The sequence below is a fragment of the Puma concolor genome, chromosome A2 (assembly GCF_028749965.1).
Source record: "Puma concolor isolate L17-30 chromosome A2, mPumCon1.1.hap2, whole genome shotgun sequence".
NCBI lineage: Eukaryota > Metazoa > Chordata > Mammalia > Carnivora > Felidae > Puma > Puma concolor.
The window spans coordinates 167,193,875-167,265,044 of NC_141668.1; the positions used below are offsets into that span (position 1 = coordinate 167,193,875).

Below are 71,170 nucleotides of genomic sequence, written 5' to 3' on the forward strand. Positions count from 1 at the left end.
CGCATGGCCAGAAACTGACTGGGCGCCAGGCCCCGATACCTGGGGTGAGGAGCTCTCTGGCCCTCAGTGTTCCTCCGCCGCTAAGTAGGTGCAACAGGGAAAGGTCCCTGTTTGCCAACTGACCTTGACCCTGAGGGAGACCTTGGCAGGGGGAAGGTGTGTCCATGTTGCTGGAGGACATGCCCTTGGGTTACTTACCCCAGGACACACTGGCCCCAGGGATTGAAAAACTTAGGAAACGGTATTGAGCAATCTGGGGCAGCTCCAGGAAGGGGGAAGCCACGGGAGCTACGGGAGCTACGGGCTGGGCTGAGGTTGCAGGGGGAGGCGGGAGCCAGATAAAAGGCAGCCTCCAGCAGCCTCTGCTCATTCCCTCCCAGTCCGCTTCCTCCGTCCCTCTGTCCCTCCACCGTCCCTGCACCATGGGGCCTGCCTCGGGCCCCAGCCTGCTGCTGCTGCTGCTGCTTCCCATCCTGCCCCTGGCACCGGGGGACCCCATGTGAGTGGTCATGACCCTTCTCCAAACCGGGCTACTTGTGAGGTGGGGGTGGGGTTCAGGTCCTAGTAGAATCCAGGGCGCACGTGGGTGTCTGTGGAGGCAGGGGTCAGCGGGTTGGGATGTGAATGGACTTGGGCTGCCTGGGAGCTCATGATTTCATGAGCTGGGGGTTCATGGCACTTGGGTTACAATGGGAGGCGGATGTTTCTAGAAGCAGGGGTCTGCGGGTTTGGGTGCCTGTGGTGTGTTCAGTGATTCCGTGGCTGCAGAATCACTTGGAGGCCTCGAGATCTGACTTCACAGGATTTGGGGGCTTCGTGATATGTCGGTGAGGGTTGGAACCGTGGTCCCTACAACGGCAGCTCCATCCCGTGTTCCACCCGACCTGCAGGTTCTCCATGATCACCCCCAACATCCTGCGGCTGGAGAATGAGGAGAAGGTGCTGCTGGAGGCCCATGACTATGGAGGCAACATTGCTGTCACAGTCAGCGTCAACGACTTTCCAGACAGGAAGCTAAGTTTGTCCAGAGGAAACACTTATCTGACCAAGGATAATGACCACATAAGCACAGTCAACATCAAGGTGCGTGCACCTGCTGGCGCCCCTCCCCGCTCTGAGTCTCCTCCATGTTTTGAACCCATCCTACTTGGAAGCCCCTCCCCATTATGACCAGGTGCCACTTGGAAGCCCCTCCCCTCTCTGAGACTCCTCCTTCAATTAGCTTCTCCTATCCTGAGCCCCTAGCTTTGAGCCCCTCTCCTAAGAGAGGTCCTCTGAGCCCCTTGTCTGATTCCCCCTACTCATCCCCCTTTCTGATCCCTACCCATCTTAGACCCTTGCTCCCCCCCTCCACTACCCCTCTGCTCCCAACCTGGGCACACCAGGGAGATCCGGAGTGGTGGACAGGTGCTATTGGCAGGAAGGGCAGACAGGTGTGGACCCCTCTGAAAGCCTGGAGCTGAATGCGGGCAAGGGGCCGGGAGGCAGCATCTCAATGATTCTCTGGCTATGCCTAGATCCCAGCCAACCGGGAATTAACATCAGGGAAGGGGAAAAAATTCGTGACTGTCCAGGCGGACTTCGGGGGCACTGTGGTGGAGAAGGTGGTGCTGGTCAGCTTTCAGAGCGGGTACCTCTTCATCCAGACGGACAAGCCCATCTATACCCCAGGCTCCACGGGTAAGGGGCTGGGCGGTGGCTGGAGAGAGGGCTGGGGGGGACTGTGGGGAGGGGCAGGGCCTCACTCACCGCCCCCTTTCTCTAACATCATCTCCCAGTCCTCTATCGGATCTTTACCGTGGACAACGACCTACTGCCCGTGGGCCGGATCATTATTTTCAGCATCCAGGTACCAGCAGCGGGGTACCCAGACAATGACTCCCCCTGGGCAGAGACTCGGGGAGAGACAAAGATTTAGAGACAGAGAAGAGATTCCGGAAAAGGCAGGACTGCAGAGGCCTAAAGGCAAAGAGACCTGTAGAGCCACGAACACAGAAAGAGCCCTGGACACAGGGCAGAGATCCAGGGATACCAGGCACAGTGATGCTTCTGCCCGTGGATTCCGGCTCCAGACAAACCTCTGGGGACCGTGTCACTCTGGACAGGTCACTTCACCCTCCTGGGCCTTGGTTTTCTCAGCTGAAGATTGAGATGACAGATAAAAACTCTCTGTAGCCCAATCCGCCTCCTGCTGCCAGGGGGCAGCCTCGAGCACCCAACTCCTGTCCCACCCTCCTCTACCCAGAGCCCTCCAGGAGCTCCCACCTCCTTGGGGTAAAAGCCTAGGTCCTCCCAGCACTCCCCAAGGCCCTGCAAGACTTGCCCTGTCCCCTACCTGTCCTCCTCTCCTCCTCTCCTCCCCCTCTTCCCCTCACTCACTCTGCTCCAGCCACATGGGCCTTATTGCTGTCCCTCCAACTGCCATAAAGAGCCAGCCCTAGGACCTTTGCACAGGCTGTTCCCCCACTACTCACAAAACGCTCTTCCTCCAAATACCCACATAGCTTGCCCCATCACGTCATTCAAGTCTCTGCTCAAATGTCACCGATGGCACAATTTTACAGAGAAGCCTGAGGACCTGTAAAATTGCAGACACCCTCTCCCAACTCATACACCCACGCACACACACACACACACACACACACACACACTCCACTGGTCTCCCTTCCTGTCATCTCCTTTAGGCACCCTATAAATTGAATGTATTCATTTGCTAATTGCCCGTTCCCTAGACCTCCACAGAACCTAAATTCCAGACAGGATGGGTGCTTGGCATACAGTAATTTCATTACAATTTACTGGGCTAAGGCAGGAAAGGGGTGGGGGGGGAGGGGGAATGGAAGGAGGAAGTGAAGGACAGAGGGAAGAGGTAGGTGGTTCTCAGAGGATCATCATGAGTACTTCTTGCAATCATGCAAAGTTAACAGGGACCAGGTCCTGACAGCCACAAGGTGACTGTGGGGATCGGTGGGATTTGTGGGGAACGGAGAACACACACCTCTAACGGTAGAGCCTCTGCCCAGTTCCAGTCAAATGTCGCTATGTGCCAACAGGAACCCGTATCCATGGTTATCCCAATTTCCAAGAGAAGCCAGAAAGCCAGATTTTTCATGATGTCTCCTGGTGTTTAGTTATTTGCAACGAATGACATACTGTGTGTTAGGTTGAACCACACGACTTTGTATTCTTGTAGGTCAAAGAGTCGAAGGTAGGCAATGCTGTGTGACTTAGCGCCCATAGGATGCTTACCACAGGGTCCCGCACAAAGTAGGTGATAAATGCTAATTACTATCAGTATTCAGACAGCTGCCGACGAGAGTGAGCTCCAGCTTACATGAATCATGTGCCAAGCCAGTGAGGGAGGGGCTATGTTCCTCTCCTTCTTCTAGCTGGGCACATTGAGCACAGAGACATCAAGTAATTTGCCCAAGGTGACACAGCGCGTAAATGGGAGAGTGGGCATTTGAACCCAGGCTGACTGACTCAAGTCCATGTTCATAACCACTGCCCCAGTAGTCATGACACACAGAGAGTGTCCAGACACAGAGAGGAGGAAGAGAGCCTAGGGGCTAAGCCAGGTCTCTGAAGAGACACACCCTCCCTGTCAGACCCCCGACGGTGTTCCCATCAAGAGGGACTTCTTGTCTTCTGGGAGGCTGTTTGGCATCTCGTCCCTGTCTTGGAACATCCCGGAGCAGGTCAAGTATGTCAGGCCCTCCTAGAGGGGGTTCCCTATGCCAAGGGAGGGCGTCTGGCTGGCTCACTCACCTGCCTTCCCCACAGTACAGGGCAGTGGAAGATAGAAGCCCACTATGAAGATGCCCCACAGCAGGTATTCTCTGCTGAGTTCGAGGTGAAGGAGTACGGTAAGAGGAGGAAGGAGTCAGGGTGGGGGCCCCAGGTGCCAGGCCCAGTGCTGACAGCCTACTGGTGCCGTCTCGACCCCAGCGCTGCCCAGTTTTGAGGTCCAAGTGGAGCCTACAGAGAAATTCTACTACATTGATGACCCACAGGGCCTGGAGGTCACCATCACGGCCAGGTGAGGGGCTAGGAATGGGGCCAGGCGGGAGGGGAGGGGAGGGGGGCCAGGTGAGGGCTAGATGACGGGCCAGGTTGGCAGCTAGGGGTGGAGCCAGGTAGGGGCCGGGTAAGGGAACCCGGGTGCAGTGTGGCCAGGTGTGGGACCAGGTGGGCGCTGAGTGAAGAACCAGATACTGGCCAGGTAAGCACCAGGCGCGGGACCAGGGGTCCGTGGAAGTTTGCAGGCAGCCTCACCCTTCAGGAGAGGAGCATCTGAGACCCTCTTGCCTCTCAGGTTCTTGTATGGGAAGAATGTGGATGGAATAGCCTTCGTCATCTTTGGGGTCCAGGATGGTGAACAGAGGATTTCGCTGCCCCAGTCCCTCACCCGTGTTCAGGTGCTCTGCCCCTCTGAGCCTCCTCCACTTTGGACTTCCCCCTCCCTCACCTGCGCCCCTCCCCCTCTCTGAGCCTTCCTTCCTCCCCCAGATCGATGATGGCAGTGGGGAGGCCAGGCTGGAACGAAAGGTCCTGCTGAGCGGGGTGGAACCCTCCGGAGCAGATGCCCTGGTGGGGAAGTCGTTGTACGTGTCTGTCACCGTTATCCTGCACTCAGGTGAGGCCTGGTCTGAGGAAAGGGACCCAAATGAGGGGGGAGGCCCAGTGTGAGGGCAGAGGCCCAGAATGGATGTGGAATGCAGTGTGACAGGGGAGAACCAGTCTGAGGGCAAAGGCCAAGTGTAAGAGAGGATATCCAGAGGAAAGTGATACCCAGTGAGACAAAGGAGGCCCATTCTGAGGGTGGGGGGAGCCCCAGAATGAAAGTGGGATCCAGTCTGATAGAGGAGGCCCAGTCTGAGGGGGGAGGGAGCCCCAGAATGAATGTGGGATCCAGTCTGACATGGGAGGCCCAGTCTGAGGGGGGAAGGAGCCCCAGAATGAAAGTGGGATCCAATCTGATAGAGGAGGCCCAGTCCGAGGGGGAGGCCCACTATGAAGGTGGGATCCAGTCTGATAGATGAGGCCCAGTCTGAGGGGGGGAGGCCCAGTATGAAAGTGGGATCCATCTGATAGAGAAGGCCCAATCTGAGGGGGGAAGGAGCCCCAGAATGAAAGTGGGACCGAGTCTCATAGAGGAGGGCCAATCTGAGGGTAGGCCCACTATGAAGGTGGGATCCAGTCTGAGGGGGGAGGCCTAGTCTGAGGGGGAGGCGCAGTATGAATGTGGGATCCAGTCTGATAGAGGAGGCCCAGTCTGAGGGGGGAGGGAGCCCCAGAATGAATGTGGGATCCAGTCTGACATGGGAGGCCCAGTCTGAGGGCGGAAGGAGCCCCAGAATGAATGTGGGATCCAGTCTGATAGAGGTGGCCCATTCTGAGTAGGGGAGGTCCAGAATGAAAATGAGATCCAGTCTGTAGAGGAGGCCCAGTCTGAGGGGGTAGGTTCAGTATGAAGGTGTGATCCAGTCTGATAGAGGAGGTCCAGTCTGAGGGGGAGGCCAGAATGAAGGTGGGATCCAGTCTGACAGGGCAGGCCCAGTCTGAGGGGGAAGGCCCAAATGAATGTGGGATCCAGTCTGATAGAGGAGGCCCAGTCTGAGGGGGGAGGTCGAGTATGAATGTGGGATCCAGTCCGAGCGGAGGCCCAATCTGATGGGGGGGAGGCCAGAATGAAGGTGGGATCCAGTCTGACAGGGCAGGCCCAGTCTGAGGGGGAAGGCCCAAATGAATGTGGGATCCAGTCTGATAGAGGAGGCCCAGTCTGAGGGGGGAGGTCGAGTATGAATGTGGGATCCAGTCCGAGCGGAGGCCCAATCTGATGGGGGGGAGGCCAGAATGAAGGTGGGATCCAGTCTGACAGGGCAGGCCCAGTCTGAGGGGGAAGGCCCAAATGAATGTGGGATCCAGTCTGATAGAGGAGGCCCAGTCTGAGGGGGGAGGTCGAGTATGAAGGTGGGATCCAGTCCGAGCGGAGGCCCAATCTGATGGGGGGGAGGCCAGAATGAAGGTCGGATCCAGTCTGACAGGGCAGGCCCAGTCTGAGGGGGAAGGCCCAAATGAATGTGGGATCCAGTCTGATAGAGGAGGCCCAGTCTGAGGGGGGAGGTCGAGTATGAAGGTGGGATCCAGTCTGATAGTGAAGCCCAGTCTGATAGGGGAGGCTAGTATTAAGGTGGGATCCAGTTTGACAGAAGAGCCCCAGTGAGGGGGAGCCCAGAATGAAGGTGGGATCCAGTCTGATACAGGAGGCCCAGTCTGAGGGGGCGAGGCCCAGTATGAATGTGGGATCCACTCTGATAGAGGAGGCCCAATCTCATGGGGGGACGCCAGAATCAAGGTGGGAACCAGTCTGATACAGGAGGCCCAGTGAGGGTACAGGCCAGAATGAAGGTGGGATCCAGTCTGACAGAGGAGACCCAGTCTGAGGGCAGAGGCCCAGTATGAAGGTGGGATCCAGTCTGATAGAGGAAGCCCAGTCTGAGTGGGGATGCCCACTATGAAGGTGGGATCCAGTCTGATAGACAAGGGCCAGTCTGAGTGGGGAGGCCCAGTATGAAAGTGGGATCCAGTCTGATAGAGAAGCCCAGTCTGAGAGGGGAGGCCAGAATGAAGGTGTTATTTTGTCCAACAGAGGAGGCCCAGTGAGGGGGGAGCTCAGAATGAAGGTGAAATCCAGTCTGATAGAGGAGGCCCAGTCTGAAGGGGGGAGGCCAGAATGAAGGTGGGATGCAGTCTGATAGAGGTGGCTGAGTCTGAGGGGGGAGGCCCAGAATAAAATTGGGATGTAGTCTGTCAGGTGAGGCCAAGTCTGAGAGGGGAGGCCCAGTATGAATATGGGAACCAGTCTGATAGAGGAGGCCCATTCTGAGGGGGGGAGCTCCAGAATGAAGGGGGGATCCAGTCTGATATAGGAGGCCCAGTATGAAGGTGGGAGCCAGTCTGATAGAGGAGGCCCAGTCTGACGGGGGGAGGCCAGAATGAAGGTGGGATCCAGTCTGACACAGGAGGCCCAGTCTGAGGGGGGAGGCCCAGTATGAATGCGTGATCCAGTCTGACAAAAGAGGCCAAGTCTGAAGGTGGCAGCCAGTGACAGGTAAGCCATAGTCTGAGGAATGAAGGTGCCTGCCAGTTTCTCAGAGGAGGCCTGGTCTGAGGGAGGCCCACTATGAAGGTGGGAAGTTGTCTGACAGAGGAGGCCTGGTCTGAGGGGGGAGGTCCAGAATAAAAGTGAGATCCAGTCTGATAGAGGAGGCCCAGTCTCAGGAGGGCAGCCCAAAATGAAATTGGGATCCAGTCTTACAGAATGGACCCAGTCTGAAAACAGGCCCAGTGAGGTTGGGGGCCAGTCTGACAGAGGAGGTCCCATCCTAGTGGGGAGGCCAGAATGAAGGTGGGCAACAGTCTGACAGAGGAAGTCTGATCACAGAAGGCCAGTATGAAGATTGGATCCTGTCTGATGGATGATGTCCAGTCTGAGGAGGGAGGCCCAGCATGAAGGTGGGATCCAGTCTGACAGAGGAGTCCCAGTGATGGGGGAGGAACACAATGAAGGTTCTAGCCAGTCTGATGGGGGAGGAACAGAATGAAGGTTCCAGCCAGTCTGATGCAGGAGGCCCAGTCTGAGGGAGGCCCAGTATAAGGTGTGGTCCAACCTGGAGGGGTGGCCCAGGAGCCTGCCCTCACGGCTGGCCCCCTCAGGCAGCGACATGGTGGAGGCGGAGCGCAGCAGGATCCCCATCGTGACCTCCCCCTACCAGATCCACTTCACCAAGACTTCCAAGTTCTTCAAACCAGGCATGCCCTTTGACCTCATGGTGAGACCCGGGGTGGGGCTGCCTCCCCCACCCTTCCCCTGAGCATCAGCCACGCCTCTGGGTCGACCTGAACGCCCTCCACCTGCCCCTGCACTGCACCCGCAGGTGTTCGTGACGAACCCCGACGGCTCCCCAGCACCCAACGTCCCCGTGGTGACCCAGTACTCCAAAGGGTCCTCCTTCACCCAGGAAGACGGCGTGGCCAAGCTGATCATCAACACACACAAAACCTTTAGGTCCCTGCCCATCACCGTGAGTCCTCACCCTCCTCTAGCCCCACTTCTGGGAGATAGGGGACTGTATTTGCATGGAGGAACTCTGTCCTCTGCCACGGTCATCCTGCCACGTGAGGAGTGGGGTCCTTTTATTGTATCAGGGCTTCCTGCCATTCACATAGAGGGTTTTCATCTGTATAGAGGGGATCTTATCTGCACTAGCAGTCTGGCCATCTGCATAGGTATATTATAAAGATCCGGTGATTACATTTGACCCACCTGGATAATCCAAAACAGACTCCCCATCCTCAGACCCTTAATCCCATTTGCAAACTCCCTCGGCCAGGGAAGGTACCGTATTCCCAGGTCCCAGGGATTAGGATGTGGACATCTTTGGGGGGCCAGAATTCATCCCCCTTTCCTCACCCAGGTAAGCACTAGGAAGGATGGTATCCCAGAGTCACGACAGACCAACAGGACTATGAACGCCCAACCCTACAGCACCATGAGTAATAACTACCTGCACATCTCTGTGCCTCGCGTGGAGCTCAAGCCAGGGGAAGATCTCAACGTCAACTTCCACCTGCGAATTGACCCCACCACCACCCAGGAGAACAACATCCGCTACTTCACCTACCTGGTCCATGCCCTCCTAGGATCCCAGACCCCTCCTCCTTACTTCTGCAGCACCCCCAGTCCAGGGCCAACCCCTCCACCTTGCTGATTCTTCCTTACGCCAACCTGTCTCCCCCAGATCATGAACAAAGGGAAGCTGTTGAAGGCGGAGCGTCAGACGCGGGAGCCCGGCCAGGACACGTACGCGATGCCCCTGACCATCACTGAGGACTTCATTCCTTCCTTCCGCCTGGTGGCTTATTACACCTTCATTAACAACAATGGCCAGAGGGAGGTGGTGGCCGATTCCGTGTGGGTGGATGTCAAGGACTCCTGTGTGGGCAAGGTAAGCTTCCGGAGCCTTCCTCTGCACCCATCTTGGCACTCCCCGCCTGGCCAGTGCTCGCTCCGTCTCTGCCTCTCTCCAGCCTTCTGGGTGGGTTCCCCAACCGAGACCCATCTTCTCCTTTTCCAGCTCCTTCTCTCCCCACCTCTGTTTCAGCCTCAGTATCTCCCTCCCTGCTGGCCTTTCCACCTTCAGTCTGTCTGTCTCCACCGTTGCCCCTTCCTGACCAGCACAGCACGGACACTGCCCTGGGCTGACTGCTGATGGAGACCCAGCCTGGCAGGGCTGACCCCTCACTCCTACCTCTGTGTGTCCCCCATCCCCGCCAACAGCTGGTGGTGAAAGGTGGCAAGAAGGAAGAGAAGGTGTACCCACCTGGGCAGCTTTTGACCATCAAGATCGAGGGTGACCGGGGGTCCCGAGTGGGGCTCGTGGCAGTGGACAAGGGCGCGTTCGTGATGAACAGGAATAGGTTAACTCAGAGCAAGGTGCGCCCCGTACCGCTGGGGTGTGGCAGAAGCAAAGGGGTGGTGTGGGCCTGAGGCTCAGGTGGCGCTCAGAAGGGAACCGGAAGTGGGGTTAGGCGTGGGCGGGACAGAGGCTGGGAGGGACACAGACGTGGCGCGGAAGTGAAGGCCGCGGGTGGGAACGTAGATGGAGGAGTCCGCGCTGGGGGTGGTTGGCAGGGGCTGTGCACGCAGCTCTGAGAGGGGTCTGGGACCAGAACGGAGGGGATGTCGGACATGTCAGCCTGGTGACCCCTGCCCTCCCGCAGATCTGGAACACGGTGGAGAAGGCTGACATCGGCTGCACTCCAGGTAGCGGGAAGGACTATGCCGGCGTCTTCACGGACGCAGGGCTGGCCTTCCAGACCAACAAAAACCTGCAGACCCCGGATAGGACAGGTGAGGGCCGGGGAGGGGTGGGGCCTCCACCCCCGATGCTGAGAGCAGATGGAGGGCACTGTTCTGAGGTCCTCAGATGCTGAGAGCAGGTGGGGGCCCTGGGTTCAAGTCCTGCCCCAGCCCCCACCTAGTGAATCACTGCCCGCTGAGCCTCAGTTTCCTCATCTGTCAAATGGGAGCAGCAACACCCCTCCTTCACGGCTACTGAGAGGAGTACATCGGGGACCCTCAGTTGACGCTTAACCCACCTTGTTCGCGTGTGCCCTCCCCTCAGATCCCGAGTGCCCCAAACCTGATGCCTGGCGCCGCCGCTCGGTGATGCTCACAGAGAAGAGGATGGACAAAGGTGGGGGCCCCCACCCTTCCTCCAAACCCTGCCCATCTGGGATCCAGCCCAGGAGGGAGGAGGGCAGGGCCGGGCCCTGGGGACGTCCTACCCTTGGTCCGCCCTGAGCTCCTCCTGCTTTGAGGTCCCGGCTGAGGCCCTGACCGGTGTCGTGTCCACACAGCGGGTCAGTACCCAAAGCAGCTGCGCAAGTGCTGTGAACATGGCATGCGGGAGAACCCCACGAAGTTCTCGTGCGAGCGCAGGGCCGGGTTCGTCCAGCACGAGGCCTCGTGCGTGAAGGCCTTCCTGGACTGTTGCAACCGCATCGGCAGTACCCACAGTGCCCCCCTGGGCCTGACCCAGAGTGAGTCCACCTGCCTGTGGGCCAGCCAGAGGGGGGAAGCTCGGTCAGAGCGAGGAGGGCCTGGTCTGATGGGAGAGGGCTTGCTCCGAGGGAGGAGGGCATGGTCTGAGCAGGGAGGCTGGCCAGAATGGGGAGGCTCAATCAAGCCTCGATCAGGCTTGAGGGGTGAGGGGATGGTCTGAGTGGGGAGGCTCCCTTAAAGGGGAGAGGGCCTGGTCTGAGGGAGGAGGCCCAGGTCAGAGTGTTGAGGCTCAGTGAGAAGGAGGAGGGCCTGTTTGAGGGAGGAGAACCTATCTGAGGGGGGAAGGGGCCTGTTTGGGTGGAAGGATGCTTGTGTCTGAGGGGGGAGGAGGGCCTGTCTGAAGGGGAGGGCCTATCTAAGGGGAGAGGGTCCACCTGTCTGAGAGGGGCATGTGTACCCTTCTGTGGAGGAAGGAGGGACTGTCTGAGGGGGGAAGTTGTTTCTGTCTGAGATGAGTTTTTAGCCTGCCTTTACCAAAGAAAACTCATTTACGTTGCTTTCCAAAGAGGTGCCTAACTCAATGCCTAACAACATCTGTTAATTTGTTTTCATTCATTCATTCCCTGCCTCCCTCATTCATTCATTCATTCATTCATTCATTCAGTTCTGGATAAGACAAAACATGTGCACACTTGAAACTTTACATCTCGGGCCAAATAAATCTTAAGCCAAGAGAAATTTCTCTTCCAAGAAGCCCATTGAAAGCAGAACCAGAGTGGTCCCCACCACAAGGCGGCCCTGACAGAACTGGTGGGAATCCTACCTGCCATTTGCTCAGAGCCTTTGAGCCCAGTGAGGCCTGATGTCTGCTTTTTAAAAATGCTTTTTGATGTGTCTTATGCAGAGAAAGGCCTTTCTGCTAGGATGGGTGCAGTGGAAACCAAGCCCACAGAGAGCCCCCCCCGCACCACGGGCAGCATGGCCCCTGTCGTGAGGGTCCCCCTGGCAGATTCCCTCTCGGCCCGCCCTGTCCAGATTGCTCTTTCTTTCTTTCTTTCTTTCTTTCTTTCTTTCTTTCTTTCTTTCTTTCTTTTTCTTTTATTTTTTTTTTTAATTTACATCCAAATTAGTTAGCATATAGTGCAACAATGATTTCAGGAGTAGATTCCTTAATGCCTCTTACCCATTTAGCCCATCCTCCCTCCCACAACCCCTCCAGTAACTCTCAGTTTGTTCTCCATATTTAAGAGTCTCTATGGTTTGTCCCCCTCCCTGGTTTTATATTATTTTTCTTCCCTTCCCTTATGTTCATCTGTTCTGTGTCTTAAAGTCTTCATGTGCGTGAAGTGATATTTGTTTTTCTCTAACTTCGCTTAGCATAATACCCTTTAGTTCCCTCCACATAGTTGCAAATGGCAAGATTTCATATTTTTGATTGCCGAGTAATACTCCATTTTATATATATATATATATATATATATATATATATATACACATACATATACATATATATACATATATACACTCATATATATACATATACATATATATATACATATATATGTATATACATGCATACCACGTTTTCTTTATCCATTCATCCATCAATGGACATTTGGGCTGTTTCCATATTCTGGCTATTGTTGATAGTGCTGCTATAAACATTGGGATGCATGTGTCCCTTCGAAACAGCACACCTCTATCCCTTGGATAAATGCCTAGTAATGCAATTGCTGGGTTGTAGGGTAGTTCTGTTTTTAGTTTTTTGAGGAACCTCCATACTGTTTTCCAGAGTGGCTGCACCAGCTTGCAATCCCACCAACAATGCAAAAGAGATCCTCTTTCTCCGCATCCTTGCCAACATCTGTTGTTGCCAGAGTTGTTAATGTTAGCCGTTCTGACAGGTGTAAGATGATATCTCATTGTGGTTTTTGATTTGTATTTCCCTGATGATGAGTGATGTTGAGCATCTTTTCATGGGTGGGTTGGCCATCTGTCTTCTTTGGAGAAGTGTCTATTCATGTCTTTTGCCCATTTCTTCACTGGATTATTTGTTTTTTGGATATTGAGTTTGAGAAGTTCTTTGTAGATTTTGGATACTAACCCTTTATCTGATATGTCATTTGCAAATATCTTCTCCCATTCTGTTGGTTGCCTTTTAGTTTTGCTGATTGTTTCCTTCGCTGTGCAGAAGCTTTTTATAATAGTAGTTCATTTTTGCTTTTGTTTCCCTTGCCTCTAGAGACGTGTTGAGTAAGAAGTTGCTGCAGCTGAGGTCAAAGAGGTTTTTGCCTGCTTTCTCCTCTAGGATTTGATGCCTTCCTGTCTTATTTAGGTCTTTCACCCATTTTGAGTTTATTTTTGTGTGTGGTGTAAGAAAGTGGTCGAGGTTCATTTTTCTGGTTGTTGCTGTCCAGTCTTCCCAGCACCACTTGCTGAAGAGACTGTCTTTATTCCACTGGATATTCTTTCCTGCTTTGTCAAAGATTAGTTGGCCATACATTTGTGGGTCCATTTCTGGGTTCTCTATTCTGTTCCATTGATCTGAGTGTCTGTTCTTGTGCCAGTACCATACTGTCTTAATGATTACAGCTTTGTAGTATAGCTTGAAGTCTGGGATTGTGATGCCTCCTGCTTTGGTTTTCTTTTTCAAGATCGCTTGGGCTATTCGGGGTCTTTTCTGGTTCCATACAAATTTTAGGATTATTTGTTCTAGCTCTGTGAAAAATGCTGGTGTTATTTTGATAGGGACTGCATTCAATATGAAGATTGCTTTGGGTAGTATTGACATTTTAACAATATTTATTCTTTCTATCCAGGAGCATGGAATCTTTTTTCCATTTTTTTTGTGTCTTCTTCAATTTCTTTCATAAGTTTTCTATAGTTTTCAGTGTATAGATTTTTCACCTCTTTGGTTAGATTTATTCCTAGGTATTTTATGGTTTTTTGTGCAACTGTAAATGGGATTGATTCCCTGATTTCTCTTTCTGTCACTTCATTGCTCTTTTTAACCACTGTGTGCAGAGTGGTGGTTGCTGCACTGACCCTTCTCACTGGCCATTTGAACACTTCTTTTGCACATCCCATCGTTTTCATGGGGGACCAGAAATTGTGTTGTCCAAATTGGGTTCTGAGAACAAAGGCCAGTGTGAGTGGCTCTTGAAACCGAGGGAAGTTATCTTATCAATCACAGGATGAAAAGTCACAAAACAGAACCCCTTTGCTTAAAAACTAAGGAAGATGGGGAAATGCCATAAGCGGCAGTCTGCCCGACCCAAGCAAACATAATCATTTTTTTTTAAATCTTTAGACTCAAGCAGAAAAAGGAGAAATGGGCATAAAAACCTTTTATCCCTCTGAATCATTTGAGGCCGCACCATTGAAGCCCCTAATTAGCTCCGTGTGGAATTTCTAGAAGCAAAGATATTCTCCCACAAAACCACAGCACAGGCATCAATATTAGGACGTTAATGTTGACTTGTTACCACCACCAAAACCTCCAGCCCCGTTCAGGCTGGCCAGTGGTTTCCCTTTAGTTTGGTCTGGTCTGGTTTGGCTTGGATCCTTTATAGGAAAAGGATCTGTGCAGGAACAGACGTCGTGTTTACTGGTGGGGTCTCCTTAGTGTCCTTGGATCTGCTCAACCCCTGGCAGCACAGCCGTCTTGAGTGACTTTCACGTCCGGCTATTTGGGGGGCTGTCCCACGGTTTGGGTTGGCTCCATGCTTCCTCGTAATGACATCCAGGTTTTGCATTTGGGGGCAGCACTGTCACAGGAGAGACACTATGGATTCTCAGTGCATCATGTCGGGAGCCCAAAGACATCGATTTGTCCCATTGTTGGTGCTGTGAGTCTTGATCACGTGATTAAGGCGCTGTCTGCTGGGTCTCTCCACTGTAAAGTTCCTCCTTAGTCCTGGATAGTCCATTTCTAAACCTCTTTCTGCTATCAGATCAGGGCAAAATTAAAGCCAAGGGAAAATTTCCCCCAAATCAATTTTTATGTAGCCTGTATGACAGCAGGTATGGATCCTTATATGGTAACACATACTTTTCATGTACACTCATATTTTTATTTTTATTTTTATTTTATTTATTTAATTTAATTTAATTTAATTTAATTAATTTATTTATTTTTTGCTTAGAAATGTGCAGTCACCTATTAAAGGCAGACATCGCCAAAGGGGACACATATTTCTGAATTCTTTTAGCTGGAAGGCTAGCACGCCCTCCACCATCACCCCCCAAAAAACACACAAAATCTAATTTTGATTTTTTGAGGGACCTCCACACTGTTTTCCAGAGTGGCTACACCAGTTTGTATTCCCACCAACAGTGCAAGAGGGTTCCCCTTTCTCCACATCCTCACCAACATCTGTTGTTTCCTGAGTTGTTACTTTTAGCCACTCTGACCAGTGTGAGGGGGTATCTCAATGTGTTTTTGGTTTGTATTTCCCTGATGATGAGTGATGTCGAGCATCTTGTCATGTGTCTGTTTACCATCTGGATGTCTTCTTTGGAAAAGTGTCTATGCATGTTTTCTGCCCATTTCTTCACTGGATTATTTGTTTTCTGGGTGTTGAGTTTGGTAAGTTGTTTATAGATTTTGTATACTAACTAACCCTTTATCCGTTATGTCATTTGCAAATATCTTCTCCCAGTCCATCAGTTGCCTTTTAGTTTTGTCGATTGTTTCCTATGCTATGCAGGAGCTTTTTATCCTGATGAGGTCCCAAACAGTTCATTTTTCCTTTATTTCCCTTGCCTTTGGAGACATGTTAAGTAAGAAGTTCCTGCAGGTGAAGACAAAGAGGTTGTTGCCTGTTTTCTCCTGTAGGATCTTGATGGTTTCCTGTCTCACACTTAGGTCTTTCATCCATTTTCAATTTATTTTTGTGTATGGTGTAAGAAAGTGGTCCAGGTTCATTCTTCTGCATGTTGCTGTCCAGTTCTCCCAGCACCATTTGCTAAAGAGACTGTCTTTTTTCCATTGGATACTCTTTCCTGTTGTCAAATATTAGTTGGCTATATACTTGTGGGTGCATTTCTGGGCTCTCTATTCTGTTCCATTGGTCTATGTGTTTTTGTGCCAATACCATACTGTCTTGATGATTACAACTTTGTAATATAGGCTAAAATCCAGGATGGTGATGCCTCCAGCTTTGGTTCTCTTTTTCAACATTGCTTTAGTATTTGGGTTCTTTTGTGGTTTCATAAAAATTTTAGGGGCGCCTGGGTGGCTTGGTCGGTTAAGCGTCCAACTTCGGCTCAGGTCATGATCTCACAGTCCGTGAGTTCGAGCCCCGCATCGGGCTCTGTGCTGACAGCTTAGAGCCTGGAGCCTGTTTCAGATTCTGTGTCTCCCTCTCTCTCTGCCCCTCCCTTGTTCATGCTCTGTCTCTCTCTGTCTCATAAATAAACGTTAAAAGAAAAATTTTTTTTTAAATTTTAGGATTGTTTGTTCTAGCTCTGTGAAGAATGCTGGTGCTATTTTCATTGGGATTGCAGTGAATGTGTAGATTACTTTGGGTAGTATCAACGTTTTAACAATACTTACTCCTCCAATCCATGAGCATGGAATGTTTTTCCATTTCTTTGTGTCTTTTTCTAGTTCTTTCATAAGATTTCTATGGTTTTCAGTGTGCAGATCTTTTACATCTTTGGTTAGGTTTGTTTCTATGTATTTTATAATTCTAGGTGCAATTGTAAATGGAATATATTCCTTGATTCTTCTTTCTGTTACTTCATTATTTGTGTATAGAAATGCAACCGATTTCTATACGTTGATTTTGTATCCTGTGACTTTCCTGAATTCATGTATCAGTTCCAGCAGTTTTAGGTGGACTCTTCGGTAGAGTTTCTTGTCATTTGTGAAGAGTGAAAGTTTGACTTCTTCTTGTCAATTTGGATGCCTTTTATTTCGTTTTGTTGCCTGATTGCTGAGGCTCGGACTTCCAACACTATGTTAAATAACAGTGTGAGAGTGGACAGCCCTGTCATGTTCCCGATCTCAGAGGGAAAGTTCTGTTTTTCCCCATTGAGAATGACATTAGCTGTGGGCTTTTCATTTATGGCTTTTATGATGTTAAGGTATATTCCTAATATCCCGACTTTCTTGAGGGTTTTTATTAAGAAAGGATGTTGTATTTTGTCAAATGTTTTTTTCTGCACCTATTGACAGGATCCTATGGTTCTTATCCTTTCTTCTATTAATGTGATATATCACATTGATTGATTTGCAAATATTGAGCCAGCCCTGCAGCCCAGGAATGAATTCCACTTGATCATGGTGAAGAATTCTATTAATATACTATTGAATTCGATTTGTTAGTATCTGGTTGAGAATTTTTGCATCCATGTTCATCAAGGATGGTTGCCTGTAATTCTCTTTTTTAGTGGGGTCTTTGTCTGGTTTTGTAATCAAGGTAATTTTGGCTTCATAGAACGAGTCTGGAAACTTTCCTTCTGTTTATATTTTTTGGAACATCCTGAGAAGAATAGGTATGAATGCTACTTTAAATGTCTGGTAGAATTCCCCTGGGAAGGCATCTGGCCCAGGACTCTTACTTGTTGAGAGATTTTTGATAACGGATTCAATTTCTTCATTGGTTATGGGTCCGTTCAAATTTTCTATTTCTTCCCTTTTGAATTTTGGTAGTGTGTGGGTGTCTGGGAATTTGTCCAATTCTTCCAGGGTGTCCAGTTTGTTTGCACATAATTTTTCATCATAGTCTCAAAAAATTGTATGTATTTCTGTGGTGTTTGTTTTGATCTCTCCTCTTTCATTTGTGATTTTATCTATTTTGGTCCTCTATTTTCTTTTTGAGAAGTCTGGTTAGGGGTTATCAACATTCTTTATTCTTTCCAAAAACCATCTCTCAGATTCTTCTGGGTTTTTAAAATTCTTTATTGTTTATTTCTGCTCTAATCTTTATTATTTCTATTCTGCTGCTGACCTTGGGCTTTCTTTTTTTTTTTTTTTTAATTTTTTTTTCAACGTTTATTTATTTTTGGGACAGAGAGAGACAGAGCATGAACGGGGGAGGGGCAGAGAGAGAGGGAGACACAGAATCGGAAACAGGCTCCAGTCTCTGAGCCATCAGCCCAGAGCCTGACACGGGGCTCGAACTCCCGGACCGCGAGATCGTGACCTGGCTGAAGTCGGACGCTCAACCGACTGCGCCACCCAGGCGCCCCTGACCTTGGGCTTTCTTTGCTGCTGCCCTTCTAGTTCCTTTAGATGTGAGGTTAGGTTATATATTGGGGACCTTTCTTGCTTCTTGAGACAGGCCTGAATTGCAATGTATTGTCCTTTTAGAACTGCCTTTGCTGAATCCCAAAGGCTTTGGACTGCTGTGTGTTCATTTTCATTTGCTTCCATACATGTTTTGATTTCTTCTTTAATTTCATGGTTGACCCATTCATGCTTTAGTAGGATGTTCTTTAATATGCATGTATTAAGGGGATTTCCAAATTTTTTCTTGTGGTTGATACCAAGTTTCATAGTGTTGTGATCTGAAAATAGGCATGGTATGATCTCAATCCTTTTATACTTGTTGAGGGCTGTTTTGTGACCCAGTATGTGATCTATTTTCAAGAATGTTCCATATGCCCTCAAGAAGAATGTGTATTCTGCTGTTTTGGATGAAAACTTCTGAATATACGTTAAGTCCATCTGGTCCAATGTGTCATTCAGAGCCATTGTGTCCTTATTGATTTTCTGACTAGATGGTCTGTCCATTGCAGCAAGTGGAGTATTAAAGTCCCCTGCAATCACGGTATTATTATCTATACATTTATTTATATTTGTGATTAGTTGATTTATATATTTGGGTGCTCTCATGTTGGGGGCATAAATATTTACAATTGTTAGCTCTTCTTGATGATGGACCCCTCAGTTATGATATAATGGCTTTCTTCATCTCTTGTTACAGTCTTTGTGTTAAAATCTAGTTCGTCTGGTATAAATATGGCTACTCCAGCTATCTTTTGATGTCCAATAGCATGATAGATGGTTCTCCATCCCCTCACTCTCAATCTGCAGGTGTTCTCAGGTCTAAAATGAGTTTCTTGTAGGCAACATATAGATGGATCTTATTTTTTTTTTTATCCATTCTGATACCCTGTGTCTTTTGATTGGGGCATTTAGTCCATTTACATTGAGAGTGATTATTGAAAGGTATGGATTTACTGCCATTGTGTTATCTGCAGGTTTTGTGCTTATGGTGATGTCTCTGGTCCCTTGTAGTCATTGCTGCTTTCCACTCACAGAGTCCCCCTTACGCTCTCCTGCAAGGCTGGTTTAGTGGTCACAAACTCCTTCAGTTTTTGTTTGTCTGGGAAAGCCTTTATCTCTCCTTCTATTCTGAATGGCAGCCTTCCTGGATGAAGGATTCTTGGCTGCCTAGTTTTGCTCTTCAGCACATTGAATGTTTCCTGCCACTCGCTTCTGGCCTGCCAAGTTTCAGTGGACAGGTCTGCCACTACCCTTATGTGTCTACCCTTGTAGGTTAAGGCCCGTTTTCCCCTAGCTGCTTTCATAATTCTCTCTTTATCTTTGTATTTTGCAGTTTCACTATGATATGTCATTTTTTGTTGATTTTGAAGGGAGTTCTCTGTGCCTCTAGCACTTGGATGCCTGTTTCCTTCCCCAGATGAGGGAAGTTCTCAGCTATAATTTGTTCACATAAACCTTCTGCCCCTTTCCTTCTCTCTTCTTCTTCCAGAACTCCTATGATACAGTTATTATTTCATTTCACAGAATCACTTAGGTCTCTAAATCTCCCCTTATGGTCTAGTAATTTCCTTGCCCTCCTTTTTTCAGCTTCATCATTTTCCATTAATTTTGTCTTCTATTTCACTTATTCTCTCTTCGACTTCTTCCATCCTTGCTGTCACTGCAGCTGGGTTATTTTGCATCTCATTTACAACATTTCTTAATTCTTCTTGATTATTTCATAGGTCTTTTATCTCTGCAACAATAGATTCCCTGGTGTCTCCTATGCTTTTTTCAAGCCCAGCTATCAGTCTCATGACTGTTATTCTAAATTCTTGTTCAGATATATTGTTTATATCTTTTTTGAGCAGTTATCTGCCTGTCATTTATTCCTGGAATTTCTCATGAGGAGAGGTCTTCCATTTCATCATTTTGGCTAGGTTTCTGATTTTTGCACGTTTTAATAGCTTGTTATGTGTCCTGCACCTGCAAGTCGTACTATATTAAGAATAGGTCCTGGGACTTCCAGAAGTGTTTGTGGATTGTGATCATGCACTCTGTTGCATATTTGGCTGTTCTGTCCCACTGCTCATAGTGGTGATGGTTTGGACCTTCCACCAGGGGTGTTTTGATTTGTTCACTGAAGGAGCCCTGGAAAAAGGAAAGGTGAGGGAAGCCTGATTCCCATACAAATAAAAAAATGAAAGGGTCAGAAAAAAAAGACCAGGCAGAGAATCAAAGAAACTATATGGCTTAACCCAGAGAGAGAGGGGGGAAATTAATAAGGAGATACAGAAAAGGTGTAAAAACAATAGAGAAAAATGCCTGACTAAACAAACAAACAAACAAACAAACAGAATGGAGAATGAAACTAGGTGGGGTGTATATATATATATATATAGAGAGAGAGAGAGAGAGAGAGAGACTTGACCAAAAGTCAAATCAGAAAATATGATCATGATTCCAAAGGAAATAAAAAGAGGAAGGTAAAAAGAAGGGAAAAGAGAAAAAATGAAAGAAAAGAAAAGAGAAAAAGAAAAACAAAACAAAATGGACTAACATAGAAAACTGCAGGACAGCTGCCTGTTGGTGCTCAGGACCGCTGGCTGTGCTGGTCTGGAGGAGAGGCTGTCTGGCCTGGTCAGGGTCAGTCCTGCTCCAGTATTTAAGCTGTTACCAGGCATGGAGGGGCGGGGTTTGTTGTAAACCGGTCCTGCCTCCACTGGGGGCTGCTGTCCTGTTCCCTGAAGCCCCACCATGTTGGTGATGGGGAGAAAAGTGTCTCAAACCATGCTGTTCAGACTGTCCTCATAGAGGAGTGCAGGGAGAGTGGGGGCCAGCTTGTCCTGTTCCACAGTCTCCTGCACCTCCTAGATGCTCAGATGGGATTCAAAACAAGATGCCTTAAAGAATCCCATACCTCACAGACTCGGTTCTGGGGTAGCACCATTCTGCCCAGCCTACACGGCTGATGCCTGCAGGGTCTTTTTTCCTTGGGGTGGCACTAAACCCTCTTCCCACAGTACTCCAGGGTGGGGACTGCTCTCTCCCAGTCACCCCTGAGATCGCTACTGGGCCCCGGGGCTGGCTCCCTCTCCACGAGGCATGTGCACACTGCAAGCTGCAAGAGAAAGTCTTGCACCCCTGAAAACTCTAATCTTCAACTCCTGAGACTTTGCAAAGTACAAACTGGCACTCTCCATATTTCTCATTCCCCCTCCATGGTCCAGAGATGTTTTTCTCTCGTCCGAACACAATGCCATACTCTTACAGCCTCTTTCTCTCCCTTTTGTGTCTCCACAGAAGGGGTCCCCTCCCCTCCATGCCTATGCTGCCCGTTTTATCTCTCCCAATCCACATACATGCACCTCAGTCCTGCCAAGCTGTCTCCTTCCACCTGTGGAGATGTTTCTATCACTCCCCAGACCTATTTCCTGGGTGTTCCAAGTGTTCTGACCTCAATACAGCTGTGTTTGAGGGACCAGGAAAATCCTTGTCCCACTACTTCTCTGCCATCTTGACTCCAGTCTTTTCTGTTTTAATGTGTTTTTTTGAGAGAGAGAGAAAGTGTGTGTGCATGCGAGCAGGGAAGGGGCAGAGAGAGGGGGACAGAGGATCCCAAGCAGGCTCATAGTGACAGCAGCAAGCCTGGTGAAAGTCTCAAACTCACCAACCATGAGATCATGACCAGAGCAGAAGTCGCACACTCAACTGACTGAGCCACCCAGGTGCCCCAAATTGTGTAATTTCTTTAGCCGATTGGGGGTGATACAGAGAGTTGCTTGCATGTTTGTATCTGACATGCACTTTGTTGGATTATTCCAGAATATGGGTGAATTTAGGCATCAGTCGATTTCACCTACTTTGTTATTAGGCAGACCCAGAGCCACGTTACAACCTGCCCCTCATGTTTTGAGCAAAGCCCAGACAGGGTTGAACCATATTCTGGCCCCATTTGGTCTACTTGCTGATGGCGTCAGGCTTGCTCAAAAGGCCACTCCATTGCCCGGGGTCACCAACAGGTCTGGGGAGTCTCTCGAGCCACCTGTTTGCTTGGGGGCCATAACCATCAGATGTAGCAGGAGTGGAGCCTGGGAGCCACTATGCTTACTTAGATGCTCACACAAATGCTTCGTTTCTATGAAAATCAGAGCAGGGAGAAATAGTCCTAGCCTGGACTATTTCTGCCCCTATACCGACACAGTTGTAAAATGTCATTTTTAATGGTATTTTTGGGGAGAAAGGAGCAATAAAGACAAACATGACTGCCCCCCTCCCCAGGCCATCATGGAACTATGGGTGTGTTTTTCTGGTAGGAACCTCTTCAGCCATTTAGAGATAAGTATCTCTGGGGACAGTGGAGAAATGGGTCTGTCCTCAACCCAGATTTGTCTCCTCCTCACCCGTGCCTCCCAGGTGACTTGGATGAGGATATAATCCTGGAAGAGGAAATCATTTCCCGAAGCCAGTTCCCTGAGAGCTGGCTGTGGCGCATAGAGGAACTCAGTGAACCTGAGAAAGATGGGTAAGGCTGAGACACCCCCTCACCTTAACCCCCCACCCCCAGGCCAGCTGCTATAGCGGCCCCATCTGGACCACTTCGTTTGCATGCACCCCATGCCTCTCTTTTCTGGAATCACTGGGCAACCCCACAACCCAGCCTAGAAAAAAAATCAAGAGTCAGGCTCCCTCTGTGTGCCCAGCCCCCACTCCTCCCTCCAACCTGCCCCTTGGGGCCCCTCCACACCAGCTCTCCCCCCAGGCCCCTGACACCTGCCTCTTTTTAATATCCCCACTTCTCCTCCATCCAGAATCTCCACAAAGATCATGAATATATTTTTGAAAGACTCCATCACCACCTGGGAGATTCTGGCGGTGGGCTTGTCGAACAAGAAAGGTGAGAGAAGGTGGTGGCCCCATGCTCACGAGTCAGGGATCCCAGGGCCATTGGGCATTTTCTCATCCCATCCAGAGAGATCCCCTGTTTCTTGGTGGCTGACACACTGCTCCCAGGTGACAAGTGGGGGTGTCAGATCCTGCTCTGTGGGTGACGAGTCAGCACCTTTTGTAAATAGATTTTCTTTCGAGAGCAGTTTTAGGTTGACAGCAAAATTGAGGGGAAGGTACAGAGAGTTCCCACATACATCCAGTCTACCCACCCCCGACGCACACAGTCTCCCTCGCGCAGACATGCACTATCAGCATCCCTCACCAGCATGGCGTATTCGTGACACTGACACGCCTATCGTCACCCCAAGTTCATCATTGACATGAGCGTTCACTCTCAGTGTTGTACGATCTACAGGTTTGGACACAGATATAAGGACATATGTCTACCATTGTACTATCATACAGAATAATTTGCAACAACAAACACGCTTAAGGGGTGGTGTTGACAGGGTGATGGGTGAATCCATTAAAATATGAAGGAGGTAGCAGGATGAAATGTATGATTGGCACATTGGCGGCCAGATTGTGAAACTTGGCAAAAAAAAAAAAAAGGTAACCAGGGGGTAGGAGGCCCACCACAGGGAGCTGGGGAGCCCTGGCCTAATGGGGGTGGTCTCAGGCAGGCCTTGGAGCAGGGTGAGGAGAGGGAGGCACTAATTTTAAGGCAGATGTGTGATACTTTCATGTGATCATTTTGAAAAAATCAACGTGAATGCAAAAAAAAAAAAAAAAAAAAAAAACCATGATGAACAAAATATCTCCATTGTAAATAGAAGCCAGCACTGAGCTGAGCCATCACGGAGTTTGAGGCAAGACGGAAAATGTGTGTGCCCCTCCCCCCCCCCATGCCTGATTTAGGTACATTTTAAAGGTTAATTTTTTCGCTGAGCATTAAAGTAGGTGAAAAAATATTGAAACATTAAAAGGGAGGTATGTTAGGGGGCTGGGGTTGCTCTGTCTGTTAAGTGTCTGAACTAGGCTCCAATCATGATCTCACGGTTCATGAGTTTGAGCCTCATGTTGGACGCTGTGTTTTACCAGGTACAATTTTTTTTTTAAGTTTATTTATTTATTTTAAGAGAGAGATACAGCGTGAATAGGGAAGGGGCAGAGAGACGGGGAGAGAGAGAGAATCCCAAGTAGGCTCTGAGCTACCGGCCAATGCAGGGCTCGAACTCACGAGACCCCGAGATCATGACCTGAGCCGAAACTAAGAGTCAGATGCTTATTGACTGAGCCACCCAGACGCCCTTTACCTGGTACCATTTTTGACTCCCAACACATTATCTCATTCAGTGCTCACAAGAACCCTCTGAGGTTGGTACATTTATTCTCCGACAAATGAGGATACTGAAGCTAGGGAAGGCAGGTCACTTGCCCAAGATCACCAGGGGATGAACCTTTAAGGAACGCCATCTTAGAGGTTCAGAATTTATATTTTAGGATGGTTACCAGTGGAACTTGGAAATTTTAGACTCCTGAGATACCATGAATGCAAAGAGTCAGCAGAGTTACAAGCAGGGAGCTTCTCAAGCTTAAATGCCTGGATTCAAATCCCAGGTCGTCCGCTAGGCAGCTGTGTGGCCTGAGTCAAGTTACTCACCCTCTCTGTGTGCATCCATAAAACAGGCATAATACAAATAGTAGCCACTCAAAGTGTTGTGCGGAGAGTTTTTTGAGTTAATAAGTGTGGAGCCCTTAAAATGGTGCCTGGCACATTACAGATGTTCGATGAGTGTGAGTCATTATTGAAGCCAAACATATTTTATTTTTGTAAATTTTTTTTTTGAGAGAGAGAGAGATCTCGAGCAGGTGAGGGGCAGAGAGAGGGAAACACAGAACCTGAAGCAAGCTCCAGGCTCTGAGCTGTCAGCACAGAGCCAGATGTGGGGCTCGAACTCACAAAACATAAGATCAGACATGAGCTGAAGTTGGACGCTTAACTGACTGAACCACCCAGGCACCCTGGTTGATTTTTTTTTTAATTAATGGGTTTTCTTAAAAATTTTTTTAATGTTTATTTATTTTTGAGGGAGACAGAGACAGAGCATGAGTGGGGAGAGGCAGGGAGAGGGAGACACAGAATCTGAAGCAGGCTCCAGGCTCCAAGCTGTCAGCACAGAGCCTGACGCGGGACTCAAACTCATGAACTGTGAGATCATGACCTGAGCCGAAGTTGGACGCCCAACCGACTGAGCCACCCAGGGGCCCCTAATTAATGGGTTTTCTTAAACAATTTAGGTCTACAGAAACAACTGAGAATTACCACTCACTCCTCAATTCCCCCCCAATTCCCATCTCTACCCCTTTTTTGCATTAGGTGGTACCTTTGCCAAAATCCCTGGGACAACACTGATACATTATCATCAACTGTAGTCAAAAGCTAGGGTTCCCTTTCAGTGATGTACCTTCCATGGGTTTGGACCAACATGCGGTGACATGTAGCTGTCCTTCCAGGGTCACGGAGAGTAGGCGTTTCTCTGCCTCAAACATAACACGGATGGTGTGTCAGAAGTCACTCTGTGTGTGGTTCTCTCTCGCTCCTTCCAGCTTGTTCAAGGGAAAAGCGAAGTCTGGTGCAAGGATGTCCTCATCTCCTCTGTAGGTCTTGACTGAGTTGGATTAGCAAGGAGAGAGCAGGTCTGCTTTCTGCAGGCACAACGTGAGCTGGCCAGTATTTAACAAAACAAAACTGTTTTGTTTCCCTGGAGGTAGCCTCCTGTTTGTGGTGCAAAAGCTGGTTTTTCACCCACCAGAGTAAATTAAATCTGGCTTTAAGAATGTGAAAACATGGGGCGCCTGGGTGGCTCAGTCGGTTGAGCATTTGACTTCAGCTCAGGTCATGATCTCATGGTCCATGGGTTCGAGCCCTGCATCGGGCTCTGTGCTGACAGCTTAGACCCTGGAGCCTGCTTCAGATTCTGTGTCCCCCTCTCTCTGCCCCTCCCCCGTTCCAGCTCTGCCTCTCAAAAATAAATAAACATTAAAAAAATGTAAAAATGAATAGTAGATAAGAAATGATAACTACGTCCCATGACTATAACAGACCCCCCGAGAATGATGAATAATGACTGTAGGTTAGCAAATAAGGATTTTGTTCAAGTCTCTATTTTTTTCAACACTGAAGAATAGACACACAAAACTTATTAAATTATAATATATTTCTTTTTTAACTGCATTTTAAAAATATTTACTTATTTTTGAGAGACTGAGAGAGAGTGGGGGGGGGGGCAGAGAGAGAGGGAGAAAGAGAATCCAAAGCAGTCTCCACACCATCACCTCAGAGCCTGAGGCCAGGCTCCGACTCAGGAACCTGGAGATCATGACCTGAGCTGAAATCAGGAGTCAGATGCTTAACCACCTGAGCCAACCAGGTGCTCCAAATTTTTCTTTTTTTAATTTTTTTTTCAACGTTTATTTATTTTGGGGACAGAGAGAGACAGAGCATGAACGGGGGAGGAGCAGAGAGAGAGGGAGACACAGAATCGGAAACAGGCTCCAGGCTCTGAGCCATCAGCCCAGAGCCTGATGCGGGGCTCGAACTCACCGACCGCGAGATCGTGACCTGAGCTGAAGTCGGACGCTCAACCGACTGAGCCACCCAGGCGCCCCCAGGTGCTCCAAATTTTAATACACTTCTTGGTGCAACACTATTTTTATTTATTTTTTTAGTGTAACATTTTTTTTAACGTTTATTTATGTTTGAGACAGAGAGAGACAGAGCATGAACGGGGGAGGGGCAGAGAGAGAGGGAGACACAGAATCTGAAATGGGCTCCAGGCTCTGAGCTGTCAGCACAGAGCCCGACGCGGGGCTCGAACTCACGGACCGCGAGATCGTGACCTGAGCTGAAGTCGGACGTTTAACCGACTGAGCCACCCAGGCGCCCCAAATTTTAATACACCTTTGGTGCAACATTATTTTTATTTATTTTTTTAGTGTAACATTTCAATATGATAATGCTTTTGCAAATTCTGTTTGCATCAACCCTTTGCTTGAATATAACCTAGTAGCTGTTGAATCACAAATTAACCATCGCTTTTGCAGTCATTTTTACTCCTGTAGATCAGCACTGTCCACCAGAAATATGATGCATGTAATTTTAAATCTTCTGGTAGCCCCATAAAAAAAGAGGCGGTGACATCAATTTTATTGTACATTTTTTTAACCAGATGTCTCCAAAACATTATTCTTTCAACATGTGGTAAATATGTTAAAAAATATGTTGAAAAATATGTTGAAAAAAGCATCATCAGACTCATAATAATGTTATAACCATCTGTTCATATTTGAGAATAACCTATTAATACCTCAAAATTATGAAAGATGCATTTACTTGATCATCTAAGCCTCTGATGTATCATATATTTTATACTTGCAGAACGTTTCAATGAGGGTGCTACGATTTTTCTTTTTTAAGATTTTAATTTTATTTGTAAGTCATCTCCACACCCCACGTGAGCTTGAACTCATGGCCCCAGATCAAGCATCACACCCACCACTGACTGAGCCAGTCAGTGGAAAGGCGCCCCTAGCCTTTCATTGGAAATACTTTGATCTGTATTGTAGGATTTGCAAAATGTACAGCTGAAAAGGTAGGTTGGCGTATGCAAATTGTTCCAAACATGTGTTAAAGAGTTTTCTGAGCTAGCCACATTCCAAGTGACCAGGGACCAGAGAGGGCTCAGGCTACCATTTTGGAGGGCCCAGGTATGGACCCTTCGGGTGTGCTCGAGCCCTTCCCCCTGCACACCTACCTATGAGTAAAACTACAAGAAGAAAATGGAAACCGTACATGACAGTGACTCCCAGCTGCCACCACTATCGCTAATGTGTCACCTGTGCAATTGTTTAGCCCCTGGGCTTGCACAAACACAGGCTGAGCTTGACACAGCTCCCGCAGTGAGGGGTAAGCACTGAGAGCCTGTCCACCTCCTTCCCTTGACACTCCACTCCTGGGCAGGGATCTGCGTGGCTGACCCCTATGAGGTCACGGTGATGCAAGACTTCTTCATCGACCTGCGGCTACCCTACTCCGTCGTGCGCAACGAGCAAGTGGAGATCCAGGCCGTGCTCTACAATTACCAGGATGTTGGGGAGCTCAAGGTGGGTTCCCGCGGGGGCAGAGGTATGGTGGAGAGCTTGGAAGATGGCAGGTGTGGGGGGGAACCATGGCACATGCCCCTTGACTGATACTCTTTCCCTGGCAGGCGAGGGTGACCCTGCTCTACAACCCAGCCTTCTGCAGCCTGGCCACCGCCAAGAAACCATATCAGCAGATTCTGAACATCCCAGCCAAGTCTTCAATAGCTGTGCCTTTTCTCATCGTGCCTCTGAAGGTCGGCCTACATAACGTGGAGGTCAAGGCTGCTGTCGACAATCGTTTCCTCATGGATGGTGTCAAGAAACTCTTGAAGGTCGTGGTGAGTCCTTGGGGCACCTGCAGTGCCTTGTCCTTTGGGAGAGGCTCCTGTCTCCCCATGCTGTCAACCCAGGTTGGAGACACTGACTCTGAGACACCAAGAGTGTCCAGTGTCCAGCTTAGGATGTTTGAGAGTCCTGCAAGATTGGAAGCAAGGCCAGGATTAGGGTGAGTAAGTGAGGAACAGTTACATTTCTACACTTTCTTAGTGATGAACATTCTCAAAAATAATACTAGATCAAGTCATAAATAAAAATAAAGCCTGCAGGTGACTGGGGTGCCTGGGTGGCTCAGTCAGTTAAGCATCTGACTTCAGGTCATGGTCTCACAGCTCATGAGTTTGAGCCCTGTGTTGGGCTCTGCACTGAGTGGGGAGCGCAGAGCCTGCTTTGGGTTCTGTGTCTCCCTCTCTCTGTGCCCCTCCCCTGCCCCCACTCACACTCTGTCTCTTTCTCTCTCAAAAATAAACATCAAAAATTTTTTTAAAAAAATAAAAAATAAAAGCCTCCTATCATCTTTATTAATATTTTCAAGCAAAACGTGAGGTCATGAGGGTAACAATCTTTTAACGCAATATTGTAAGGAATCAAAATTAATGCCAAAAAACCTGTGATGAACAAAAGATCAAATTTTAAATACAGACAGTGCCAAGTCAAACCATAATCGGAGCCTGAAGCTAATGGAAAAATGAAGGCTCCCATCCACGTGTCTTTTTTTTAATGGTTGAAATTGTTTGGTGGTTAATTTTCCCCCGAAACCTTAAAGTAATTGAAAAAATATTGAAACATTGAAAAGCAAATGCTTTAAAACTCACAGTGTTATTTTACAGTGAAATGTCTTATTTATACTCATACCAGAATTTACCATAATATTTCTTTTCTGACTTTAATAGAACCAAACTCGAATTTTTTAAACAGATTTTATTTATTTTTAATTTTTTTTTAACGATTATTCATCTTTGAGAGACAGAGAGAGACACAGAGCATGAGCAGGGAAGGGGCAGAGAGAGGGACACAGAATCGGAAGCAGGCTCCAGGCTCCAAGCTGTCAGCACAGAACCTGATGCGGGGCTTGAACCCACGAACTGCAAGATCATGACCTGAACCAAAGTCGGATGCTCAACCGACTGAGCCACACAGGCACCCCTATTTTTTTCTATTTTAAAAAATATTTACATATTTTGAAAGAGACAACAGAGTGCAAGCAGGGAAGGGGCTAAGAGAGAAGGAGACAGAGAATCTGAAGCAGGCTCCAGGCTCTAAGCTCTGAGCTGTCATCACAGAGCCCAACATGAGGCTCAAACTCATGAACTGTGAGATCATAACCTCAGCTGAAATCAGACGCTTAACTAAGCCACCCAGGCGACCCAAGATTTTATTTTTAAGTAATCTCCACGCCCGATGTGGGACTTGAACTTACAACCCCAAGATCAAGAGTCCCATGCTTTTCCACCGAGCCGCACAGGCACCCCCAGGAGCACAATCTTAATTATCCCTTTAACAGGGGTCCCAGTGTGGCAACATGGGAAGAAACCCAAGAGGGCGCTGGAGCCTGCACAAGGCTCCCCAGAGCCAGTGTGTCCACAACTCCCAACTCTGCACCCTCTGATGCTGGTAGCTTGAAATCTACCGTGGCAGGGATATTCGCAGGATGGAAACTGCCAGTGCCACAAATCAGGATCTTTTCTTCCTGGAGAGGTGGCTATCAAATGTTTACCAGCATGCCATGGAGGAGACTGGGTCTCCAAAGGAAAATGTGTGCATTAGTACCAGCTTCAAGGAGAATGTGTGATGGAAGGGCACAAACAGCAGCAGTCCAGCATGGAAGGAGAGCTTCACTTGGGACATTGATAATAAGATAGCCCCTAGTTTAACTGAGCGCTACTAAGTGCCAGGCATTATACTCAGCACTTTATGACATTCTTTTATTTTAAGGACATTTGAGAGGCAGTGGGGTAAACTGACTCCCAGTCACAGAACTAGGATGGGTGATGCCATCGTGCCCATGCCCTGCTGATCAGCTGTGTCTGTTCTTTTATTCACCTGACTTCCCCCTCCCCCATCCCATCCCAACACTGTTCAGCCTGAAGGAATCAAAGTCAAAAAAATTGTGGCCGTTCACACACTGGATCCAGAAAACCGGGGCAGAAGTGAGTCAGCCACAGCAGAAGGGTTGAGACCTGGGGGTGTGGGGTAGGGGGTGAGGCAGGGCCTTGTGGGAGAGGGTGAAGCCACGGGTCCTTCCAATCCACTGGCAGACGGAGTGCAGCGAGCAGAGATCCACGCCACAAACCTCCGTGACCAGGTACCAGACACAGATTCAGAGACCAGGATCCTCCTGCAAGGTGAGCTGCCACTGACCCTCGCCCAGGAAGGCACAGCTCTGGAGAAGGGGGCCTAATTTCTCCGAATTCTGGGTGTATATGCTACCGTGCATCCCCTGCCTCCACTACAGCTAGAACAGCAGGCCACCTCCCTGATCTGTTTTATACAGGGTTCCAGGCAGTATTTAGTTCAGCAAATAGCCTTTGATGATAGAGAAGCTTAAATGAGCAACAGTATAGTTCAAGAGCAGGAAATTCTGGAACTAATTGCCTGAGTTGGACGACTGGAGCCAGAAGGGAAAAGAAGTTCCTGGAAAAGCACCTTGTAACCTGTAAGCTGTAAGGTTTTGGGGAGAGACCCTTGGTTTTCTCATCTGTGATGGGGTGAATAATAGTACCTATATCAAAGGCTTGTTGAGAGGATTAAATGAGATACTGTATGATGTTTCTCTAGAACAGCGCCTGGCAACAGCATGAAGCATGATCTAAGTATTGGTGACGATTGCTCTGGAATTAATTTGCCACTTGTAACGAGAGGCTCAGGGAGCAGATTTCTGTGAAGCATAAGACCCCCTTCCCTACAAATGTAGACACCCTCCCCACTCCCCTACCCCCGCCTCCTACCTCCTACCATCACGTCCCCTCAGCCCCCAACTGCCCCTGACCTCTTTGGCACTGGCTGCCTGGAGCCTGGGATCGCTGGGGACAGCCCTGACCCTTCTCACCCCACCCCATGGTGGGTGAGTTGCTTGAGCCCTGTCCTCCCGCCCGGTTGCAGGGACCCCGGTGGCTCAGTTGACTGAGGATGCCATTGACGCGGAGCGACTGAAAAACCTCATCGTGACCCCCACGGGCTCCGGGGAGCAGAACATGAAAAGCATGACGCCCACGGTCATTGCCGTCCATTACCTGGACCAAACGGAGCAGTGGGACAAGTTGGGACCCACAAAGCGAAAGGAAGCTTTACAGCTCATCAAAAAGGGTGGGTCTGCCTGGGAGACCCTCTCTGCTCCAGCTACTTCCAGAGCAGGGTCCTCCCTGAGACCCAGGCCCCTTTCCAGGCCATGCCCTTCCCCTAAGCTCCTCCCCTTTCAGGATCCCTTCTTTTCAAAGACCTCCCTTGACCTTTGCCCTCTCTGAGACCCTGGGCCCCTCTGAGCCCTCTAGAACTCCCTCTCTCCCTGAGGCCCCCTTGCCCTGAACCCCCTTGAGATCCTTCGCCTCTCTGAACCCCTCTCCTCTGAGAACTCCTTCCCCTTTTAGAAGCCCCTTCCGCTCTTCTAGCAGACTTCCCTGCTCAGCCCTGAGCCCCCTCATTCCTCCCTGAACCCCTGTCTAACCCCTCAGAGAATCCTTGTCCCCTGAGCCCCTCCACTCAGCCCCTGCTCCTCTGGAGACACTTCTGGCTTCCCTGCAGGGTACTCCCAGCAGCTGGCCTTCAGACAAGACAACTCGGCTTTTGCGGCCTTCCAGAACCGGAAAGCCAGCACCTGGTGAGTGGTCTGGCACCCCACTGAGCAAGGCGGCCTTGGGTGGTCCCACCAGGTCTCGCCCCAAGGGCCCTATGCTATGGACCCTCAGCCCACACCAATGAGCCGCCCACCTTGAGGTGCCACGTGGCCTGTGGACATCAAGCGCCCCCTGTGGCTAGGCTGGCCCCTGCCTTGGGTGGGGAAGCTGGGCCAGCCTGTAGGCCCCGCCCCTCTCTGCTCATTGGTTTCCTGGAATGGCAGTCTCTGGGTCCCGGAGGCGATTGGCTGACGCTTTGTGCCGCCCACAGGCTGACAGCCTACGTGGTCAAGGTCTTCTCTCTGGCAGCCAATCTCATTGTCATTCAGGCCGATGTCATCTGCGGAGCTGTCAGATGGCTGATCCTGCAGAGGCAGAAACCCGACGGGGTCTTCCAGGAAGATTCGCCCGTAATTGACCAAGAAATGACTGTAAGAGGCAAGGGTTTAGGGCAGGCTGGGGGGAGGGGTGGCTGTAGTCACAGGATAGACAGGAGAAAGGCTAGCCCTTTGGATGAGAGTGTCACTATTCCATCTGAAAGACTAGAGGCCTTCAGAATCTAGTGCAAAACAGAAGTCCCTCCCCCTTCATTCAGAAAATATAGAACAACTCACAGCTGTGGGTCTCTAAATGTGGTCTCCAGGGCAGCAGTATCAGCATCACCTTCTAATTAGTTAGAAATGTATTTTCTCAAAGCTGGACTCGAGATTCAGGAATCAGACACTTCAGGAGGAGGGCCTAGGAATCAGTTGCTACAAGCCCCCCACCCCCCGCCATATGATGCTGATGCATGCATAAGGTGGAGAATCACTGCCTTAGCCTGACTTTTCAGACTTCCAGTCTCACACCGTCCCCCTACCCCCATCCACATGCCATCTGCACTGAAAGGAGCCTTGCTCTACCCAGCCACGGGGCCTTTGCACATGCTGTTCTCACTGTCTGGCATGCCAACCCTGGTCATCCTGTAAGGAAATCTTTCCTGATCTCCCCAACTGAGTCACACTCCCACTTTCCAATCTCACTGCCACATCCACTTCTCCTCCTGCACTGCACTCACCAATTTGTTACGATATGTCTACTGGTGAGCCAATTGGTTCATGTCTGTCTCCCCTACTAGATGGGGAGCACTGTGGGGGTGGGACTGGTGTTGGGTTCTTACCCACCATCTTTTCCACAGCATGAGCAACAATTGCTGAATGAGTGAATATTGAAGAGTGTGGCCCACCTAGGGAGAGACACTGAGGAGATTCTCACCCCTGCCTTGACCTGCTGACCCTACAAGAGGTTTGGTCAGCATGTGGGGACATAGTGGTGATACTATCCTTATTTCCTGCTTCCCATTCTAGGGTGGCTACCAGGAGAATAAGGAGAAGGATGTGTCCCTCACAGCCTTTGTTCTCATTGCATTGGAAGAGGCTAAAGATATTTGCAATGATCAGTTCAATGTAAGTGTCCACCCACCTTCTCCTTCTCGCCTCCCTACCCATGGCACATCCACCTTGGAGGGTGAGGTGTTGCATTAGGGTGATTCCCGATCCTCCCAGTGCAATAGCAGCCACCACAGCAGCCATAATGCCCATAAAACCATAATAATTCCCAGCATTTTTGAGCAGCTAACTAAGATGCTCATCTAAGTGCTGCACATGCTAAGTCCTGTAATCCTTCTAAGAGTCCGAGACGTAGGCTACTCTTCTTATCCCCAGGTTACAGAGGAGAAAACTAAGACAGAAAGAGATCAAAGAATGGGTCCTTTCTGCCTGCTTTACCCTGTCCAGAGAGTGTCAGCCAATTTCAACAAAAGTCCCCTCAGCCTGCTTTCCCCATCCCTGCTACATGATCAGTGCAGCATACCTTGCTGCTTCCCTGAAGAAAAGGCACAACCCAGACCCAAGAACACATCAAGGCTACTCTCTTAGTTCAGGAGATCTTTTAGGAAATTTTCCAAGGGGCCCATGACCCCAAAAAGGAAGTGATTACAAATATTGGCTCACGGCTGTCTCTTTTTCCTCTGGTTTTGGTTCTGAAGCATAGAAGCTTAGAAAGGTGGACTCCCGAGAGTCTCTGCAATTACTCCCTCTGCTTTGTCCTGGGGTTTGAGAGTGGTTTGTTTGACCTTAGCTTGACAAGGTGGAGAGCCCAGGATTTTACCTCAGGCAGCTGCCCCTCCCTTCATCGGACTCAAGATAGAGGGGACAGGGCTGTTGACTTGAGGGGCTCAGAGGGACCCAGGCCGTTCTGGGCCCAATAATTCCTCTCTCCCTGCCATCCAGCCTGCCCGGCAGAACTCGGCTGCCTTCCTTGGGGAAATAGCCAGACCAAACCTAGAGCTTTCAGATACCCATAGGGGAAATTCTGATTGGCCCACCCCGGGTCAGGTGGTCATACCTGGTCCAATCAGCTGAGGGCAGGAAGTAGGTCTTACTGAGCAAATATGGCTGCTTCCACTGTGGCCGAGTGAATGAAAGACCGAAGTTTCTGCAAAAGTCAAGAGTAGATGGAGAACAGGCAGCTGGGCAGGGAAGCTGGGCAGCTGGGAAAGGATTAGTTTCTGCTGCAAGGCACCAACATTTTCTTCTACAAAATGGCAACACTGTAGCAGGATTCTTGCAGAGAGAGTCGTGACATAGAGGCTTATTTTCCAGGAAGCAACTTTATTCGTGCCAGCAGGCTCAGTTGGGTTTATACCCTAAGAGCTGAGCCCCTAACTCCAGGTGGCATAGTGTTTTACATATCTTTTACTCCTTTGTCTCCCATATATGGTAACACACAAACATGCAGTCTGATCAAGGGATCTCATGTTACAGGGTCATGAGGGATGTCAAGTACTCTTTATAGCCAGGTTGCCTGAGGTTTTGTTTTTGTTTTGCTTATTTTCCTTAGGGAGGGGCCCTACCACAACAGTATAACTGAGCATAGCATAGGCTATAGAAGCAGATTGCTGGGGTGCAGATCAGGAGTGTGCTGGAACTAGGGTGCCTTGGGTGGCTTGGTCGGTTGAGCCTCTGATGTCAGCTCAGGTCATGATCTCCCTGTTAGGGAGTTCCAGCCTGGTATTGGGCTCTGCGCTGACATCTTGCAGCTTGGAGCCTGGAGCCTGCTTCTATTCTGTCTCTGTCTATCTGCTGCTGTCCTCTCTCTCTCTCTCAAATACCAATAAACATTAAAAAAAAAAGTGTGCTGGGATCAGTCTGTGAAAGCCAACCGTTAAACTTCCAGGACTTTCACAAGCTAGTTGTTAAACACAATCATTCTTTTCAAGCAAATTATGTAAACTGACTTTAGACTAAACACTAAGCATTAAAAGCAAAGGTAAGAAACACTCAAAACTCATCACTTCCTGATTGTTTTATTACTTTCCCTCATTATCTATGACAAATCTATCCATCTCGAGGTTATGTACCTATAAGGTGGAAATGCTATCTACTTCTGTGCTACTGCCCCCCTCCCCCCAACTCTGCATTCACTGACTCCACATAGTTTGAAATTGGCCACGGTAATATTTACACCAAGAAAGTTCACGGACGCTGCACATCATGTCTTCCTCCTTCCATCATCTCTCTGGGTCTCAATCTTGTCATTCGTGCAGTAGAGATGATGATGAAAATAATGCCAACCCCATAGGATCCTGAAGTTCAGCGATTGCCTGTGTGACTGCCATACAGTAAGTGTTAGCTGTGAAGCTGATGATTAGAGAAGAGGTTTCCCAGTGGGGTGCTGAAGCTGGGTCATGCTAGGTCATGAGTGTCTATCTGCATACATATTCTCCCCTTTATGTTCAGGGCCATTACGTTCGTAGCTTGAAATTGCCCACAGTGGGAGCATTTACACCACAGTAATTGGCAGGCGATAAAACAGACCCCTGGCCCCCATACACACTCCGGAGAGCTGGTGCTTAACTGTTACCAAAACACCACTGGATATATAAACTGTCCCAGGCACATCAGAGTTACTCAGAAACAAGGCAGTTCATGCATACTAAAATGTCTGGAAACCTGCCCCCCCCCCAAAAAAGAAAAAAAAAAACATCCTAAACAAATATGTACCAGGGACAGAAACCATCTTCGCACCCAGAAATTGACATTTGTGTGATCCTTACCAGCTCTTTGTGGCAGCAATATCCACCTTACCAGGGAAACCAATCCTGTTTCTTTTTTTTTTTTTTATTTTTTAATTTTTTTTTTCAACGTTTATTTATTTTTGGGACAGAGAGAGACAGAGCATGAACGGGGGAGGGGCAGAGAGAGAGGGAGACACAGAATCGGAAACAGGCTCCAGGCTCTGAGCCATCAGCCCAGAGCCCGACGCGGGGCTCGAACTCACGGACCGCGAGATCATGACCTGGCTGAAGTCGGCCGCTTAACCGACTGCGCCACCCAGGCGCCCCACCAATCCTGTTTCTTATAGAGCCTGGAGCGAAGCATGGATAAAGCAGGAGATTATCTTGAAGCCCACTACAGGAACCTGCGGAGACCGTATTCTGTGGCCATTGCAGGCTATGCCTTGGCCCAATTAGGAAGACTGGAGAAAGACCTCCTCAAAAAATTTCTGAGCACAGCCAAAGGTGAGTGGCAGCCTGGTGAGGTAAAGAGGCATGCATGGCCAGGGTTTGGGGGTGGTCATCTTGAGCTGGCATGTGTGGCTCTAAGCTATGCTACGACGGGCAGCTTCTGGTTGAGCTGGAGTGGATGGTGCTAAGCCCTGCTGGCTGAATGGGTCTGAGGTGTGAGAAATCCTCACTGTAAGCTACACAAGAACGTGGCATCATTCATTCAACAAGTGTGTGTTGAGCACTTGCTATGACACAGGAGAAAAGATGTGAGCTCTGAGGTCAGACAGACCCAAATTCAAATCCCCCTCTGCCACATTCTCACTGTGCGACTCTGTAAAAGTCACTGACCCTCCCTGGACCTCATCTGAAGAAGATAACTTACATCATAGGTGGTTGACAAGATTGAAGGAGTAAGGCAGGTAGAAGGTCTAGCATACAGTGAGAGCTCTATTCCGATGTTGTTGTCGTCATTATCTCAAGGGTAATTAGGATTAGATAAGATAATGCCATAGGGAATTTAGCACAGTGCCCAGCACATAGTGAGCACTTAATCATTGGCTCAGGTAATATACTGCATCAGGTTTGCACTCACTGATGTAACATATGTCAGTACATATACTGAGGTGGTTTAGCACAATGGAAGCTTGTTGTTGGTGGACAGCTCTCTTCCAGACAGTCGTGTGGAGATCTGGGCCTCTATCTTTTCATGACTTTGCCACCACGGGGTGCTTGGGATCCACTCCATCTAAGCATAAGGGGAAATGGTCAGGTGGATTGTTTAAGGGAGGTAGACCAGGCATGGAAGGGGCCCCTAACATTGCCAGTGTCCATTCCATCATCCAGAGTTCAGTCATGTGGCTGCACCTGCCTGCAAAGACATATGGGAGATGCATTGCAACTGTGTGCCCAGGAGGAGGGAGCAGTGTTTTTGTTTTTTTTTTTAATGTTCATTTATTTTGAAAGAGAGGGCATGAGCAGGGGAGAGGCAGAGACAGTGGGAGACAGAGAGTGCAAAGCTGGCTCTGTGCTGACAGCAGACATCCTGATGTGGGTCTTGAACTCCTGAACCGTGAGATCATGACCTGAACCAAAGTTGGAAGCTCCACCGACTGAGCCACCCAGGTGTCCCTGAGGAGGGAATGCTTTTTAATGATGATCTCTGCCACAAGTGCTTTCGTGGGCACTTGGGACATCGCAGTGAATACAGCACAGCCCCTGCCAACATGGTTCACACTCCAGTTGAGGAAACAAATGAGTAAATAGATTGCTATAGAGCATCACAGTGCTAGGACAGGACAGCACATGATGTTTTAAGAGACAGAGGGAGGGCCTCACAAACTCTTGGGGTGCCATTGAAGCTGAATTGTGCAGGATGGGATTAACCAGGAATACATAGAGGGTACAGAATATGAAAAGGCCCAGCAAGTAAGAATGACCATGGAAAGTTTAGGGAATCTCCTGTAGATCAGTGGGGCTGCAGTTGAGAATTGAAATGGAAGAGTGAAGGTTAATGAAAGAAGAGAGTGAGGCAGGAGCCAGCACATTGAGGGCCTTGGATGTCAGTCAGGACACCTGAACACCAAGAAGTCTATTGTGAGTCTTTTTCTGAGTTTTCTTTGAGCCATCCCAAGACTGGACAGCGCAGTGAGCATGGGGGACTGGGGGGTTTCTCTGCAGAGAAGACACAGTGGGAGGAGCCTGACAAGAAGCTCTACAGCATGGAGGCCACATCCTATGCCCTCTTGGCCCTGCTGGTGCTCAAAGAATTTGACTCTGTGCTTCCCGTCGCAAACTGGCTCAAAGAGCAGAGAGAATACGGAGGTATTCTCCACAGATATGGCTCCACCCAGGCAAGTGACCTCATATCCCCCATGCACCTGAATGCCTACTTCCTCTGGCTTCCCACTGGCTTTTCAGAGAAGATGTTAAGACCAAGAGGGGCCGTCCTTCTGTCCCGCAACCATAGTGGCTGGAATGGATTTGAGAGATCAGGCTTTTTTTGTTGTGATCCCACTGGCATATTCTAGACTACACTCTGAATGCTCAAGCTCTGATCTGAGGCTCCTCATATCCTGACCATGTTCTCAGTTCCACCAGGCTCCCAGTGTTACCTCCTAACTTCCTGTGTGTTCTAGACTATGTTCTCAGTTCGACAAGGCTCCAAGTGTTAGCTCATATATTCCAGTGTGTTCTAGACCAGTTTCTCAGTCCTACCAGGCTCTCAGTGTTAGCGCACATCTTTCTGTGGGTTGTAGACCATGTTCTCAGTTGCATCTGGCTCCCAGTGTTAGCTCAATCTTCCTGTGAGTTATAGGCCAGCTTCTCCAGTCTACCAGTCTCCCAGTATTAGCTCATGGGTTCTAGACCATATTCTCAGTTCCAACTGGCTCCAAGTGTTAGCTCATATCTTCCTATGTGTTCAAGATCATGTTGTCAGATCCAGGATGCTCCCAGTGTTAGCCCATATCTTCCTCTGGGTTCTAGACCAGGTTCTCAGTTCCAACAGACTCCTAGAGTTAGCCCATATCTTCCGGTGGCTTCTAGAAAAGGATCTCAGTTGTACCTGGCTCCCAGTGTTAGCTCATATCTTCCTTGGGCTCTAGACCATTTTTTCAGTTCCACCAGGATCCTAGTGTTAATTCGTCTTACTCTGGATTCTAGCCCATGTTCTTGGCTATTCTAGCACATCATCCAATCTCTCCATCTGGAAGGTGGGTTCTAGGATATGGGCTTCCGGCTCCAGTTTGAACCCCTTTCTTTCTGGAGGGCTATCAGTCACATTCTCAGTATCCCTTTTGGATTCTAGACCATATGTTCAGTGTTCCCAAGCTCCAACTTCATTCTTCTGACACAAACAGATTCTATATACATTCTCAGTGACTCCAAACCCTTGTCTTAGACTCTCCTCTGGATGGGCCTGGGCACACTCTCAGTTTCAATTTCAGTCTTATGCCTGCAATTTATGGTGGATTCTAGACTTGTTCTCAGTGTTTCCAGGATCTTGTCTAAACCCGTGTCCCTTGGAGAATCAAGAACATGTCGTCAGTGTCTAACAACCCCTAATCTTATCCTCACCTTCTCTGGGGCAGGGGGTCCTAAGCTATAGTCCCAGTAGCCCCCTCCCTCTGATCTGAGTCTCTTTCTTCCCCAGTGGGTTCTAACCACTTTCTCAGTCTCCTGGCTCACCCTCTTTCTTTCTCATGGGTTCTAGGCCACCTACATGGTGTTCCAAGCCTTGGCCCAATTCCAGAAGGATGTCCCTGACCACAAGGATCTGAATCTGGATGTGTCCATCCAACTGCCCAGCCACAGCTCTGTCATCAAGTACAGAATCTTGTGGGAATCTGCTAGCCTCCAGCGGTCAGCAGAGGTACAACTGCCTAGCCAAACCCTTGCCGTCCCCCTCCACAACAAGCAGTGTTTGCCACAGGCAAGAAATAGGGCATATGACTGTAGCAACCAGGGGAAGGCTTGGTTCCCAAATCCTCTCTCTTCTCTCCCTGCTCCCTGCAGACCAAGAAAAATGAGGATTTTGTAGTAACAGCTAAAGGGAAAGGACAAGGCACCTTGTCGGTAAGGAACAGGAACACACACCAGCTTGGCCCGCCTTCTCTCAGCCCCTCTGGCCCCAAGGGACCCTCTTCTCAACTCAAGTGGGCTGACACTGCATTGCCCTGTGATCTCACCAGGTGGTGACAATGTACCATGCCAAGCTCAAAAGCAACCACACCTGCAAGAAGTTTGACCTCAGGGTTGATGTACGACGAGCTCCTGAAGATGGTAAAAGAGTTAAGACCCTACCTGTTACCCTTCCCCTGCCCTCATTCTAATGTCTGCCTCCTTCCTGAGTTGGGACCCAGGGACACCCCCCTCCCATTTTTCTGTCTGTGTTTCTAGTCAAGAGGCCTCAGGAAGCCCTGGACACCATGATCCTTGACATCTGTACCAGGTAAGTGATGGGTCACTGGGGGTCATCTTGGCCATTCCTCTGTCTATAGCAAGACTTCTCCTTTCCATGGCCTAATCCTTTCTAAGAGCATATTGTGCATCTGGTATTGTCTGAAGTACCTGCCAGGAGGTGGGTACCCCAGGCAGTCCTCACTTTGCATTGGCAGTCCAACACGAGCGATGGCCCCATAACCTGAAATTATTCAAGCAGTGTCAACAAATCAGTGGGGGAAGTTGCCATTGTTGCATGACCTTTAAAGCATTTTATCACAGCTTCAGAACTCTCAAACTGCCAGTTAGGAAGGTACAGAGAAATGGAAATTACAGTAACATGAGAATTTGTTTAGCATGCTGTAAACTACAACATTAGAACATGGAGATAACAAGCAATTCTTGTTCTCCTTTGTAAAACACTTACCAAAAGTCCTGTGGGTCTTCCTTCTGTTGTGTCACTTGGGGTAGGGATTGAGCAGGCATCTTTCCTATGACATAGTGAACTGTCACGCTCCCTTCTAACTTAGGTCACCTTCCAACTCTAATCTTTTGAGCGGCCGATGTCACAAGACAGCTGGTCGGTCCCTCCAATGGCAGCAAGGGTGACATTCCCACAGTCTGCTGTTCCTTCTCTAACTCCGTTTCTGTGCTTTCAAATTTTACCTCCAGTGTCTTCATTTCTCTGCTGCCTTTCATCTTGGCTGGCAGATCCCTCTGCCAGTTGACCAGTTTTGTGAAACGTCATGCGGCTTATCCCTGGGAGATAAGGAAGTACCACAACCACAGGCCTTGCTGTCTGTGTATGAACTGCTCAGTGACCCATCACAGACAGACTTCGAAAGGAATGACGTGATTGGTCACTGACCGTGATGCGTGTCTGTGATTTGCACAATGATTGGTGGACTCGAGATCCAGAGACAAGATTTGTATTCGTACTTTATGCAATTACGACTGCTGTACCCTGGTGCTGGGGGCCTGGTGTTATTGAGCTAGGCCATGGTAACATTTTCTCGTCTGCATTTTCTGGACGAATTGAGGCATGGAGAGGTCAAGTGACTCATCAAATGTCATATGGAGCTGGGATTTGAACCCGTGCAAAGGGGCTCCAGAGCCTAAGATTTTAGTCACCTTGACCATGACACTGCCTTTCCTTTATTCCATTTGGGGAGTGTTTCCCACAATCTAATATCCTTCTGTGCTGCTGTGTGGGAACCAGTAACCCCAGTCTCTGACCAGACCCCCTTGTGCAGACACTGTGCCCCAGGGCTGACCCTACCCTGGGACCCAAGTGCCCTCTCCCTGCCCTATTCAGGTACCTGGGAGACCAGGATGCTACCATGTCGATCCTGGATGTATCCATGATGACTGGCTTTTCTCCTGACACTGGTGATCTCCACCAGGTGTGAAGGGCTTGGGCTTGGGGGCTGGCATCAGTGGGCAGGGGTTTGAGGACGATTTCACAAATCTTACCTTTCCCCAGTTGAGCAACATCATTGGAAGATACCTCTCTTTGTGTGACATGAACAATAAGAACACCGTCACCATCTACCTGGACAAGGTAAGGCTTCCAATGGGGATCTGACATCTACCAGGCAGGCCTCCTTCTGGGCCACACCAGGCCCAGTCTAGAAAGTGAGGGGTCTGTGCTGCTGGGTGATGGACGGAAGGGGCATAAAAAGAAGGTGGACAACCCAGGTCCTCTCATCTTTTCTAAGCAGCTTACCTTCTGACCAGTCTCATCCCAACCTCATTTTACACTTGCTTCCTCCAACTTCTCATCGTAGTCCTAAACAACTTTTGAAAGGAGCCACTTGGGTTTAAAAAATAAAGTGCTCAGTGCTGAAAAGCATCCTGCTTGCTCCGCACCCCCTGGGTTTTCTCTCTCCGTGTTTGCTCTCCATCTGACTTTCTGTCACTGCCTTCCTCTCTAACATTGACTTGAGCTTCCTCCTCTCCCCTACTTACATCTTTCCGTTTCCCTATCCTCACATGCCCCTGCTAACTTCCAAAATTCCCAAAGTCCCCTCACCCCATATTAGTCAGCATAAGTAACACTAGCTGCTGTAATAAGCCTCTCAAGAATATGAGGGTCCCAACACAAGAGTCTTGTGCCTCCCACTCAGGTAAAGTCCAGTTGTGAGGCTAAGGGAAGGGTTTTCTGCTCCACACACTAAGTCAGGGATCTGCTCACATTCCTTCTTGGGGCTCTGCAATTCCTAGGATCTTAGAGTCCTCTGCTGGACCCCTCCTCCCTGGAAGAAAAGAGGATTGTGCATGAGCTAGTGGTTGACGTTTTCTTGTACTGGAGTTTTTGTGCACTTAAATTTTTATAGGATTCCAACCTTACAGGGAAATTGCACAGCAGTAAAACACAGTTCCATATACTCTCTACCCAACTTCATTAAGTGCTAGCCTGTTCCTCCAAGTACACCTGTCTATGCATATCTATTTCTGTTTCTCTCTCTCTCCCTTTCTTTGTCTTTATTTTTTCAGCTTGAATGGGGTATCATTGACATATAAAATTGTGTAAGTTTAAGGTGCATAACATAATGATTTGATGTATGTGTATATTGGGAAATGATCACCACCATAAGTTTACTTAACACATTTATTACTTCACATAGTTTTAATGCATGCGCGCGCACGCGTGTGTGTGTGTGTGTGTGTGTGTGTGTGTGTGTGTGTGTGATGAGAACTTTTAAGATCTACCCTCTCAATAAGTTTTTCTTTTCAATTTTCTAATGTTTATTTATTTTGAGAGAGACAGAGAACACAAGCAGGGGAGGGGCAGAGAGAAGTAAAGACAGAATCCCAAGAAGGCTCTGTGCTGTCAGAGCAGAGCCCAATGTGGGGCTCAAAGTCACAAACCCATGAGATCATGACCTGACCTGAGATAAAGAGTCGGATATTTAACCGACTATGCCCTCCTGGTGCCACCCCAACAACTACTTTTAAATATCGCATTCAGTACCATTAACCGTGGATGTTTTTATGGGCAGAGACAGCAGTCTGGTGGCCAGAACTCAATCACATGGCCACACTGGACTAGGAAAGGAAGCTGACAGGGATAATGTAGCTTCAAGCCTTGGATAAGTGGAAAATGGCTGTGTTGAAGTGCTCATCGGTCTTTTGGTGGAGACTCCTGCTCCCTCACTTTCTCCACCACTGTCTCAACCCCCAGGACCCTATGCTGGGCTCCGTTCCATGTGGCCCCACTGACCAGCCTCCTCCTTCCCCCCAGATCTCACACGACCTGTCGCCCCACTGACCAGCCTCTTCCTCCCCCCAGATCTCACACGACCTTTGCCCCACTGACCAGCCTCCTCCTTCCCCCCAGATCTCACATGACCAGGAGGACTGTCTGACCTTCAAGGTGCACCAGTACTTCAACGTGGGGCTTATCCAGCCTGGGTCGGTCAAGGTGTACTCCTATTACAACCTGGGTGAGCAGCCCACCTAGGGCCTGGGGGGCCTGGGGGGCCTGAGGGTCCAAGGGATCCGTGCAAGGTGGGGGCCTGAGGGTCCCAGGGTTGGGGACCTGGCCTCTCCAGGTCTGAGGCACTGGAGTTGGGAATCCAAGCCCCTGGGTCTCTGGGCTGGAGGCCCTAGCCCTCTGACACCTCCCTGCCACTCTGCCCACAGATGAGAATTGCATCCGGTTCTACCACCCAGACAAAAAAGATGGATTGCGGAGCAAGCACTGTCACACAGACGTGTGCCGATGTGGTGAGGGTGGACACAAAATTTTCAGGAAGTGTTGGCCCCACACCCAGTGGACACTCACACGGACCCAGGGGCGGGGGGCCCTGGACATCGCGTGTAATACAACCATGTCCCCCACTCATCCACCACACAGAGAACTGCTTCATGCACCCAATGGATGAAAAGATCACCCTGGATGAGCGTCTAGACAAGGCCTGTGAACCAGGAGTAGGCTACGGTGAGTGGGCACGTGCACGTGGGTGCCTGGGTGAGCGACACTGTGTGGCCATGGCTGTGTGTGTGACTGGCTGTGAGTGCCCCTGGCTGCATATGGCTATACGTCAGGCTGTGGTTGCAGCCGATGTGTGTGTGGGTGTAAATGTGTTATGAGGGGCCATGAGTGCATGGGGAGCCACGCTAATGAGTCGGCCGGGTGTGCAGCCAGTGTGAGTGCGGATATGGTTGTCTGCCCGTTGTGTGTGTGACATTGTAGTCGTGCCAAGCCATGGAGATGAGAGACAGTGCTTGTGGGGGATAGTGGATGGGAGGTTATGCATAGGACTCCACTGTGGTGAGTGTAATTGTGCACATGGCCCTGTGTGGCTGTGTGACGTGGTTGTTGTGGGAAGACATGTGGCAGGTGTGTTACTGGGGGGCAGGGACTGTTGCACGTGTGGCTGTGACCCTGCATGTGTCTGCTTGGGGACGCCATACGCCCAGGTGCGCCTGCAGCTGAGGGTCCCCGCAGCCCCCCTTGCCCGTGACCCCACCGTCCTTCCCCTCCTCCCCCATCAGTGTACAAGACCAGGCTTCTCAAGAAGGAGCTGTCAGAAGACTTTGATGATTACGTAATGGTCATCGAGCAGATCATCAAATCAGGTCAGCCCTGCGGTCTGTGCTCTGTCTTTCCACTTCCTTCTTGCTGGTTCCCTGCCCTCCCCCACTCAGCGTCCCTCTCTGTCCCTTCCAGGCTCTGATAAGGTGCGGGTTGGACAGGAGCGCAGGTTCATCAGCCACATCAAGTGCAGAGAAGCCCTGAAGCTGCAGGAGGGGAAACACTACCTCATGTGGGGCATGTCCGCCGACCTGTGGGGAGAGAAACCCAAGTGAGTGTCAGCCCTGTGCATGCCCCACACCCCGCAGTGAGTCGCCCCTTCCCATGCTTTCCCTGCCCTGATCCTGACCTGCCGTCCTCCCCGCAGCATCAGCTACATCATCAGGAAGGACACCTGGGTGGAGCTGTGGCCAGAGTCTGATGAATGCCAGGATGAGGAGAATGAGAAGCTGTGTCAAGACCTGGCCAACTTCGCTGAGAACATGGTTGTCTTTGGCTGTCCCAACTGACCCCTGCCCACAGTCCCCACAATAAAGCTTCTCTGAGAGTTCATGTGTCTCCCAAAGTCGGAAGGTCTCGGAGAGGGAGGAAGAGGCAGCTGTGATCCCCTGCTTCCTCCCCTGCAACTCCTTCCTCCCTGTGGATCACCTGCACGTTTGCTTCCTCCCCCGGGGAGCCCGTGCCCACATGCACCTGCACTGCACCTGCACGTAGTCTGAAGTGAGCCTGCGTTTGCGCCAAGTGCTCACCTACTTGCTTTCTTTCCACCTGCATCGTGACCTGTGTGTCCTCTGCCTCTTTTTCAGGGTCCTCACCAGTATCTTCACCTACATCCTTCTCTCATCCACTGTGTGGGTACCAGTATCCTCACCTGCTTTACCCCAGCCCTCACGAGCATCTTATGCACGAGGGCTCCACAGTCCTCTGCCTCCTCACCTTCATCCCCACCTGGATCCTCCCCCTCCTCATCTTCATCCCCACCTGGATCCTTCCCTTCCTCACTTTCCTCCCACCTGGATTCTCCGCCTCCTCATCTTCCTCCCACCTGTACCCTCTGCCTCCTCACCTTCCTCCCACCTGGATCCTCCGCTTCCTCACCTTCCTCCCACATGGATCCTCTGCCCTCTCACCTTCCTCCCACCTGGATCTTCCCCCTCCTCACCTTCTTCCCACCTCGTCCTCCACCTCCTCACCTTCATCCCCACCTGGATCCTGTCTCCTCACCTGCCTCCCCACCTGGTTCTCAGCCTCCTCACCTTCCTCCCACCTGGATCCTCTGCCTCCTCACCTTTCTCCCCACCTGTACTCACCTTCTCCCCACTTGCCCCTCATCTGCAGCTCGCTTACAACTCCATTCACTACTTTGTGTGCATTCCACATGGCTTTGCCCAGGAGGTGATGATACAAGGCAGAACAGGCGAGTTTCCACTGTCGATCAGTGAGCCAGGGAGGGGAAGGCATGAGTCAGCAATCAAGGGCTGAAGGTGGGGGGGTGGTTCAGGGGATATTGTGGTCGCAGCATCACCTGAGCTGCATGGGGGCAGCAGCCACAGGCAAATGGTTTCACTGTCTGCTGATCGGAACTGGGCCCCTGGATGCCTCTTCTGATTAATAACACCACTAGTAAGTCTTGGTCTATAGAGGGTGGGATCCAGTTCCTGACTCTAGATGAGGTCATCACGGGAAAATCCCTGAGCCTGCCAGTCACCCCTTCTCAGCCCATTTCCCCTAAGACCCCAGGACCTGTGGTCCCCACCTCCCCATTCCCTGAATATAGGGGAAATAGATTCACAGCACCCCTGCTCCTTCCAGCATGTCAGGCACCCCTGTCAAGGGGAGACTCAAAAATTCTCACCACTCACTAGGTGTCCCAGCCTCACTAGGTGACCTCTGACCAGACGCCCGCCCACCCGCCTTCATGTCCTTCTTGTCATGTTTTTCATGCCAATTTCTCCCTTTCTTCTGCCCTGGGATTAATTTCCTTCCTTTTGTTTTTAATACATTGATATTTTTTTGTTTGAGCACCTGTGGTTCCAGACTGTGACAACACAGACATGATCTTTGAAACTCACATGCTAAAGATAGCATGGAGTTGATGTGTCCCATCAATATTGGACTTGCTGAACCTGATAGTCACATGAGCCAATTCCTCAAAATAAATTGTGTGTGTGTGTGTGTGTGTGTATGCGCGTGTGCACACAGATCATTGATAGATAGATACATGCATACATACATACATACATAGATAATACATATAAATAGTTAAATGATAGAGATAGATAGATGATAGATAGTAGGCAATAGATGAATGGATGTATGGTTTGTTGGTGAAGGGATGAATGAATATATAAATGGATGAATGGATGGATGGATGGATGGAAGGATGAACAGATGGATGAATTTATGGTTGGGCAGGTAGATGGATGGATGCATGGATGATCAGACAAATGGATGGATGGATGAATGGATGGATGGATGGGTGGGTGGATTGCAAAATTGGTGGTTGGATGGATGGATGGATAAATGGACGGATGGACAGATGAATGGATGGATGGATGGGTGGATTTATGGATGGATGGTCAGACAGATGGATGGATGGATGGATGGATGGATGGATGGATGGATAAATGGATGAATGGATGGATGGATGGGTGGATGGATGGATGGACAGATAGAGATATTACTGGTTTTTTCTCTGGAGAGCCGTGACTAATGCAGATGGTCAGGGAAGACAGGGATATCTCCTGTGAGGAGAGAATTCTTGAGCCAAGACAGAGATGACAAGGAGGAGCCAGCCATGGAGAATCTGGAAAAGAACATTCCAGATGAAGGAAACAGTATGTACAAAGTCCTCAAGATGCCTGAGGCCAAGTGAGCACAGGGTATGGACTTCAAGATAGTGAAGATCACTTTGTGTCTACTCTAAGCTCAGGGGAAGGCCAAGCTTTTTCTATAAAGGGCCAGATAGTAAATATCTTAAGGTTTGAGGGCCAAGATAAAATCAAGGAGATCATGAAGGTACTTGTAAAACAAGAGAGGAAACTTGTGTCCCGCCATGCCTTCTTCACCTGGGATGGGCCATCCTGGGTGGGGGGCATCCTCTATGCCCAGCAACCAGAGCTGTTCTCTCCATGATAAGGGATTCACCCAAGGGGGAGCAGTTTGGAGATCCAGAAAGGTGGAAGCAGTAGGAGGTGACCCCAAGGTCCGTTTCTCTCTGATCCAGTGATACCCAGATCCCAGCCAACCTTTCCATCCCAAGGTCTACTTTCTCTTCTGGATGAGCTTGTCAAAGGCAAGGCAACTTGCTGAGTCACCAACTCCCAAGATGAGATTCATTCACTCAGTGCCCTGTAGTTACCAACACAGGATTCTCCAACATGTAGGTGGCGGCCAGTATGACCAGCACAGGGCGTGGACGTGGTGAGATGTTGGCTGTGAGTCAGGGAGGTGGGCACTGGGAGCAGAGTGGGGAACAGGCAGAGAGGGAAGCCCCTGGTGGGTATCTGCAGCTCACTAAAGTGAGCCACTCCCGTACACACAGAGGGGGATGGCTGGATTTGGGCCACGAGGCATAATGTGCTAGCCCCTGAGGCCTCCGTGGGAAGCCACTGCAATATTTTAAGCAGGGAAGACATGAAGCCTGACTTATGTGTTTGGAAAGCTTATGGTAGCAATTCCAATCCTAGCTATGTGCCCAAAGACTTGGAAGCTGGTACCCAGACAAATATACGTGCGAGCATGCTCATAGCAGCACTTCGCCCAGTAGCCCAAAGGTGGAACGACTGAAGCATCCCTCAGTGCGTGAATGGGCAAGAAAATGGGGATGTGTCCATGCACTAGAACATTCCTCAGCCCTAACAAGCAAGGACCTGGCTGAGACTTGAAAACATTATACTCAGTGAAGGAAGCCAGACACAAAAGACCACAGGTTGAGTATTTCCACTTTTCTGAAATACCTGAACTATTCAGGACAGGTAACTCCATAGAGCAGGAAAGCTGACTAGTGGTTGGCAGGGGCTGGGAGGCCTGGGGGATGGGGACTGCTTTATGGGTATGGGCTTACCTTCCGAGGCGCTGAAAACGTCTGGGGACCAGAGTTGTCCGACTGTGGAAATGCCCTAAATACCGCTGAACTGCTCACTTTGAAATGGTTGCTTTACGTTTTGTGAATTTCACCTCTAAAATAAAAGAAAATAGTAAATTAAATTAAACCATATAAATTAAAGGAAACAAATACACAAGTTCACACTTGTAGAGGGCAGAGAATGAATTAGGAGGTGGCAAGAGGCAGAGAGAACGTCCAGCTGGAAACCACTGCAAGGGTCAGGCCAGAAATGACGATGCCCTAGTGTGTTAGTGCAGTCTGGCGGCTGTAACAAGATGCCCTACACCGGGCGCCTCAAACGGCAGACATGCATCTCTCAGGGTTCCGGAGGCTGGAAGTCTGAGACACAGGTGCCAGCTTGGTCGGGCTCTGGTGAGGGCTCTGTTCCTGGCTTGTAGACAGTGGCCCTCTCACTGGGTCCTCAAACGTCTTCAAATGGCAGAGACAGAGAGGGAGGGAGAGAGTCTCCCGTCAGGGGCACTCATCCCATTCAGGAAGACTCCACCCTCCTGACCTAACCGCCTCCCCAGGGCCCCACCTACAGAGGCCATCATGTAGGTGATCAGGACATCCCCAAATGAACGGGGGAGGGGCACAGACAGCCCACAGCACTTAGCAAAGGCAGCAGCAGTGGGTCTGGAAACAGGCGGCTGGGTTCACATCAGACGTTGAGACTGAATGGCCAGGGCTTGCGAAAAGGTGGGATGTGGGGGAAAAGAGAAAGAGGGCTACTCAGGCCAGTTCGAGGTGCCCCCGGGACGACTCCCAGGCCTTGGATTCAGCCTAGTTAACCTAGCGGCTGGTGGTCACACCGCCTGTCCGTGAGTTCCAATTTGAACTTGCATCCATGCATGCACGCATGCACACACACACTCACAGGCACACTCATGCACATGTACACACATCCACACATGCAGGCGTATGTGTGTCTGCGCCTGCACACACTTGCATGCACGTACACTCATGCACACCTCACATGCACACTCACCTACATGCACACCCCTGCTTGCATGCACACTCATGCACATCCACATGCACACGCACCTACATGCACACCCCCACTTGCATGCACACTCATGCACACCACACATGCACACGCACCTACATGCACACACACGTGCATGCATAGTCATGCACACCACACATGCACATGCACCTACATGCACACCCCTGCTTGCATGCACACTCATGCACACCACACATGCACACACTTATGCACGTGCACACACATTTGCACATGCACCTACATGCACACCCCCACTTGCATGCACACTCATGCACACCACAATGCACACACACCTACATGCACACACACGTGCATGCATAGTCATGCACACCACACATGCACATGCACCTACATGCACCCACATGCATGCACACTCATACACCCCACACATACACACACACCTGCATACACACACCTGCACACACCCACATGTGTGCATGGGTGCACATACACACATGCCTGCCCCTGCACTCATCTCCATGCACACATACACACAGCATACACACGCACACATGCACTGGACCCAATATACACACCTGGACACACTCACACACACAAAAAGCACTCTTGTAGTTTGCACTTCCCTAACCACCATCTCAAACACTCTAGTATTTTCTTCTTTACTAGGCTCATTGTCTCTCACCCCAAAATGGGAGCTCCTTAAGACCGGGGACTTTTGTCTCTCTTTTTCATGTTGTGCCCTCAAACTTCGAACAATGCCTGGCACACAGGAGATGCTCTATAAATATTTGGTCACGAGGGAATGAAGCAGCCACAGGGAAAAACTGTGGCCTCTCTCCTCCATCCCTACCTGAGTCACATCTTTAGATGCCCCTGGAATGTGTGAGAGTCTGTATGACTTAGATTGAGATAGAGCCAGCCTGGGGGTGAGAGGACAGGAAGAAGAGGAGGGCCAGTGGGGAAAGGAGAGGGGCGAACCCCAGGACCCATGGGTGCCTGTCTGCAGCATGTGAAGCCCAGGACTATTGAGCAATTGTGATTTCCTCCCTACCCTCAGGGACCCAAGCGTGCAACCCAGCCCTGAAGTGTCTCAGGACCTTGTCTGCTCAGGCCTGGAGGAGATGGTTTGCGGTCCTCTGTGTTCATGGAGGATGGACAGACATCCCATTCACGAGGCTGGGGCACAGCCACAGGTGAAGACAGCCCTGCAGTGCATGCCAGCTGGGCCTGGGCCTCCTGCTGCTGCTGCTGGCTGCTGGGGGAGATGGTCACACCCCTGCTGGTGAGTAGGGGCTCATGGCTTGTGGCAGGTGGGTCTCATGTGTCACTGTGCATGTCTCTGTGCACGTGTGTGCAGGACAGAAGACAGATTAAGTGTAGCCCATTGCAAGTCAATTCACTTCTCTGAACCTCAGTTTCCTCATCTGTAAAATGGGTGTGATAATACAAGTACCTACCTCACAGGGAATGAAATACGATATTGTGTGTGTACATGGGCTGGAAGAAGTGATTCTGCAGCAGGGAGGCCACAGACCACAGGGGTTCAGACAACAGACAGACTGGGATGGTGAGTGCACAGGAGAGGTAGAAAATGGGGGACCCTGGCTTGGAGGCCTAGTGGGACAGTCCCCAAAACAAGGTAAGGAGGAGAAGGAGTAGGTGTTGGAAACAATAAACATACAGTCCATGTGCAGTGAGGCCTCACCACGTGCAGGGCACCAGCCTGAGCCTTCTGCCTGCCCCATGCCACTGGCTGGTCACCCAATGCTCAGAGGGACATTCATGGCTGTGAATGTCCAGTCTGCCCCTGCATCCTCCAGGGTGGGAGTCCCTGATGCTCAGGTCTCTCCTGAGCTTGAGTCAGGGGTGCAGGGGAGTGGGGGAAGGAGCCATGGGGCAGATCAGACCCAACAGGGCCAAGTTTTCCTTCCAGTTAATGAGTAATGAGTAGGGGGAGAAGGGGAGGCCTGGGCTGCATGGTGGGGGAGGTGCCCTGGCCGTGGGTCATGGGGGGAAAATCTCAGAAAGCAGTGTAGCAAGGACCCCATCCTGGAAGTGGGGGGCCAGGAGGGGAGGGGCAGTCCCTGCTGTTCCCAGGCCTGACACTGACTCTGAAGGGTGAGGGTGGGGGGTGCAGCAGGGAAATCACTGCAGTCAGTGTGAGAACTAAGCCCACTGAGCCAATCAAAGGAGGCACACAGAGACTCAGAGCACAGTGAGGCGAGGTTTTAACCAACGTTCTTGCAAGAGCAGGTGTGCAGCAGACAATTTATCTCCCAGCGTGCTAGTCCCTCCCCTGATTCCTCATTGGCTGAATACCGCAGAGGTCACAGCCTTACCTAGAAGTCACCTATGTCCACGTAAGGCAAAAAGTAGTCTGTTGGAACAAACGTGCATTTCCTGTGGTGACGCAGAAACTTCCAGTCCCCTCCTTTGTTCTTTGGCACATGCTCTTTGCAAAGACTGTGAAAATAAGCCCGCAAAACGGAGGGGAAGATCCAGAAAGTGGAGTGTTTAATGGTTTGGGACTCCACTGGGGAGGGGGAGAGGTGCGTACCTATTTCTAATAGGTTGCAAACCTGTTGTTAGTTAGATAGCACAGCTTTTATTAGTATTTCTGAACATGAATCATGTCCCTTCTCACAATCCCTTCTCTTCTAAGCTGATTCCATTTTCATTTATATGTCCTTAATTTTTGAGGTCTCGCAAACATATTCAGCAAATGTTGGCCCTCATCTTCACAGTCAGATTTATCTTTCAAAAATAATAAGTTATTTTTGGCCCAAGACACAGACATTTGTTTCTTAAGAGGAACCTTACACCCTAGGAGGTTTGCTGTGGTCAGACACTCCCAGCATTGTTCCAAACTACGTGTGGGATTTTTTTTTTCCACCCAGGGAGCTCAGGTCCTAACCTTTCCCTCTCTGCCTACTGAATCCTGTCTTTTCCTATCACATGCCCCTCTTTGAACACGTGACTCCTGCCATTTGGAATTGGAATAATGACTGATCTTAACTGCTTCCTGTTGAAAGGGGGCAATGATGGGGTATGGCAGTCAGGGCAGTTCAGAGGTCGATCCAGAGGTCTGAAACAATGGGAGGGTATTTGGAACATCTGGGCTAGCAAAATTTTCTTGGATGTCTTCTTTTTCTGGCATATGCGACAGCTTCTACAAATGACCTATAGACAGAATATTAGACCAACAGGCATTCACATTCCAAATGCAATGCTTCCTAGGAAGGAGGTCACACCATGGGAAGTAAAGAGGCATTGTAGCCATCCAAAATCCCTGACATGTCTACTCATTTTTTTAAAATTTATAGTTTTTCCTCCTTCTTCCAAATTTATTTCGATCTTGTGTTATTGTCAGTTAGAAGAATTAAGCATTTGAACTAGCTTGTGGTTCTCAATCCTCAAATCTTCCTTTGGCCATCCAGTTTCCTTAGGAACAACTCCATGAGGTGTTCTTAATTTTACCTCAAGGAAAAACTGATCTTGGATATCCAGATTACTATAAATTTAGGTCATTGTTAATCTGTCCTGGAGCTCATAGCACTATAATACCTAATTCAGTCATAATGTCTCCTTCTCGCAAGGGAGTGGGGCTCTCTGGCATCATCAGAAAAGAACGTGAAAAAAAAATTTCCCCATATGCACCCCATTGGCTCAGAGAAAAATTTCATCCTAAGTTTTCTGGAGACGCCTGTAATTGTCACGCTGCATTTGGATGGTTGGCCGGGAGTGGGAAGAGGGCAGAAAAGGTGGCTCCAGCGTCAAGAAGGAACTCAACGCATTTTCCTTCTGTTTCCAGCTACCTGAGGCTCTGGGTTTCCAATTTTCAGTTGGTTCAGGGGAGACAACATGAAGAGCCACAGGTCCCATCCATTCCTTTCAGGGACACTAGTCTTTGAGGTCCCCAAGAGCATTCAGACTTTCCAGTGACTGTCTCCACACAAGGGGCATGGCTTATGGGGTTTTGACTTCTGTTGTCCCCTCTGAGGACATTCTCATCTTCTGTGCCCTGAACGGCCGCATAAATGGCACTTGGTGCCAGGACCTGCAGAATGTCTGTTATGACATTGTAAGGCTGTGACTAAGGCCTTAGATTTTTTTTTAAAGACTCCTTTCCTGTTCCCTACTTTCCTCTTGATCTCAGTCATAATATACCCAACTGGCAGCTCATAAGAGCTCCTCCAAGGTTCCTCCAGGCTGACAGCCAATCTTTGCAGCTTCCTTTGAATATCTGGGGCCAATTGAGTGACAAGCTTGTCCTTTAGAATCACCTTAGGTTCAGGGAGTATCCGGGGAGATAGCCGTGGATTTAACCTTAACCTTTCCAGGAAGGCCACCAGGCTCTCATCCTGTGTCTGTCAAATAGTGACTAATTTAGCATAATTTAAGGGCTTAACCTTACACCTCCTTCATTTCTCCAAAACACAAGCTTGAAAGTGGCAGCGACACCATTCCCCAATGGGATTATCATAGTCCCAACTAGGATCTTGGGGAGGAACTGCCCAAATCCCAGTAGGGAACTGGGAGATCCTTATAGGACCTCCAGTCCCATGATAATTAAGGAGTTGTTCATTCCCCTATCTTTCAGCCACTGCCAGAACACCAGGTTTCTGTCTCATTAAGAGTCTGATTCAACAAAAGCATTGTATCAAAAACATACCTAAAATTCTGAAAAGCCTCTAAATTTTCTGATGATCCAGATAATTTACCTATGCTTTTACCTGTCTTAAATTTACCTAATTCTTTTACCTGTCTTAAATCTTGCAATGCGGGGCGCCTGGGTGGCGCAGTCGGTTAAGCGTCCGACTTCAGCCAGGTCACGATCTCGCCGTCCGGGAGTTCGAGCCCCGCGTCGGGCTCTGGGCTGATGGCTCAGAGCCTGGAGCCTGTTTCCGATTCTGTGTCTCCCTCTCTCTCTGCCCCTCCCCCGTTCATGCTCTGTCTCTCTCTGTCCCAAAAATAAATAAACATTGAAAAAAAAAATTAAAAAAAAAATCTTGCAATGAAAAGGGTACTTGAAGTCTTATCATGGTGGTTCCTCCCTGCGTTTCTCTTTCCAGAACTCTAGCTTCTTGTAGGGGAAACACACCTGCTGCATTACGGGGAGGGTCTGGATAAGGTGGGCAGCGGGGAGCAGAACTGCACGTTTTTAAGTCTGGATATTTAGATCCAGGACCCAAGGAGGAGGCTGTTGAGGTTAAAGACCCCTTCCTCCTTCTCTAGGTCTGCTTTGGGTACAGCAAGGGGCTCTTAGTTCCCTCCCTTCATCATTGTGAACATTTGGAAAGGGTTGCCAATAGGCCAGGATCAACCTTACACATATCTCGATTTTCTCTTAAGTCCCCAAAACAGTGAATACAGGGGATTTCTCCCCGTTTCCCCTCACGTTTACAAAACAAGTCAAACTGTAGGATAGCATTATAATTGGTATTTCCCTCTGGCGGTCAGGTTTCCTCCTCCAATTCCTATTGGGGCCAGGCCTTGGTGCAAAAGAAAATGAGTCGCTTTTTCTTTGTGGTTTGTGGATCAGAATCATCCCAGTTTTTCAGAATGCATCCCAAAGGAATATTAGCCTTGTGTGGGGAATTGCCCATCTATAGGAAAAAGGAGGGAAAGGCATCCTTCTTCTCAATTTCCTATAGCTGGCCAGGAGAAACCTTACCTCTGGACGCTGATTGTTGGCCAGCAGAAGCCACATCTCTTGGCCCCGTGTTTTGGCTGGCTATGAGACCAGCAGCCAAAAGCCCTGTCAGTCTTGTGAGGTGCTGGGTGTAGTTGCTCTCACCCAGGCTGAGAGCTGAGCCGTCTTCCCCGGTTTCTCCTACCCCTCCGTTTCCTGCCTGCTGGACTTTGGAGTTATTGACTGTCACCAACCAAGACTGCTTTTTTTTTTTTTTTTTTTGTCAAGGGATGCATTAATTTTATGTTGGCCCAACAGTAATTTATGTATTGAATATAATAAAACTGTTCCTCTTTACAAATATATTTTATCATTTTTTAAAAGTTTATTTATTTTGAGAGAGGGAGAAAGGGAAAGAAAGAGGGGAAGAGGCAGAAAGGAGGGGGAGAGAGAATCCCAAGCCCAATGTGGGGCTCGAGCTCACAGACCATGAGATCATGACCTGAACCAAAACCAAGAGCCGGAGGCTGAACGAACTGAGCCACCCAGGTGCCCCTACAAATAAACCTTAAAAGGCCAGTGAAAACCATTTCCCACCCCCACCAAGGATAAAATCAGCCTTGAAGGGGGTAAAAGGGTCAAAGCTGAGGTCTATTCCCCTGCCTTTTTTTTTTTTCCAGCAATGCAAACACAAATATGTTCCAGCCATGTGGGGTGTCCATTTTAAGGTCACTAGATTGGTACAAGTCAGCACCCACTGGGCTAAGTGTAGCAAAATGACTCACCGGTGTACTTTTAAAATCCATTCATTCTAGCCTTAGTCCGTCCTGACCACACATAAAATTCCTTTCCAAAGATTTCCCTTCACAAACGTTCTAAAACATTCCTTTGCATTTAGACTTTGTCCCAAGCCATTCCTCTCCAAACTACCAGTCTCATTTAGGACAAATTATTTTCTTTTACCTCCAAAAAAAGTGTATTTGAATTTTTTAATTTTAATTTTTATTTATTTATAAAAGTTTATTTATTATTTATTTTCAGAGAGTGAGAACACACGAAAGAGGGAGGAGGCAGGGGGGTGGGGAGAGAGAATCTCAAGAAGGCTCCACACTGTCAGTGCATTGCCCAATGCGGGGCTCGAACTCATGAACCGTGAGATCATTACCTGAGCCCAAATCAAGAGTCAAACTCTCAACCAACTGAGCCACCCAGGCACTCCCATTTCCATTTTTTTTAAATACTTTTTACACATCTACTTTTACATACAGAGTTGCTTTCCTTATTTCCATCAATCTTAATGACATTCAGCAGAATTTTAACTCTTAGAAGAATTTTATCTCTTAGAAACCTTTGTCTTCAGTGAAAACCAAGTAGTTACCAGTTGTGAACTGTTACATTAGAATTCTTTAGATGGCAAATTTATGAGTTTATTAAGTACAAAGCATGTTACCAACAAACCCAAATAGCCTTCGTTTCTCTACAATAAGAAATTAAAAGCAAACCTATGTTTAGTAATCAATGCTTTAGCATTTTATCTCATTAGATATCCAATGAATTTAATCCCATTTATTGTGCAAGCAAAACTTTAAGGTTTCAGGCTATCAAAGACTTTGAAAGCTATCTTAACAATTATCTACCCACGAAACTTTTGAGACAGAATTAGCCATCATTTTAAGTGTTATTTTTGCTAACCAATTGCAACGGAGATAACACAAGCTTATTTGACCTTCAGTAAACCTACGTAATAAAACAAAAACATTAAGGCATTAAGGCAGCCATGAGTTGGAGGAACGTCATGTCCTGCATGTTTCAGGTGTCTGTCAGTGGGCTGAAAGCTGTAAGGAGATTTATTTAAGCTATATTCCTCTTGCCTTTGATTCCTCATCATTTCCATCCCAGGGGTCCTCTGTTTCCCCCTTTCCTTTCAAACATCTTCTCCACAGTAGTTACCATAATCTTTGCTTTCTGTTTTTGTCTCTCTTCATTCCTCTTTACAGATAAATATCTTTTGTGCCTCCCTGTGCAGTTCTTCTATCTACTTCTCATTCCCTCCATCCACCTTCTGTAACTTTCTGGCAATACCAGGCCAACTGCTAGTGAAAAATTAACCTTCAGGAGACCCTGCCACATTGGGTCTTCTGGATCTAGGCCTGAGTATTTCCTCATTTGATCCCTAAGTCTCTTAAGAAAGCACTTGGGGGGGCGCCTGGGTGGCGCAGTCGGTTAAGCGTCCGACTTCAGCCAGGTCACGATCTCGCGTTCTGTGAGTTCGAGCCCCGCGTCAGGCTCTGGGCTGATGGCTCAGAGCCTGGAGCCTGTTTCCGATTCTGTGTCTCCCTCTCTCTCTGACCCTCCCCCGTTCATGCTCTGTCTCTCTCTGTCCCAAAAATAAAAATAAAACGTTGAAAAAAAAATTAAAAAAAAAGAAAGCACTTGGGGTTTTCCTCCTTCTCTTCTTGCATCCCAAAAGCCTTCCTGGCATTCTGATATCTTGGAGCTGATTGCCTGATTGCTTTGATCATTAGCTCTCTTAAATCCTGCATCTTAACCCTGTTACCAGGATCATTATTGTCTTAATCAGGGTCTACATTGGGAAAATTTTGTTCAATTGGCTGAACACCCTGGCCAGGAGAATAAGTTTCATATTTAATGCTGATAAGTCTAAATACATATCTATCTTAATTAAAACAATAAACTTAAATAAGTTTAAACATTGAATGTGTTCCGCCTGTGTCCACTTAAAAGTGAATCACTTGTTCCCAGTTGTCAGTTTTCACCTGGGACACCAGTGGGGGAATCTGAAGTGGGCGTCCAAGCGGGTGCTCTTTGCTTCTTGACATCAAAGGTGGTGGGGAGGAGCCAATGGTGCTGGAGGCACTGAGGAGGGTATGGAATCAGTCATGCAGGCCACGCCCTACGTGGTGCAGAAACAGGAGGGAGAGAAGAAGGCAGAAGAGGTAAGGTGCTCGCAGAAGGCAGAGAAAGAAGATTCATGGTTCTAAACTTTGTCAGCTCAGAGAGAGGAGCAGACGCCATGGTTTTGATCTTTGTTCCCTCCCACCACCACCAAAGTGGAAATATGAAGTCTGTGTCAGGCCAGAGAAAACAGGGAATTTCCCTGAAACAAAAGAAAGACATTTCGGCAGCTGCTTGGGAATATTCCTTAAAGTCTCCCTCCTGAGGTAGACTAACCACAGACAATTGGCGCCAATTATTATAGTCATTAATCCAGGAAATGAATGACGGAGAAGCCCCCACATACAGCTTTTCCAGAAACCTGGGTTTATCTTGAAGAGGCCTGTTTACGTATCCAATATATCAAGAGGGAGGTTACTAGCCAAAATTCAGTTGGGCAAACACATTCTGCAAGGGACCTTCAGTTCTAGAGCCTGGTTTAGGCCCATGAAAGCCTGGAAAAGCCCGGACACAGGGTACCTCAGTCCATTTGCCCTGTTTCTTACAGAAGAGTTCTGTATTAAACTTTAGTGTCCCATTAATGAGCCATTTTCCTCATCTCCTAAGGAGTATTGAGCCCAGTATTACAAAACAGATCAGGTTTTGTTTTGTTTTTAGATCTTGCAATCTGACTTGATTCCAGTGGTTAAAAGGCATCCCAAGGGGGAGTCCTTGGCGACTGAAGAAGATCTCATGTTTCCTCAGTCTTAAAGAGTATAATCCCTTTCCTCCAGTGCACTAGAACTTTTGTCATCCACATAAAAAATTAGGGCCTGATAGACTCAGTCTTCCTCTTAGACAGAAAACAGATGGCCTTCTAATTGAGTCCTTAGTACAAACAAAACAACAGAATTTGATAATTTTATGTTTGTCCTTATTCCTTGTGCAAGGAGCATCCTCCCAGTACCCTAACATTTGCCCCAACGGACTATCTGGGGGAATCTGTAGAGACCCCACCTCTTTCTAGGTGTCTCTTCCCTTACCCCTAGGGCTAGAATTTTTGTTTCCCATCCTTGACCAGGCTACTTTCTGCTCCTGAGTTTCCCTGGGGTGCTCAACCTCCCTTAATGGAGGTTTCTTGCACTCTCCAGAACCCACTTCATCTGTCTCTAGCTATTTCCTTGCAGGAGAACAGGACAACGGATCAAGTCTCCCCATTCGCTTCATGTCTAGGATACGTCTTAGTCACACATACTCAGGTTCTGAGGATTTCCCAATCCCCAAGGCAGTACTTAGAGTCCAATTTTCCTACCTTGGTCCTTGCACAAAGTTATCAGGTCTCCATGGTGCCTCTCTTTTACTCTTTCCCCAGCGTCACTTCTTCTGTCTCCAAAGGAAAAAGTCTGAAACTCAACAGATCCTGCAGGGGCCCTCCCATGGAAAGGCCACACAAACTGGAGTGGGATGTGTCTCCCATCTCATAGGACCTGGACCCCACAGGTCAAGATCAATCCCGGACGAGCCCCCAAATGTGAGCAATAAGTTCACTGATCCAATCGAGGAGGGACACAGAGACTTGGAGCACAGTGAAGCGAGGTTCTAATCAACGTTCTTGCAAGAGCAGGTGTCTGATAGGCACACTCGGGGCAGTTACAGCAGGCAATTTATCTCCTAGCATGCAAGTCCCTCCCCTGGTTCCTCACTGGCTAAGTACTACAGATGTTACAGTCTTATCCAGATGTCGCCTATGCCCATGTAAGGCAAAAGGTAGTCTGACTGGAACAAATAAACATTCTTTGAGGTGCCACAGAAACATCAGTTCTTTGGTGCATGCTCATTGCAACGCCCACCAAAATAAGCCCACAAAATGGAGAGGGAGAGAAGAACCAGGAAGTGAAGCGTCTAAGGGTTTGGGACTCCATTGTGTGTGTGGTGGGGGGAGGGGTGCGAACATATTTCCAATATGTTGTAAAGCTATTGTTAACGACACAGCACAGCTTTTATTTGGTACTTTTGAAAATGAATCATCTCCCTTGCTTCTCACACTCAAGAGGGTGTGTGGTGGGAGAGGGGGTGCCTCGGTTCCCCCCACCCAGAAATCATCCCCACTTCCTTCCCCTTCTCATCTTTCCCTCCAGCCAGGGTAACCAGACAAAACACCGGACACCCAGTTCAATTTGAATTGCAGATAAATGGCAAATATTTTGTTAGTGTTAAGTGCGGGAGGTCTGGAGGTAGGGTGGGCAGGACCAGGGCTCTGGGGCGGGGTCAGGCAGTTCTAGGGATGTATTTGATAGGCACCAGGGGGGCCGGAGCCTAGTCCCCCTCAACTCCTGAGTCAGCTCCTTGTTATCTGCCTCTAGAATGACCAATTCTGGGTTCCCAAAAGGCCTGTCCAAAATCAACAAAACAGCCAGTGGGTGGGAACTATTGTGATCATCCCAGCATCTGGGATGTCCTCCATTCCCGCCTGCTCCCACCCCCTCCACACACACATTCTTCACTCTGGCAGGCTCCCAAAGCACCAGTAGGGGGAGGAGGAGGGTGCCTGGGGTGCGTACCACACCCAGCTCCCTGAGCCTTTGAGCCCCCCTCTTCCCCCCAAGTATTGGGCAATCCTGTCCCCACCCTGGAGCCATTTCCCACTTGCAGCTGCACAATAATGACCGATCTGTTTTGCTAGCCTGGTTTCTTGCCTTTCTGGGTGTTGAGATCTAACACAGAGGTTGTGCTTACAGTTGATAAACCTGTATTCATGGGGGGTGGGGGAAGTTTCAGTCTCCATTGCCCCCCACATTCAGTAAATGTCATTCGAGCAACTGCTACATGTCAGGCCCTGAACCCGGTGCTGAGGACAGAACAGTGACCAAGAACTACCCAGGCTCAACCCTCAAGGGGATCAGTTGGGTGTGGAGGGCAGGCAGGGACAAGGATGAGTCACAAGACACTTCCATCACAGGGCCCTGACCCAGCCTGGGAAGCTGGGGGAAGGTGATCAGAGAAGCAGGGGAAGGACGGCAGGCCCAGGGGAGGGACAGCGTGTACAGAGGCTGGAGGTGAGGAAAACTTGCTGGTTGGTAGGCCCACAAGTAGTGGGCACTGAAGTGTCTAACTGTGGCTAACGCTGAACGCCACACCCTCTTCGAAGGCTTCCATTGACCCTGACTCCTATTAAGAAGCCTGTGAGACACAGAGAGGCTAAGTAACTTGCCCAATGTTACACAGCTGATGGGAGACTCAGGACTCAAAATGCCAGGAGTCTGGTTTCAGAGCTGCACTTTACCACTGAGTTTGATGATGTTGTGGATTGGTGGTGGGGGTTTGGAACTGATGGCCAAGAAAGTATTCTTGAAGACGTCTTTGGTACAAAAGAGATGATTATATTAAAGCATGGAGTCAGAAACCATGGGTAGAAAGGGCTGCACTGAGGTTGTGAATTGTGACTGATTATATACCTTCAGGTTGGAAAGGGGTTAGGGACAGTGTAAGTCTCTAAGGAATTTTGGATGCAAGGTTTCCAGGACCTTGAAGTGCTAGCTGCTGTTAGGAAACGTCATATATTACCGTTTCGTCAAACCTCAGTCATGAGACCCTTCAGATGTATGTCAGGGGCCATATGTTTGGAGTATAATTTCCAGCATATACTTCAGAGTTAAAGATAAAGAAGGTTTGCAAAGTAATGTTTAGGTGTTTAAGGAGATTCACAGGATCCTGGGGTGCAGGTGGGGGGGTCAAGATAAGGTTAAGCCAAGATTCTCTTTTGCCCCTAGCAAAGTGTCATAATGGAGCTCCTAGAGGGAGGTCACTCTGCCTGTTTCAAGGACTTGTCAATGTAAGCAATAAGGAAATTTCATTTTTCATTTCCCTTTGTTTCTCACATCACCATGACAAGCACCTAAATGCCTTTACATCTTGAAGAGGGTGATATTAGAGCTCTAGGAAAACGGAGTCTATAGTCTTCTGGAGATGAGGCTATGGATAAGATTGCCTTTTCCTTGCAGTTTACTAAGTCATCCATAAACTGAAGGGGACTCCTGTCCCGCATGACTATGAGGTCTACCAGTCAACCATTTGATTTTTTCCTTTCCTTTGTTCTTGGGCAGCCAGGAGTGTCCGAGGAATATCACACATATCCCACCTGGGGGGAGGGAGTGGAGTTAGCTTGTCCTTTGCCCTCAGCTTGCTTTATGCTCCCTCATCATATGCCCTTTGGACAATTTTTTTAATGTCTTTATTTTTATTTTTGAGAGAGAGAAAGAGACAAAGTGTGAGCAGGGGAGGGGCAGAGAGAGAGGGAGACACAGAATCCGAAGCAGGCTCCAGGCTCTGAGCTGTCAGCACAGAACCCGACGCGGGGCTCGAAGTCACGAACCACAAGATCATGACCTGAGCAGAAGTCAGATGCCCAACCGACTGAGCCACCCAGGCGCCCCACCCCCACCCCCCCGCCGAACAATTTTGACCCTTAAACCTTTAAGGTTGTTGAAAGTGGACGGTCTCATCTTCTATAGCTTCTTCCTGCTGAGTAGGGTGGAGAGACTTCCCTACCTATAGGTCAATATTGGTTAGTTAGGGAACATATAAGAGAGTTAAGGTGGAGGCAGCTGAATCTAAGGTGGACAACGCATATGAACCTTCTTGAGTAGAAAGGATCGTCTGTTGGCACGAAGTTATTGTAGTAATGGAGTCTTGGCACCAGGCAGAGACAGGGGAGAAAACAGCAAAACGTAATTAGAATAATAAGAAAGCAAAGTCCAAATGAATGTCTTTGGTAACTGACAAAAATCCTCCAGTCTAGATATTCAAACAACCATTAAGGAAAGACAGAGATTATTTAAGGCACCAATTAGAGTATTCATGTCAGTTAGAAACCCAGAAATGTTTTGGGGGTAATCTGGAATGTATACTCCGGATTTTATTTTTATGAGAGTCATTTAAGGCCGTAACTGGGTAACACGTGGTGTTTAGCCATCATATAGACTCTTTTATTTAGTAAACAATCAGATAATTAATAAGAGGTACTTTTTAAAACTTAAAAAAAAATTTTTATATTTATTTATTTTTGAGAGAGACAAAGTGTGAGCAGGGGAGGGGCAGAGAGAGAGACACACAGAATCTGAAGCAGGCTCCAGGCTCTGAGTTGTCAGCACAGAGCCTGATAAGGGGCTCGAACTCACAGTGAGATCACTTCCTGAGCTAAAGTCGGACGCTTAACCGACTGAGCCACCCAGGTGACCCTTAAAAAGGTATTTAATGTTTATTTTTTGAGAGAGAGACAGAGACAGAGTGTGAGTGGGGGAGGGGCAAAAAGAGAGACACACACTGAATTCAAAGCAGGCTCCAGGCTCTGAACTGTCAGCACAGAGCCCAACGCAGGGATGGAACCCATCAAACACGAGATCATGACCTGAACAAAAGTCAAACACTTAACTGGCTGAGCCACTCCAGTGCCCCAAGAGGTAGTCTTATAGAAACAAGAAAAATATAGGTTAATGGTTACAGCAAATTATAAACCCAGTGTCTACCATTGAGAAGATTATTAGATGTCAGTCTTGAGCCATCCTCTGATAGAGTAGGAACAGGCAGGAATCACACGGATTTTTCTGGTTTATAATTCAAATGTCTGTGGTTATCTTTTTGAATGCCCCATTATAAGAAGAAATTGTTAGTATAAATTGGAAAAAGGAGAATGTAAAAGAAAGACACAACTATTATTTTCATCTGAAGAGAAGTTTGAGGTCTTCTACAGGTTTATAGGAATAAGAAGGTACATTAGTTTGCTCATTGGTTTCCTGTGAACAATGAAAAGGATTGATTCTAGATATGAGCCCATGAAGAGTGCCCCTCTAATTTTACTGCAGGGTAGTATGTCATATGACCCGATATGGACCCCTTCCATTTTATAGTTAAATCCCCTGTTGTTTTGGACTTTTTATCCTTTAAATAAACCAGGTCACCTGGATTTATATGGGGTGGGTTTCTAGTAACTGTCAGATCAGGTTTAGGAAGGATATGGTTTGCATATTTAGAGATTTATGAATTAACCTGGACTCAAGGGAATAATTTAATAAAGTAGTATAGTCTTTATCTATTGATAGGTCTAGAGTGAGAAAAGGCTTTTTTATATACCATTGTTGGGGGAATCTATCCCATTTTCCAACTGTTTAAATAATCATATGCCATGGGGTCTTATTATTCCCAACAGAATAAGAAGCAAAAAGATTCTTCATACCTGTGCTATTGTGACAATTTTTCTGACGTTTACCTCAAGCTGTCTACTTTAGCCAAACAACATTTAACAACAATCAGAACTAGAATTTAACATCCATAAAGGTGCATTATTGAAACATAGTTTTTCTCTCTAAAAACCCTTATTTTCAGAGATAGCCAAATGAAGACTAGCTCCCTTGTAAAACAAGTCTAATTTTAATAAACCTGGGCTATTTACATAAGTTCAGCAAGAACAGCGATTGGTTATATATATCTTTTAAATTTGCTTTGCTGGAACTTTTTATGAGGAATCTCTAGATTGAACTTTTAGTAGCTTCTCCAGGCCAGAAGTCAAGCCAAATACTTGCCATCAGACATACCTGCAATGCCTGTAGAATTGGGTGAATTTCTATTCACAAGGTCCCCAAGATATCCTGAGGTTCCTGTACCTGCCAAGAAGTGACAGTCTTTACTTGCCTGGTAAGGCTGCTGGGAACTTAGTAAGCAAGGTATCGGGCCAACATTTCTAGGGGGCTTTATGACTCCATGTTTCATAAGGTCAATTTAGTTCCTTAAAGCTGTATACAGTCATATCAGAGTCTATGTATGTCAGTCTCAAATATGACATTCTAGTCAAAGCCTTGGTAAAATGACCAGTATTTCCAATGGTGTCTTGTCACAAAGAGAGCAGATTCTTATGGAACTTATGCAAATAACTGAAATTGCCATGAAAGAAAGAATACTCACTGAGAGTTTTTAATTTCAGAGGGTATCAGTAAATAGAAAAGTTAAATGCCCCAGTTTGTTTATAAATGAATACTTTATCACATTTCTGTATGTCATAGATATCTTGAAAGAAAGTTCCCTCACAGCCACTCTGGAAAACAGTGTGGAGGTTCCTCAGAAAATTAAAAATAGAACTACCCCATGACCCAGCAATAGCACTGCTAGGAATTTACCCAAGGGATACTGGAGTGTAATGCATAGGGGCACATGTACCCCAATGTTTATAGCAGCGCTTTCAACAATAGCCAAATGATGGAAAGAGCCTAAATGTCCATCGACTGATGAATGGATAAAGAAGATGTGGTTTATATATACAATGAAATACTACTTGGCAATAAGAAAGAATGAAATAATGCCATCTGCAGCAATGTAGATGGAACTGGAAGGTATTATGCTGAGTGAAATAAGTCAGTCAGAGAAGGACAGATATCATGTTTTCACTCATATGTGGATCTTGAGAAACTTAACAGAAGTCCATGAGGGAGGGGGAGGGGAAAAAATAGTTACAAACAGAGAGGGAGGGAGGCAAACCATGATAGATTCTTAAATACAGAGAACAAACTGAGGGTTGGGGGGGGGCGGGGGAGAGGGGAAAATGGGTGATGGACATTGAGGAGGGCACTTGGGATGAGCACTGGGTGTTGTATGGAAACCAACTTGACAATAAATAATATTTTTTATTCCAACGTTTTTTTTTTTTGTTTTTTTTTTTTTTTGGGACAGAGAGAGACAGAGCATGAACGGGGGAGGGGCAGAGTGAGAGGGAGACACAGAATCGGAAACAGGCTCCAGGCTCCGAGCCATCAGCCCAGAGCCGGACGCGGGGCTCGAACTCACGGACCGCGAGATCGCGACCTGGCTGAAGTCGGACGCTTAACCGACTGCGCCACCCAGGCGCCCCTAAATAATATTTTTTAAAAAAGAAAGTTTCCTGGGGCGCCTGGGTGGCGCAGTCGGTTAAGCGTCCGACTTCAGCCAGGTCACGATCTCGCCGTCCGGGAGTTCGAGCCCAGCGTCGGGCTCTGGGCTGATGGCTCAGAGCCTGGAGCCTGTTTCCGATTCTGTGTCTCCCTCTCACTCTGCCCCTCCCCCGTTCATGCTCTGTCTCTCTCTGTCCCAAAAATAAATAAACGTTGAAAAAAAAAATTAAAAAAAAAATAAAAAAGAAAGTTCCCTTAATCTGGAAAAGCCAACATTAAAAAACCAGCAATACTTCAAAACAACAGTTACAAACCTATAACCATCTTCTTCAGTTCATTTAATCCCATATTACTAATTCTTGGTCAGTTTGAATTAGCTTTTTAGTTCTGGAAATTCTTACCTATTTTAGTATTAATCTTAAAGATGTCAAATACCTGTATTTTCCCTAAAACTCCTTTTTATAACTCTCATTGAAGAAGAAACACATTTTGTAAAAGCATCAGAACAATAACTATAAATGACAAAATCTCAGAAATGGACATTGTTAAAGATTTGTTGAGAGTTCATTACGACGCACTTGACAAAGAAATTGTGTTATTTCTGTGACAAATAACACTTCAACAATCAGAATATTAAGTCATGACCTTATTACCAAAACATATTAAAACTTTAGGAATTATATAAGTATTTGACCAGTTATAGGATTTACCCAGTACAACTTAAGGTTTACCATTATTTGACAGTTCTTTCCAAGTAACTTAGTATACCAAATGAAAAGGCCTAAATGGTCAAAAAGACTTCATTTACAATTTAAATCTTGGAAAGTTTGTAAAAACCTTAGAAAGTTGTAAAGCACGTCCTAAATAGGATTACAGGTCATTATAAACCTTAAAACTTTAAATTATTTATTTAACCAAGGTGGCAATAAGAGATTCCAAAGGCACTTATGTAGCGTTCTCTAGTTGTTAGCAAAACTTAGCTCCTTTAACATGGAGAAGGCTTAACTTTATGTCATCAAAGATTTGATATGGACAAATCGTAACCTTTGGTTTTCCTGGTAGACAAAAGACAAAATAACCTTTGTTTACATTTTCTTATCAAGAGCAGACCAACAATCCAAGAAAACTTTGCCTTTTGAACAGAGAGAAAAACAGAATTTTAATTTTATACTAGCATACTTTTAAAATCCATTCATTTCAACCCTAGTCCACCCTGAACACACATAAAATTCTTTTCCAAAGGTTTCCCTTCACAAACCTTCTACATCTTTCCTTTTCATTCAGATTTTGTCCCAAGCCATCTCTCTCCAAACAACCAGTCTCATTTAGGACAAAATTACTTTCTTTTACCTCCAACAAAAATGTATTTGCATTCCCTATATCTTTCTCCCATATCTCCTACTTTTCTGCTTACAAAACTGCTTTCCTTATTTCCAACAGTTTTAACTACACTTATAGAATTTTAACTCTTAGAAACCAGTGAAAACTAAGTAGTAACCAACTGTGAACTGTCTGTTACATCAGAATTCCTTAGATGGCAAACTTACGAATCAGTTAAGCACAAAACATGTTTTCTAACAGACCCAAATATCCTTAGTTTTTCTGCAGTAAGTCAAAAGCACGAACCTATGTTCAGAATGTAATGCTTCAACATTGCAACCTATTTGGAAAAGGCCTAAATGTCCCATGAATTTAATCAAGCATATCATCAAGCAAAACCTTAAAGCTGTATGTTACCCTTAAAGCTACCTTAACAAATACCCATGAAAACTTTGAGCCAGACAAAATGAACTATCGCTTCAACTCACCTTTTTGCTGAAAAATTGCAACAGAGCTAACATGAGCTTATTTGACCTTTAGTAAACCTAAGTAGAAAAAATTTTATATTTAATGCTAACTCTAAAGACACGCCTATCTTAATTAAACCAAAAAACTTAAATTAGTTTAAGCAAATATGTTCCACTTGGGTCCACTTAAAAGACAATCTGTTCCCCATTTTCAGATTTTACCTGGGACACCAGTGGCGAAATCTGAAGTGGCGGGGGGGGGGGGGGCGCAAGTGGGTGCTCTTCACTCCTTGTTGTTCAGGGTGACAGGAGGAGCCAACAGTGCCTGGGAGCACCCAAGACGGGGTAGACACCAGTTAGGTAGGTCTCACTCAAGGTGGTGCAGAAACGGGGGGGGGGGGGGAGGGGAAAGCAGAAGAGGTGAGGTGCCAGAAGGCAGAGAAGGAACCTGAACCTTGTCAGTTTGGACAGAGGATCAGATGCCATGTGTATTTGTTTGTTTGTTTGTTTTCCACCAAAGTGGAAATATGGAGTTTATGTCAGGCCAGAGAAGACATGGAATTTCCCTGAAACAAAGAGAGTATCAGCTGCTGCTTGGGAATACTCCTTAAAGTCTCTGTCCTCAGGTAGACTAACCACAGTTGGTTTCAACTATGATAGCCATTAACCTGAAAAATAAATGAGGGAGAAGGCTTCGCATCTATTAGGAGGAGGAACAGAGAGAAAGAGTCATCGTCCCCTTTGTCAGGGATGGCCTGGGTTTCCTCCAGTGTCCTGGATTTATTTAGAGGAGGCCTATTTAGGCATCTACTATGTTAGGAGGGAGTTTATTGGGGAAAACACATTTGGGCAAACACGTTCTGAAAGAGGTCTTTTGGTCCAGGTCCTGATTTAGACCCATGAAGGCCTGGACCTAGGATACCTCTGTCCAATTGTCCTGTTTACCAAGGCCATGCAGTGTCACAGCAGATCAGTCCTTTTCTAAATTTTGCAATCCAAATTGTTTCCAGTGGGTTAAAAAGGCATCCCAAGGGAGGGTCCTTGGAGACTGAAGAGAAGCTCCCAGGTTCCTCCTAGAGAGAGATACAAGGTCCATTACCACGAAAATCCCCACCAATTCCAGCTTGGCATCCCACGCCCAAGATATGTCAGAGGTTCCAGAGGTGTCAAAGTGACCTGAGGTGTCCCTCCAATGAAACTGTTATGGGCAAGCTGCTAAGAGCCCCTGTAGGAGGGATGCTAGAGTCCCCCCAGTTCCCCCATTATATCCTAGTCTACAAATGGGTGCTGGCATATGGACCAAGTTTGCCTTGCTGAGAAGGCTGCAAAGAAAGCACCATTTTTAGCCCATGGAAAATACTGGAAATTTTTTACAAGGGGGCATTACCCAATTTTGTAATTTAGTTCGTAGAGGACATTGACTGAAAACAGTAAATTCTTCATGACCTAAGGGACATTCCAACATTTATAGTCTTTACAGCCAATTTCCTAGGAAACAGTCCCCAACTGGCTTTTAATTCCATCGTAGTGGTTTCAGCCAGCTCCCAGTGGAGGTCTCATGGCTAGAAGCGGCTAGACCAGAGATGTGGAGTGGATCACATTAGACCAATGAGGAGGAAACCTCACATGTGAGTCTTAAGTTTGGCACCCATCCTGGGGACTTAGGTGGCTGTCCTGTGCCCAGATAGACAACTTTGTATAAGGACAGGAATAAAGAGAGGACATCAAGTTTCTGAGTCTTATTAGCCAGAAGGAGGTTTCTCCTCTCCATAGAGTAGCCACAGGCTAGAGGATTGCAACCTGATCAATTGACGTCAAATTGTTCCAGTAACACCATACTTCTCGAAAAGCCCCTGAAATGAGAGAAAAGGAAGAAGAGAGAAAGTACTCATCAAGGTTACACCGGCTCAAAGTCCAGATGAAAAGACTTGAAGCCCCACAATGGGCACCAAATGATGGTATGTTGGAGTTGTGGTGGGGATTTGGAGCCAATGGCCAAGAAAGAATTCTTGAAGACGTCTTTGGTGCAAAAAGAAAATGTGATTTTACTGAAACACAGGGACAGGAACCGTGGACAGAAAGAGCTGCACTGGGATTGTGAGGAGTGACAGAATTATATACCTTCAGATTGGGAGGGGGTTAGGGACAGCATAAGTCTCTAAGGAATTTTGGAAGCCAAAATTGAGGGGCTAGCTGCTGTTAGGAAAATTCATTTATTACCATTTAGTAAAACATCAGTCAAGAGACCCTTCAGATGTATATTGAGGGCCAAATGCTTGGAATAAAATTACCTATATACTGGGGGTTTCAAGATAAAGGAGGTTTGCAAATTAATTTTTATGTGTTTAAGAAGACTTACAGGATCCTGGGGGTTCAGGATAAGGTTAAGCCAAGATACCCTTTTGCCCTTAGCAAAGTGTCACCATCAAGGCAGCTGAGCTCCTAGAGGGAGGTCACTCTGCCGGTTTCGAGGACTTACCAACGGACTGTAGGCAGTAAGGGAATTTATATTTCATTTCTCTTTGTTTCCCACATCACCATGGCAAGCATTTAATGCCCTTACATCTTGATGAGGGTGATATTAGGTCTCCAGGAAATGGAGTCTATAGGTTTCTAGAGATTAGGCTATGGATAAGATTGCCTTTTTCTTGCAGTTTACTAAATTATCTGTAAACTGAAGAAGACTCCTTTACTGCATGACTGTGATCTCTATCAGTCAACCTTTAGTTTCATTCCTTTGTTCTTGGGCAGCCAGGAGTGTCCGAGGAATGTCACACATATCCCACCTGGGATGGATGTAGGTGTTCTAGCTTGTACTTTGCCCTCCACTAGCCTTATGCTCCCTCA

General features: G+C 48.1%; 1 protein-coding gene across 1 annotated transcript; it reads left to right on the forward strand.

Annotated features, from left to right (window-relative positions):
- The first annotated feature begins 315 nt into the window (after positions 1-315).
- Positions 316-45,568, forward strand: LOC147583827 (complement C3-like). The gene is made up of 41 exons (XM_086699304.1): positions 316-499; positions 891-1,083; positions 1,518-1,680; positions 1,779-1,849; positions 3,609-3,703; positions 3,784-3,866; positions 3,949-4,039; positions 4,316-4,418; positions 4,510-4,636; positions 7,720-7,835; positions 7,941-8,087; positions 8,481-8,690; positions 8,805-9,011; positions 9,344-9,499; positions 9,787-9,916; positions 10,191-10,262; positions 10,426-10,608; positions 22,203-22,311; positions 22,598-22,683; positions 27,700-27,842; positions 27,947-28,159; positions 30,241-30,307; positions 30,416-30,502; positions 31,260-31,463; positions 31,899-31,974; positions 32,262-32,421; positions 33,337-33,435; positions 36,395-36,551; positions 38,217-38,389; positions 39,751-39,909; positions 40,053-40,112; positions 40,229-40,319; positions 40,437-40,488; positions 41,794-41,881; positions 41,962-42,039; positions 43,819-43,924; positions 44,124-44,207; positions 44,338-44,421; positions 44,979-45,062; positions 45,154-45,289; positions 45,386-45,568. Exons 1-41 carry the CDS (start codon positions 423-425, stop codon positions 45,525-45,527), a joined length of 4,962 nt encoding a protein of 1,653 aa, XP_086555430.1. The 5' UTR covers positions 316-422; the 3' UTR covers positions 45,528-45,568.
- The last annotated feature ends 25,602 nt before the right edge of the window (positions 45,569-71,170 follow it).

Bases quoted from the DNA above. Each gene is read 5' to 3' on its own strand.
- LOC147583827 (XM_086699304.1), top strand. From the start codon at position 423: ATGGGGCCTGCCTCGGGCCCCAGCCTGCTGCTGCTGCTGCTGCTTCCC. The intron at 9,917-10,190 runs GTGAGGGCCGGG...CCCTCCCCTCAG, and splicing joins GCAGACCCCGGATAGGACAG to ATCCCGAGTGCCCCAAACCT. The intron at 41,882-41,961 runs GTGTGAAGGGCT...ACCTTTCCCCAG, and splicing joins ACACTGGTGATCTCCACCAG to TTGAGCAACATCATTGGAAG.